Here is a 72,089-nt window from a genome sequence, read left to right as displayed (position 1 = left end):
AAGGGATAAATTAATAAATTAATCACTGCTGGCTTGTTTAGGCCAGGTTGTATAGACCGTTGTTGGAGAGTATCTCCCTCTCTTTCAACATTACACCTATTCTCTATTTAGCCACTCTCTCTTATCTGGATTACTCTCTTCTTTGCTCTATTTCTGCTTTCTTTCTCTCTACCCCACCCTCCTTTGCTGTGTGTGTTTGTTTTTGAGAGACTCACTTTCATACAGAGTAAATGCCTGTATTTTGGAACAGATACATTTCCTCAATCTAAATGCAGGAGCATTTTAATCACCTTTTACAAATCGTATCAGCCACTGGATACCTGCTCTGATCCAGAGGGGTGATACCTGTTCCTTAATATGACTTTAAATGGGAAGATTTGTGCGCTTGCCAATATGTATATTCCCAATCGGGACCAAATTAATCAGACTATTACCTATATACATAAACTTCTCAGTTTTGTTGAAGGAGTGATCTATTTGGCAGGCTATTTTGTGTCCTTAATCCTACGTTGGACACTTCATTAAGCAGGAGTTCTATTTCCTATACCCAGCTCAATAGATTGAAAACTTTCTCTCACAGCATTAGCTGGCAGAAATGTGGAGGATATCTCGCCCTACTGAAATAGATTATACCTTTTTATCTGCGGCACACAAATCATACTCACGGATGGATTTCTTTCTTTCTCTATAGCTAGTACACCTTGATGTTTCAATCCCAGTGTAACATTGGTAGTATTTTGTGATCAGACACAGTATACTTTCCAGATTCAATGAAACAGGAATGGACTTGGAAGCTGAATGGTAACTTACTCCAAGACACCATTTGCTCTACTGAAATTCTTAAAATTATATGCCATTTCGTCTCTGACTATTAGCATGATACTACTTCCCTCCTTACTCAATGGAAAGCACTTACATGCCTGCTCTGGGGAGTCTTTATCAAACATGAGTCGATACTCAAGAAATCTCGCTCTTCACAAATTCAAGCCCATTTATTACAAATAGCAATACTGGAAGCATCACATAAACAGATGCAGCTCCAAGAATCTCTTCTTGAGCTATCAGAGACTAGACCCCAACTCTTACAACTGATTGCCCAAAAAACTCTCTGTTCCAGAAGCTGTTTTATACATAGGGTGATAAACACAGCAGGCTTTTCGTGAAAGCCCTTCATGCTAAAAATGGAATAGCCTTTATACCAAAATTGAAGGGTCTAGACAGAAAACGTAACCCATCATTTTAGGGCCATTAGTAGGCTGTTTCATTCTTACTATAATACGCTACACAATTTACCTGTAAATACCCCTGGCATGACACAAGACTCTTTCATCTCCAAAATAGCTGATTTTATATCACAGACTGCCCTTCCCTCTATTCCTCCCTCTTGAGGAAAAGAGGGGGACAAAAAGAGGAAAGAAAAAGAGAGAGTTGGAAGAAAGTGGTCAGGGGGGTCGCATTGGACATTGAAATGTTGCAGATATTAGTCCGAGACTACAGCAAGAGGACTAGGGCTCTAGCAGGTGTTTGTCAAAATCAGGGGGTAGAAGGTGTTCAACCCAGGGACTCCATATTTTGAGGTGTTGAGGAATTCTGTCTAGGATTGTAGCTTCGATTTTACTATGAATCATGGCTTGGGTAATCCTATTCTTAACTTCGGTGAAGTTCAGTTTAGGAGTTTTCCAGGCCCTAGCTATTGTCTGTTTAGCTGTTGTAGTGAGTTGAAGGAGGGGACGTGACTGGGATTTATTGCACTCTATTGTAATATGATTCAGTAATGCTAAAGACAGGTCAGGATCTATGGTACATTGGAGTAAAGCGGAAGCCATGCAAAATATTGTCACCCAAAATTTCTGGACAATTGGGCAGGTCCACCATATATGGGCGTGAGTGCCTTTCTCGCCGCAGCCTCGGAAGCATACTGAGGGCTAATTTGGGAGAAATTTAGAGATCTTACCTGGAACTAGGTACCACCTCATGAGAACCTTATAGTTTGCTTCCTGAGCAATTATATTGTGAGATGAGATTTTTGTGTTAGTCCATATATTTGACCAGTCTTCTGCGTCAAGGTCTATTAAGTCTGTAGACCACTGTGCTGTGTAAGTGGGCAGGTTAGCTGGGGGAGAAGTTAAGTGACTATAGAGGCGGGATATAAGGCCCGGAGCATGGGGATCTGAGTTGCAAATTGTTTCAAATATGGAAAGGTCGTCTAGCGAGGAGTATGAGCCTATAGTTGTGAGGACAAAATGGGTGATCTGGAGATATCTAAAATATTCCTTTGACGGTAGCTCCGCTTGATTTTACAAGGTTGAGAACGTCTTTATAGAGGTTCCAGTGACAAGGTCACATATTCGTTGTAGACCTGCTCTCAGCCAAAGCTGGAATGATCCTGGGTCTGCGAGGGCTGGGTAGAATTTCAGATGGTCTAGGAAGGAAAGTAACAGGGAGTGAGCTGAACTCTGGGACTTTCTTAAAGCAACCTTTCAACAGATACAGTGAATTGAAAAAGTATTCATACCCCTTGAAATTGTCCACATTTTGTTGTGTTACAACCAAAAGCATAAATGTATTTTATTGGGATTTTATGTGATAAACCAACACAAAGTGGCACATAATTGTGAAGTGGAAGGAAAATTATAGATGGTTTTCAAATTTTTTTTACAAATAAATATGTGAAAAGTATGGCATGCATTTGTATTCAGCCCCCCTGAGTCAATACTTTGTAGAACCACCTTTCGCTGCAATTACAGCTGCAAGTCTTTTTGGGGATGTCTCTACCAGCTTTGCACATCAAGAGAGTGACATTTTTGCCCATTCTTCTTTGCAGAAGAGCTCAAGCTCTGTCAGATTAGATGGAGAGCATCTGTGAACAGCAATTTTCAAGTCTTGTCACAGATTCTCTATTGTATTTAGGTCTGGACTTTGACTGGGCCATTCTAACTCTAATATGCTTTGATCTAAACCATTCCATTGGAGCTCTGGCTGTATGTTTAGGGTTGTTGTCCTGCTGGAAGGTGAACCTATGCCCCAGTCTCAAGTCTTTTGCAGACTCTAATGCCCCGTACACACGGTCGGATTTTCCGATGGAAAATGTCCGATCGGAGCGCGTTGTCGGAAATTCCAAGCGTGTGTGGGCTCCATCAGATATTTTCCATCGGATTTTCCGACACACAAAGTTGGAGAGCAGGAGATAAAATTTTCCGACAACAAAATCCGATCGCGTCAATTCCGACCGTGTGTGGCCTGTTCCGACACACAAAGTGCCACGCATGCTCAGAAGAAATTCCAAGACGGAACAACTCGGTCTGGTAAACTTAGCGTTCGCAATGGATGCAGCACTTTCGTCACGCTGCAATGTTAAAAATGGTTTAATACAGCGCGCTCTCTTCTTCTTTATAATGTGACAAGAATTAAGTAGTTTTGCTGCTCATATTCACACACACTTCTCACAAAGTTTTATTTTTGTTTTTTTATTTGGATTCCCTGAATATATTGTTATTAGTTGTCACATCTGACAGAATTTTTTTTTATTTATTTAATTTTTTGGGGGATTTTAAGCCTTTTTTTTATTTAATGTTTGGATTTTTTCAAAGGCTGATCTTTGTTCAATGTTATTTTTATTTTTAATACAGAATATTTTTGTGTGTGTTTTATGTGTGAAGTTACCCCAACACCATTGATATCTTTTATTATTTAATCTCAAGGAGATTGTTTGTTGTTGGTGTCCCTTGTTCATTTCACATTGTATATTTGAAATGTACCTGAATCCTCACAAAAAAACTGTCCTTTTTGAAGTAAAACACATAGGAGAGTATAATTCAAAACAAAAATACTTTATTAAGTGATCAGAACCAAACAAAGAGGAAGGCAACACTGGCTCAACATGAGAAATTAGCGAAGCCTGGGACCCCCACGGCAAACATCAATTCTTGAACATCAAAATTGGTGGCCTGAGGAGTCCATATGTAAGGGAGGGCAGTCTGGTCCAGAATTCGCAGAGATCCGGATAGCAGCAGATGACATCTGTGTCCCCAGGCTGTGGTACCACAAGAGGCTGCATTTTTTGGCCGACCAGACTGGATCCAGGGTCCTCACTTTCTGGTCTTCCTTTCACGCTTCATTCCTGGCTGTGGCTGTGCAGTTGGAGATGTGGCAGGAGGAGGAGTAGGACCTGGAGGAGGACTGTGCATTTTATAGGCAATGACGGCAGCAATGTCCTCCTCCACGGTCTGTCGTGCTCCCAGGACCTCTGTAGCCCTCCAAAAGAGTCCTCCGGTAGCCTCCTCTAGGGCACTCCTCCTACTGCCACTTTCTCTTTTCAGGGGGGGTGGAGGGACCTGCAGATCAGCTAGCCGGCTCGGCCCGGCCACCTCCTGGCTGAGACTTCCCTGTGTATGAAAAAGGGACATGGTTTTAGTTGTTGCTTCATCAATCACAATCCTAAATTAGTACTCCAAACTAACATCTAGTTAACATCATTGATTGGACAAGCAGAAATATTTAGAGGAATGCTATACCTGGCTCAATCTTGGCTCCTCCACATGTGGCCTGGAAGGCCCAGGTTGGGCGTCAGAAGCCTCAGCCGTGGGGGAAGGAAGCGTGGAAGGAAGACTGGAGAGGGATGGCCTGGGTTCAGTCTGGCCTGCCAGAAAATGCAGCCTGTCATAGTACAACATCCTGGGGACATAGATGTCATCTGCTGCTCTGGATCTCTGTGAATCCTGGACCTTCTTGCGCTCCCTTATATATGTGCTCCTCAGGCCACCAATTAAGATCTTTAAATAGGTGATGTCTGCCGTGGGGATCACCTGCTTCACAATTTCACACAATTGCACCAGTGCTGCCTTCCTCTTTAGTAGGAATGGGTGGAAGGCGCGTGATCAGACGCTTACATCAGGAAATGTATGGTTTATTTATGTAAAAGAATACAGACATATAGTCATATAGATATAAAATCATACAAATACTACATAATATTATATAAAAAAAAGGAAAAACAGGTAACAAAATAAGTACTAGGAAGTTAAAATTGGGGTGTGCCCATATTGAGGCAGGTATTTAAGAAAGGCTGACGCGTTTCGAGGAAAACCTCTTCATCAGAGCCAGGAGAACTGGAGCACAGTCTGTATGGGCCGGTAGGCCGACATGTGTACATGGGGAGAGGTGGTGTTGCTAGTAGGAGGATGTGTCCTGTGATGGACAATTGATTATTCCAAGTTCCATACCCAGGTGTTCTAGATGGGGTATAAATAAGAACAATATATACCGTACACTACAGACTGGAGACGTAAGATAAGTTTACATTAAAAAATGCATTCATAAAATGATAAAAAGTATATAATATAAATATATTAGAAATAAAAATTACCATATCAGTACAAAAAATTAATGATAGGTAGTGGGATTTTGAAGCACAGAACATGAGATTGTAGTCTAAATACATACAAATGAAAAAATCTACGCATACATAAGTGTACACACACATACTCGTGTACACTTACATGCATATACATACATGTGCATAATACAAACGCATGTAAATGCATAAAAAAAAACAAAAAACCTATATGCATATGAGAGGGGGGGGGGAGGGGGGCGATGGTAAATGAAGTAAAAAGTGCACTGAGACACATTGAGAGATATTGTCTCTCCGCATGGTAAAACCGGTTGTGCTTTTGTCCAAAGGACATACGCATGCGTGTAAAAACTCTGCCAGCACGTAAAACGCTGTGCTGGAACAGATATGTGGGGGTATGCCCCTGTTCACTGAAAGCACAAATGGGGGCACAAAGATGGCCATGTGGTTTGTGCAAAAACAGAAATGTGTTCATTCAAATGGAAATCCACAAAAATATATACAAAAATGCATATATCAAATGTACATAAAAATCTAAAACGCATATGCATATATATACATAGATAAAGAAACAATATGCACAAAATAAATATATGTATATATTCACATAAATCTGTACACATATATATATACACATACACACATATGCACACATATATATATATATATATATATATATATATACACATGCACACATATACATGTCCACATGCATACACACACATGTGGAGACCACCCCTACACAGCATGTATTGTGCCTATGTAGAACCAGTGTCATGGCGGTAGGGTGGGAATGTGTAGTTTGTGCAACGCAATAGCGGAGAGTGGCGGAAGTGGATACGTTAGGGGGATAATCTGGTGTTGGTAACCAAATATTGGAGGTGGCAGACAGGTGGGCTGATGACAGAATGCACCTACCTATGGATGTAAATAGATTGTATTTTCTTTTTGCGGTGCTGTTAGGCTGTCAGATGTGCCTGTAGTGAAACATAAGTTGAGCAGGGAAAGTAAGCAAGCTCTTATGGACACTGCTGGGTTTAACAGGATAAGGAAGTTACAAAGACCATTGTGGCTAACCTGTCTCAGGAGAAGTGTGTAAACACAGCTGCAAACTGTAGAGATCCTTTTGGAGTGGAGAGCCGTGTGATCCTGGCAGCAGAAGGGGGGGAGGAGGAGGGAGGAGGTGTCCTTGAGGCAGCTGATGCCTGGATAGAAAGCGTCTTGCTGCCTAGGGATAGGAAAGGTTTTGTGATGAGGTTATGCTGGGGGTTTAAAAGACTCTGGGGGGCGGGTCCGAGGGCATGAATGAAAAGGCTATTATTGAATCCAATTAAGCCATATAAAGTAATGTGATATGAAAAGTGTGACTATGATTTGAATAGTGAACCGGAGGAATTTTGTGCAGAACATATACATATACATACACATACACACATACATATATATATATATACATACATGCACACATATACATATACATACACATACACACACAGGTTTATATGGGTTGTATAACTGCAGAAGTGAATAATATGAGGAGAAATGGTGTACATGAAACTGCGGGGACAGGAGAGGGTATGCAGGGTTTACCGTATGGTGGAATGATGGTGATGATATGAAGGGGATCACAGGTAATAAGGGGGGGGGATGGCTAGGATAGAGGGGGGGGCAAAGCATAATGGTGATATTCTGTATCTAGATGGCCCCGTGGATATCTAGATCTTCATTCATTCCATCGGGAACCAATGACCCAAGAGTGAAAATCCAGAATGATTCTTGTTTACAGAGTCTTCTGAATCTCCTCCCATTGTCAGCGTCTTTTTTGATAGCTTCAATGCCAAACACTTTGATGCCTGTTGGATTGCTGTTATGACATTCTCTGAAATGCCTAGGTACTGAATAGCTGTGGCATTTTTTATTTTTACTCTGATGGTACGTGTTACTATTGATTATCCTGCATTTGTGTTCGCTAAATCTTGTCCTGAGTGGACGTATTGTGCGCCCAACATACAGAAGACCGCATGGACAGATAAGACCATAGACTACATAGGAGGTACCGCAATTGATGAACTGTTTGATTTTGTGGTACTGGCCGTCGAACCCCATGATTTCTTTTTTGCGGTGTGCCATGAAGGCACAGGCTCCACAGTTTTTGGTTCCACACTTGTAGTTGCCTTTCTGGTCGAAGATGGATGCCCAATTGCCAGTGGGGGTCTTGGTTTGGTTCTGAGGTTTTCGTACTCTACTCGGAGCTATTAGGCTTCTAAGATCTTTGGATTTTCGAAACACAACTACTGGTTTGGGTGGTAGAACTGGATTGAGGATGGGATCCTGCTTGAGAATGTTCCAATTTTTCTCAATGGCTCTCTGTATGTCGAATGCTTTGGTGTTATATTGTGTACTGAATCTGATGGGGTTGGAGATATTGCTGTCGGTGGTCCTTTTATTGCCGCTTGTTTTGTTAGCCTCCATTGCCATAGTGACAGAGGGATGCTCGTCATACTGGGTCCAATATTTGTAAAAGGCCTGTTTGATGAGTGATTCTTCATAACCCTTCTCAAGAAATTTCTTTTTTAAGATGGATCCCTGTTTTTCATAGTCACTTTTCTTAGTGCAGGTTTTCTTCAGCCTGCAGAATTGCCCGTGGGGTATGTTACGGATCCATTTGGGATGGTGGTGACTTTTGGCGTGGAGGTAGGAATTTCCAGCACTAGGTTTGAAATGGGTTTTGGATATAATGCTGCCTTCCTCGATTTGCAGGTCTAAATCCAGAAAGACGAGTGATGTGTTGTCGACTACATGGGTAAAAGAGATACCATAAGGATTGGAGTTGCAGTATTCCAGAAATTTGTTTAGATCCATATGTGATCCGTTCCAAATGATCAGCATGTCATCAATGTATCGGGTGTAGAGGGCGAGCTGATCTTTAAAAGGATTGTTGGCCCAGATGAACAGATCTTCCCACATGCCCATGAAGAGGTTTGCGTAGCTAGGTGCAAATTTTGCTCCCATGGCAGTTCCCTTGGTTTGGCGAAAATACTCGCCCACGAAGGAGAAGTAGTTGTGAGTGAGGCAGAATTTGATGGAGTCGAGGAGGAATTTGGTCTGTAGAGGGTGTATGTTACTCTTGGAGAGAAAGTGTTTGGCTGCTTCTATGCCATATTTGTGTTCGATGGAGGTATAAAGAGAAGAGACATCCAATGAGAGCCATTTGAAATGCGGTTGCCAAGAAAATGATGAAAGGATGTCGAGCATGTGTCCGGAATCTTTTACGTATGATGGTAGTTGTATTACTAAGTCTTGTAGGAAGTGGTCGATATAACAACCTAGATTGCTGGTTAAGCTGTCGATCCCAGCAACAATAGGTCTGCCCGGTGGATTTGTCTGATTCTTGTGAATTTTGGGGATATGGCAGAAATGGGGAGTCAGTGGATGCTGTTTGTTAAGGAAAAGGAGTTCGCTTTTCATGATGACTCCATTATCCATAGCTTGATTTAATAGGACTTTGAGGGAGGTTGCAAAAGATGGTAGTGGGTCAGCAGGGAGTTTCTCATATGTGTCAGTATCTCCAAGGAGTCTCAGGGCCTCTGCCAGATAGTCAGCTTGATTTTGAATTACTAGACCACCACCTTTATCAGCTTGCCTAATAATGATGTCTTCTCTATCCTGGAATTTCTTAAGGAGCTCTTTGGGGACTTCGTGGTCTTTGTTCTTAATGTTTATGGATTTGTCACTGAGACAATTTTTTTGGCAGATCCTTTTAATTTCATCCAGCACTATCTCATAGAATATTGGAATGAATTTTCCTTTTGCCCAATGGGGATGGAAGGAAGACTTGGGTTTGAAGTCGGTATGTGTGATCTGTTTTTCCATGAGGGCTAAGAGTTCTGGTTCAGTTTCATAGTCCTCGCAGACTCCCTCCTGAAAAAGACTCTCCAAGTTTTTGAGTGCGTTGTCCGTATTTGGTGCAATATTGTCAGATGGGGGGCTTGTGGATAAGGATGGTGCTTCAGAGGGTGATTCACGAAGGGCAAAATACCTTTTCAGGGTGAGATTTCTTATATACCTATTTAGGTCTAAAAAGATCTCAAAAAGGTTTGGAGGGTTTTTTGGGGCAAAGTTGAGACCTTTGCGAAGGATGTTGAGTTCTGTGTCATCAAAGACTGAACTAGATAGATTGAAGATCTTAATTGTAGTATGTGTTGGAATTATCTTTTCCCTTTTTTTGGTGCTCTTTCCTCCTCGTCTACCTCTTCTTCTCCATCTTTTCTTTTTCTTACCGACCTCTGTTGGAATTCCAGAGGGGTTTTTTGTTGTTGTTGTGCCGTGGGGTTCCAGTTTCCCACAGCTCCCTCTTCTAAAAAAATACATGGTTGTGTGTTTTCCATCGGTATTTGCTGAATGGGTGTATTGTTCATCTGGTAGCTGGTGTGGTGGTTGGTTGTGGTGGTATCTGGCAGTAGAGTGTGGTTCATGCTTTTTGTTGAGGTAGTGACAGAGTCATAAGTATGACCTTGTGTTTGCTGGGCTTTGGCTCCTGATAGTGGAGTTCGGCCATTTTCCAGTTTATTGGCCCATTTGTTTTTATTGTTGTGGGATGAAGGATAGTAGGCTGCTGTCACCTGGTGGTATCTCTGGGTCGGGAGATGCCCCTCTTTCCTTTTCCCTTGAATATTATTGGTGGGATGTTTCTGTGGTTGGGAGTTTCTGTGCGATCTCTGTCTTGTGGTGTTGCCCTTATTTGTGTTTTTTGTGGCATGGAGGGCCCATAGGGCGTATGTCATTACGAGGGAGTGATTTTGACTTGTTTGTGAGAGGGCCAGCGCCATCGGTTGGTCTTTTCCATTCAAATTCGCGCCCATACAGATAGTCTAATCTGTCCCTCTCAAATTTGCCTGACTTCTTACTGATGAGATTGGTTTCAAAAGTGACCATGTGGTCATTTATCTTCTTATCCCAATCGTTGAAAGACGTGAGATCAGTGAAGGGGGCCAAATCATCCTGGACATTTTTCAAGTCATTGCGGATTTTAAGTAGGTTTCTCTCCCTTTGAGTGATGATTGATGAGAGTAATTTCTTATTTAGTTCTCATTTGGATTGCCCATGCATCCTTAAGATCATCGTCTAGCCATATGCAAGTCTTAGTTAGTCTTAGGCCTCTTGGCACACGGTTTGTTTTGATATAATTTTCTAATAGTAGAATGTCCCACCATTGTGTCATCTCTTTCTGCAGAATGTTTCTCAATTTGGAAAAAAGTGCTATCATGAGTTCCTCCCTTGTGGGAGTGATTTCTGGTGTAGTGGAAATTTCTGTTGGTTTGTGGCATGTTTCATGTGCTTCAATGCTATTGGAGAAACCTCTTGCCAGAGAGGTCCGTCTCAGTTCTCTTTGTTCAATAGATAAGACCATGTTGGTCTAGTAGTAGAATATTTTGTGACCTGTTGTGTGGTAGGGTCTGCTGACCTTGGTAGTGTTCAGAGAATGGTTGTTATATCGACCACTTCCTACAAGACTTAGTAATACAACTACCATCATACGTAAAAGATTCCGGACACATGCTCGACATCCTTTCATCATTTTCTTGGCAACCGCATTTCAAATGGCTCTCATTGGATGTCTCTTCTCTTTATACCTCCATCGAACACAAATATGGCATAGAAGCAGCCAAACACTTTCTCTCCAAGAGTAACATACACCCTCTACAGACCAAATTCCTCCTCGACTCCATCAAATTCTGCCTCACTCACAACTACTTCTCCTTCGTGGGCGAGTATTTTCGCCAAACCAAGGGAACTGCCATGGGAGCAAAATTTGCACCTAGCTACGCAAACCTCTTCATGGGCATGTGGGAAGATCTGTTCATCTGGGCCAACAATCCTTTTAAAGATCAGCTCGCCCTCTACACCCGATACATTGATGACATGCTGATCATTTGGAACGGATCACATATGGATCTAAACAAATTTCTGGAATACTGCAACTCCAATCCTTATGGTATCTCTTTTACCCATGTAGTCGACAACACATCACTCGTCTTTCTGGATTTAGACCTGCAAATCGAGGAAGGCAGCATTATATCCAAAACCCATTTCAAACCTAGTGCTGGAAATTCCTACCTCCACGCCAAAAGTCACCACCATCCCAAATGGATCCGTAACATACCCCACGGGCAATTCTGCAGGCTGAAGAAAACCTGCACTAAGAAAAGTGACTATGAAAAACAGGGATCCATCTTAAAAAAGAAATTTCTTGAGAAGGGTTATGAAGAATCACTCATCAAACAGGCCTTTTACAAATATTGGACCCAGTATGACGAGCATCCCTCTGTCACTATGGCAATGGAGGCTAACAAAACAAGCGGCAATAAAAGGACCACCGACAGCAATATCTCCAACCCCATCAGATTCAGTACACAATATAACACCAAAGCATTCGACATACAGAGAGCCATTGAGAAAAATTGGAACATTCTCAAGCAGGATCCCATCCTCAATCCAGTTCTACCACCCAAACCAGTAGTTGTGTTTCGAAAATCCAAAGATCTTAGAAGCCTAATAGCTCCGAGTAGAGTACGAAAACCTCAGAACCAAACCAAGACCCCCACTGGCAATTGGGCATCCATCTTCGACCAGAAAGGCAACTACAAGTGTGGAACCAAAAACTGTGGAGCCTGTGCCTTCATGGCACACCGCAAAAAAGAAATCATGGGGTCCGACGGCCAGTACCACAAAATCAAACAGTTCATCAATTGCGGTACCTCCTATGTAGTCTATGGTCTTATCTGTCCATGCGGTCTTCTGTATGTTGGGCGCACAATACGTCCACTCAGGACAAGATTTAGCGAACACAAATGCAGCATAATCAATAGTAACACGTACCATCAGAGTAAAAATAAAAAATGCCACAGCTATTCAGTACCTAGGCATTTCAGAGAATGTCATAACAGCAATCCAACAGGCATCAAAGTGTTTGGCATTGAAGCTATCAAAAAAGACGCTGACAATGGGAGGAGATTCAGAAGACTCTGTAAACAAGAATCATTCTGGATTTTCACTCTTGGGTCATTGGTTCCCGATGGAATGAATGAAGATCTAGATATCCACGGGGCCATCTAGATACAGAATATCACCATTATGCTTTGCCCCCCCCCTCTATCCTAGCCATCCCCCCCCCCTTATTACCTGTGATCCCCTTCATATCATCACCATCATTCCACCATACGGTAAACCCTGCATACCCTCTCCTGTCCCCGCAGTTTCATGTACACCATTTCTCCTCATATTATTCACTTCTGCAGTTATACAACCCATATAAACCTGTGTGTGTATGTGTATGTGTATGTATATGTATATGTGTGTATATGTGTATGTATGTATATATATATATATATATATGTATGTGTGTATGTGTATGTATATGTATATGTTCTGCACAAAATACCTCCGGTTCACTATTCAAATCATAGTCACACTTTTCATATCACATTACTTTATATGGCTTAATTGGATTCAATAATAGCCTTTTCATTCATGCCCTCGGACCCGCCCCCCAGAGTCTTTTAAACCCCCAGCACAACCTCATCACAAAACCTTTCCTATCCCTAGGCAGCAAGACGCTTTCTATCCAGGCATCAGCTGCCTCAAGGACACCTCCTCCTCCCCCCCTTCTGCTGCCAGGATCACACGGCTCTCCACTCCAAAAGGATCTCTACAGTTTGCAGCTGTGTTTACACACTTCTCCTGAGACAGGTTAGCCACAATGGTCTTTGTAACTTCCTTATCCTGTTAAACCCAGCAGTGTCCATAAGAGCTTGCTTACTTTCCCTGCTCAACTTATGTTTCACTACAGGCACATCTGACAGCCTAACAGCACCGCAAAAAGAAAATACAATCTATTTACATCCATAGGTAGGTGCATTCTGTCATCAGCCCACCTGTCTGCCACCTCCAATATTTGGTTACTAACACCAGATTATCCCCCTAACGTATCCACTCCCGCCACTCTCCGCTATTGCGTTGCACAAACTACACATTCCCACCCTACCGCCATGACACTGGTTCTACATAGGCACAATACATGCTGTGTAGGGGTGGTCTCCACATGTGTGTGTATGCATGTGGACATGTATATGTGTGCATGTGTATATATATATATATATATATATATATATATATATATGTGTGCATATGTGTGTATGTGTATATATATGTGTACAGATTTATGTGAATATATACATATATTTATTTTGTGCATATTGTTTCTTTATCTATGTATATATATGCATATGCGTTTTAGATTTTTATGTACATTTGATATATGCATTTTTGTATATATTTTTGTGGATTTCCATTTGAATGAACACATTTCTGTTTTTGCACAAACCACATGGCCATCTTTGTGCCCCCATTTGTGCTTTCAGTGAACAGGGGCATACCCCCACATATCTGTTCCAGCACAGCGTTTTACGTGCTGGCAGAGTTTTTACACGCATGCGTATGTCCTTTGGACAAAAGCACAACCGGTTTTACCATGCGGAGAGACAATATCTCTCAATGTGTCTCAGTGCACTTTTTACTTCATTTACCATCGCCCCCCTCACCCCCCCCCCCCCCTCTCATATGCATATAGGTTTTTTTTTTTTTTTTTATGCATTTACATGCGTTTGTATTATGCACGTGTATGTATATGCATGTAAGTGTACATGAGTATGTGTGTGTACACTTATGTATGCGTAGATTTTTTCATTTGTATGTATTTAGACTACAATCTCATGTTCTGTGCTTCAAAATCCCACTACCTATCATTAATTTTTTGTACTGATATGGTAATTTTTATTTCTAATATATTTATATTATATACTTTTTATCATTTTATGAATGCATTTTTTAATGTAAACTTATCTTACGTCTCCAGTCTGTAGTGTACGGTATATATTGTTCTTATTTATACCCCATCTAGAACACCTGGGTATGAAACTTGGAATAATCAATTGTCCATCACAGGACACATCCTCCTACTAGCAACACCACCTCTCCCCATGTACACATGTCGGCCTACCGGCCCATACAGACTGTGCTCCAGTTCTCCTGGCTCTGATGAAGAGGTTTTCCTCGAAACGCGTCAGCCTTTCTTAAATACCTGCCTCAATATGGGCACACCCCAATTTTAACTTCCTAGTACTTATTTTGTTACCTGTTTTTCCTTTTTTTATATAATATTATGTAGTATTTGTATGATTTTATATCTATATGACTATATGTCTGTATTCTTTTACATAAATAAACCATACATTTCCTGATGTAAGCGTCTGATCACACGCCTTCCACCCATTCCTACTAAACAGTCCTTTCCAGACCACCCCTGATCAGCTAAGGCAGCGGGACACGCTCCATCATCTCCCCCAGTCCTATCTCTGACTAGAATACTACCTTTGTTTTACAGCAAACGATCTCACAAGCGCAGGAGTATTTTTCACCATATCTTGTTCTGCCTTCCTCTTTGTTTGGTTCTTGAAATGGGGGTGGTTAATCTCCCACAGACAGGGCAGCTCCCTTAAGATATCTATGAATACTGACATGAAGTCATTGTCTTTCACTAAGATATCCATGTTCACTGCAAGACACAACACAAGACAAAGCCTAATGTCAGACAAAACTCTCCTAATCTTGTTACAATATAGGCTTCAATGTAGAAGCAGTATAAGCACAAGTTTGTCTCTTACCTTCGTTCTTACGATCGGCGCGTCCAATGCTCCTTCCTCCACTCACAGATCGTACGTAATACGCACGCGTGTTACGCTTTATACACACTGCGCATGCGTGTAACTCCGCCCGCCCCTGACGTTCTTTCTAGTCTATTCCCCGCCCCTTTTCATTCGGCGCAGTGAGTGAAGAGCACATGGCGGAATTAGAGCAGGTGTGTGCTAATTATAGCAACGAGGAGGAGGAGGAGGAAAGCCCGGATCCGGACACGTCCCGATCCAGAAGGAGACGTTTTAAGGCCACAAATATGTCCTTTGGGGAGATGTTGGAGATGGTCGACATAATGAAGAAGTCCGACTATGACGGAAAGTATGGGCCTTACCCCAACCCCAACATCAGAAAGGCAAAGATCATGGCGAAAGTGGTCAAAAGCCTTCACAAGAATTTCGGGGTACGAAGATCGAAAGATCAGCTCAGGAAGCGGTGGTCGGACCTGTAGTTAAGAGAGCCAGAGCAGTACCGAAAGATCCGGAGAGTGCTGCAAAAAAGTAAGTAGTTGTGCTGTGTTCCTATTCTTTCTGTCTTTATTGCGTTCATGCTGCTCCATATGCTTTTCTTAATTGTACAGTTTAAAAGGGCAACTTTAATGTTCATGGGCCCATTATTCGTTCGTATCAAACATTTTTCTTTCGGCCTCTAAAACACCATTGTTTAGGCCATATGCATTTTCCCACATTTTTTTTGGGCCTACTTGGATGCCAAATATTTGTTTGTGTAGATGGGTTTGTTACTAGAATGAAATGCCAACTAGATTCTGTGTAAGGAGAGGACACTGAGCAGCTGTTTTCACATCTGGACACTGGAGCACTAGTGTGGGACACCAGAACACCATTTTTATTAGGGGGCCACACAGGTGCTCCAGTGTATACTATAGGGGGGTCTCCATCTGTGAAGCTTGTACTAAACAGGTAAAGTATTGCAGCTTGACAAAAGCCAATAAAAAAAATACATCTTGGAACTCGGCTAAAATAGACAATTGTACCCCACTTCCAAGCAATGTTTCCTATTTCTAGTTCTGCCATCAAATATCTGTGTGCTAATTATACCATTTTTGTTTTACATAGGGGAGAAAAGACTCGGAGGACACCCCTCATCCGAGGAGACCAGAGACCCCCCACCTCTGGAAGAAGGTGAAATACCACCAAACCAAGCTGAGCAGGAGGAAGAAGAAGATGTGGTGGAGATTGGCACCACAACAATTGAGTGTCTGCGACCACAGGCTCAGGTAAACGAGATGGATGGTGGCAGATTTTTGAGACCTGTTTTTGTTTTGTTTCTCTCTTTTTAGGTGATCATGATGTTGTGGATCCAGAACGTTTCACATCAGAAAGTGCCCAGATCCTGATCGGGGAGATCATGGGGTGTAATGTCGAACTGCAAAACATACAGCAAAAAATCAATGATGTTATTAAAAAAAATAATAACATCATTGATGTTTTGGGGCGAATTTAAAACCCCACAAAATCACTTTTTGGATTGTGGTCCAATCTTTTAAATTTTTTTGCAATGTTTTGAAAAGCCAAATTTGGAGGATGCACACAGTGTGCCAACATGTGCTATCTGCCATCACGGGAGATCAATGGACGTGTTTTGGGGGTGCAACCCCTTCCTCAATTATAAAGTAGCGTTGAGGAAGGGCTTGCTCCCCCAAAACACATCCCTTGATCCCCCCTGATGGCAGCTAGCACATGTTGACATTCGTAAATTGGTGTGCATCTTCCAAATTTGGCTTTTCCAGGGGTGATTTCCCCCCATCTGAACGCTATATCAAATCCAGTTCCTAAATACTGATGTCTGATATAGCCTTCAGGTTTTACCTAATGTGAACTTTGTAAGTTCAAGTTTTTTGGCTTTCTTGTTGGTTTTACACAGGCCTGTTTTATCTGAAATGGACATTTCGATTTTTGATAATGCTACTGCAAAAATTGTTATACAACAAACATGTTGGTTTGTTTAAAAAACCTTTGGTAAATGCACATGTGATTGTGCAGGTATAAAAAAGTTGCTTACTCAAGAATGTGTGGATTATTGTCTCAACACTACAATACAACACTTTTGGGGTGATGTAATTGCTGTTTTCTGCAAAAATGGGTGTTATTTCCTAAGGGCAAATCCTCTTGGCACTACAAGTGCAGTTTCAGTGCAGTTGCAAGTGCACTTGTAGTGAAATGTGTTTTTGCATTTAGGAAATAACAGCCAACAGTGCTTTGTATAAGGTTACACAATCACGACATTTTCTGGACTCAACACATTTCTGTCAGGGTCAGCTAAAACAAACACAAGCAGTAAATGTCCACCAAGAATTTTTTTTTTTTTTTATTATAAAAAAAAAAAGGCTTCACAGATTTGCTGGCATATTGATAGCCCCCCTACCCGCAAAGAACTCCAGGTAGCGTAACCGGACATCACGGGCACTCAGGGAGGGCAAGCCAGGATGGCCACTTTCAAGCGCCGTCAGTGTGGTTTGATGTAGGATTCCGGCCTCAGGCCCAACTGAGCCAGCATAGTTGGCCGAATGTTTCCTTAAAAGTTATGGAGAACACAGCACGCCAGTATAATATGGTTCAGTTTATACTCCGCCATATGGATGGGTGTCAGAAATAGTCGGAACCGGCTGGCCAGGATTCCAAATGTGTTCTCCACCACTCTTCGGGCTCTGGCCAGCCGGTAATTAAAAACCCTCTGTTCCGGGGTGAGGGTCCTCATTGGGAATGGCCGCATCAGGTGGTCCCCCAGCGCAAACGCTTCATCAGCAACGAACACAAATGGGAGTCCTTCCACATTGTCCTCTGGAGCTGGCAAGTCCAAGCTGCCATTCTGGAGACGCCTGTAGAACTCCGTCTGGGCGATGACTCCACCATCGGACATTCGGCCATTCTTCCCCACGTCCACATACAAGAAGTCATAATTAGCCGACACCACCGCCAACATCACTATACTATTAAACCCCTTGTAATTATAATAGTACGACCCCGAGTTGGGTGGTGGGACGATGTGGACATGTTTCCCATCAATTGCCCCTCCGCAGTTAGGAAAGTCCCACCGCTCGGCAAAGTGGGAGGCCACAGTCTGCCATTCCTGTGGCGTGGAAGGAAACTGTTGATGAAAAAACAATAAACATTACTATTTTTACTCTGAAACATGGCAAGCAGATTATACACATACATTATGGGGCAACCTCCAGATAGCATTTACTAAAGGGAATTTAACAACGCCAAAGTATAAGGTACACCTATCATATTCCCCCCCCTCTCATGGGCCATTTCTAACATTATAGGGGGTGTGTGTAAATCTTGGACAGGTAACCCTCTTCACTTCATTGAGAGCTGAATGCCTAAATAATGGGTATTACTTTGAACAGCCCCTCCTTAGTTACACTATTGGCAGACCACTGGACAGGTAAGAAGTGTCTGAATACAAAGATATAAATACACACTGTACACATTTGAGGACATTTGAACATTCTGCTGTTACCTATCAAGATAATAATAGGATACAAAAACTTTAAACAGTACCATTGGAAAGTATACAGGCAGGCCCTTGCACTACATGCTTTGGGGAATTCATACATAAATCTGACCACAAAAGAGATGGGTATAGTGTGTATGGGTTTGGCAAAGTCAGCAGATAGATGATTGAGGATACATAGAGAATTGGGATCAGCTGACTTAGCAGTTGGGGGAGGGAGGGTTACTAAAAATTATTTGGGGACACCACAAAAAAAAGCCTCAAAAATAACATTTCCAAACATTTTAGGGGGTGTTTGGGGTAAAGCACTACTATGGAGCTGATAAAATACATTGTTAAGTGACTACATGAGGTGAATATAGGGCCAGGAGACACCATGCTGGGGAGGTTAGTGAAGGCAAATATGTATGAAGGACCTAAAATAATAATTACATAAAAATCCAGCATGCATGAGGACAAAGGGGACATTCACAGCATATTACAAGCATGGTAATTAGGGAATGAGGAAAGAAATACAATATATTAGCAAACATTCAATACAATAAAATGTGATATAAAAGGATAAAAATCTTACCTTCATATACTCCTTCTGCAGGACCTGGATGATGGCAGAACAGGTCTCTGGGATGATGATCCCCAGAGCCTGGGGGGAGATGCCTCTGCTCCGGAGTGATGGCTTGCCTCATGCAGGTATCCTGCCTGCTGATATAGGGGGTCAGCGAAGCCAACAAATGGTGAAACACGGGGTCCGTCATCCGGAGAAAGTTCCTGAAATCATCAGGATTATTCTCACGGATCTCACGGAGCAAAGGCATATGAGAGAACTGGTCACGCTGAAGCAACCAATTCTTGGTCCATGAACTCCTCCCCACCCTGTTCATGGACTGGACTTGTGTCAAGGTCACGACCCCAACACCAAGCCCCCACACAGCACGAACTCTACAAGGAGTACGCATACGAAACATGGCTAGAAAACGGTCGGCTGCTCAGAACGAAGTAACAGAACGCACTGAAGAACAGCAAGGCCTCTGAAGAGCGACCTGAAAAACAGCAACGAGCGGGCAAGATCGCACAGAAAACTCCGATACGAACTGACTGCACGCACTGAAGAGCAGATACAAACCCACAAGAACAAACTGAACGGCAGAAAACGATCTGAAAGCCACGAGTCTGAAAAAGCGCGAATCGTCTCTCACCAAACTTTTACTAACACGAGATTAGCAAAAGGAGCCCAAAGGGTGCCGCGCTTGGTTCTGAACCGGCCTTTTCTAGTCTCGTCGTATGTGGTGTACGTGACCGCGTGGTTGGCGATGGGAAATTCCGACAACTTTGTGCGTGTGTAGACAAAAAAAGTTTGAGCCAACATCCGTCGGAAAAAATCCTAGGATTTTGTTGTCGGAATGTCCGAACAAAGTCCGACCGTGTGTACGCCCTATAACAGGTTTTCTTCTAAGATTGCCCTGTATTTGGCTTCATCCATCGTCCCATTAACTCTAAACCAGCTTCCCTGTCCCTGCTAAAGAAAAGCATCCCCACAACATGATGCTGCCACCACCATGTTTCACGGTGGAGCTAGTGTGTTCAGGGTGATGTACAGTATTAGTTTTGTGCCTAAAAGTAAAACGCTATGTGTGGCGGAAAAGTTAAATTTTGGTCTCATCTGACCAGAGCACCTTCTTCCACATGTTTCCTGTGTCCCCCACATGGCTTCTCGCAAACTGAAAACGAGACTTCTTATGGCTTTCTTTCAACAATGGTTTTCTTCTTGCCACTCTTCCATAAAGATCAGATTTGTGGAGTGTCGGACTAAAAGTTGTCCTGTGGACAGATTTTCCCACCTGAGCTGTGGATCTCTGCAGTTCCTCCAGAGTTATCATGGGCCTCTTGGCTGCTTCTCTGATTAATGTTCTCCTTGCCCGGCCTATCAGTTTAGGTGGACGGCCATGTCTTGGTAGGTTTGCAGTTGTGCCATACTCTTTCCATTTTCGGATGATGGGTTGAACAGTGCTCCGTGAGATGTTCAAATCTTGGGACATTTTTTTATAACCTAACCCTGTTTTAAACTTCTCCACAACTTTATCCCTGATCTGTCTGGTGTGTTCCTTGGCCTTCATGATGCTGTTTGTTCACTAAAGTAATAAACCTCTGAGAGCTTCACAGAACAGCTGTATTTATACAGAGATTAAATTACACACAGGTGGACTCTATTTACTATTTAGGTGACTTCTAAAGGCAATTGTTTCCACTAGATTTTAGTGAGGGGTATCAGAGTAAAGGGGGCTGAATACAAATGCACGCCACACTTTTCAGATATTTATTTGTTAAAGGAGAGCCGATAAACAGCACTTCCATGTTTACATGTGACTGGCTGTGATTGGAGACAGCTGATCACATGGGTAAAGAGCCGCGTCATTGGCTTTTTACCGAGATCGGGGTCGCGCTGTGTCCTAGGAATACGGTGCGCCTGTGATCGATGTGCTGCGCACCTGAGCTGCCGTTCTGGGTCACCGTCATATGATGTCGTCCCAGAACGAGAGGGAAGTGGTCAAAGTAAACTATGATAAAATAGAGAAATAAAAAAAAATGTGCTGCATGCTGCCAAAGTGATATATAAAATACAGTGACCTTATTTAAATTGACCTCTAAGCTGCTGCAAATACAAATTGTGTTCCCACAAAAAAAAGGTGTGTATTTGCGCTGCTTAAAACAGATTGCCTAATTATATGACCATCCTTTGGTATTGAGTGAACATAGTCATAGGTGCTTAAGCATATTATAAAAAATCTCTCATATCAAAATCATATTCATATGACATCGTCCCCTTATACACTTAATGACATTAAAAAAATTCCAAAACATGAAAAACAGCAATAAAGTGAAAGTAGCACTCCCTCTGTGGTACAAGTCAAACACGTGTCAGTGTTTAGGGCCCCTTACCCTTAAAACAGTCTGCATTTTATATCCAAAAGCATAAAGAAAAAAAGGTGCAAGTGTTGAGGGCTCTTCACCCTTATAAACTATGTGCTCCACCGCCACACAGATGCTTCCAAAACATGAGAAACAGCAATGAATTGAAAGTAGCACTCCCTCATAAACTATGTGCTACAGTTCAAACAAGTGTCAGTGTGTAGGGCCCTTCACCCTTAAAAACGATGTGCTTCACTGAAAAAAGCTTCCAAATAGTCCACAGTTTATATCCAAAAAAAAAAAAGGAAGGATGTACTCCATCACCAGCTAAAATTCTCGCTCACCTTGCAAGTGGATTTGTAAATTATTGCAGATCAAACGGGCTTTTAGGACAACAATCCTTCTATAGGTATGACAATCATCTGGTCTCATCCACAAAGTATGGCTCCTAGATGTAAGTGCTGACCTCAACTGGCTGTATCTCCATACACTCCACCGTACATACAGTGGGGATGGAAAGTATTCAGACCCCCTTAAATTTTTCACTCTTTGTTATATTGACAAGTGTCAGTGTTTAGGGCGCTTCAACCATACTTGTGAGCACCTCGTCGGCACTTTTTAAATGTTTTTTATAAATGAATAAAATGTGAGTATTTTACCTCAGGAGTGGCTAGTAATATGTAACTGTCAAAACATACTACACTATATGCGGACATTTTCTTTATATACAGTGGGGACGGAAAGTATTCAGACCCACTCAAATTTTTCACTCTTTGTTATATTGCAGCCATTTGCTAAAATCATTTAAGTTCATTTTTTTTCCTCATTAATGTACACACAGCACCCCATATTGACAGAATAACACAGAATTGTTGACATTTTTGCAGATTTATTAAAAAAAAGAAAAACTGAAATATCACATGGTCCTAAGTATTCAGACCCTTTCCTGTGACTCAGGTGCTGTCCATTTCTTCTGATCATCCTTGAGATGGTTCTACATCTTCATTTGAGTCCAGCTGTGTTTGATTATACTGATTGGACTTGATTAGGAAAGGCACACACCTTTCTATATAAGACCTTACAGCTCACAGTGCATGTCAGAGCAAATGAGAATCATGAGGTCAAAAGGAACTGCCTGAAGAGCTCAGAGACAGAATTGTGGCAAGGCACAGATCTGGCCAAGGTTAAAAAAAAAATTCTGCTGCACTTAAGGTTCCTAAGAGCACAGTGGCCTCCATAATCCTTAAATGGAAGACGTTTGGGATGACCATAACCCTTCCTAGAGGTGGCCGTCCGGACAAACTGAGCTATCGGGGAAAAAGAGCCTTGGTGAGAGAGGTGAAGAAGAACCCAAAGATCCCTGTGGCTGAGCTCCAGAGATGCAGTTGGGAGATGGGAGAAAGTTGTAGAAAGTCAACCATCACTGCAGCCCTCCACCAGCCGGGGCTTTATGGCAGAGTGGCCCGACGGAAGCCTCTCCTCGTTGCAAGACACATGAAAGCCCGCATGGAGTTTGCTAAAAAAACACCCGAAGGACTCCAAGATGGTGAGAAATAAGATTCTCTGGTCTGATGAGACCAGGATAGAACTTTTTGGCCTTAATTCTAAGCAGTATGTGTGGAGAAAACCAGGCACTTCTCATCACCTGTCCAATACAGTCCCAACAGTGAAGCATGGTGGTGGCAGCATCATGCTGTGGGGGTGTTTTTCAGCTGCAGGGACAGGACGACTGGTTGCAATCAAGGGAAAGATGAATGCGGCCAAGTACAGGGATATCCTGGATGAAAACCTTCTCCAGAGTACTCAGGACCTCAGACTGGGCCGAAGGTTTACCTTCCAACAAGACAATGACCCTAAGCACACAGCTAAAATAACTAAGGAGTGGCTTCACAACAACTCCGTGACTGTTCTTGAATGGCCCAGCCAGAGCCCTGACATAAACCCAATTGAGCATCTCTGGAGAGACCTAAAAATGGCTGTCCACCAACGTTTACCATCCAACCTGACAGAACTGGAGAGGATCTGCAAGAAGGAATGGCAGAGGATCCCCAAATCCAGGTATGAAAAACTTGTTGCATCTTTCCCAAAAAGACTCATGGCTGTATTAGATCAAAAGGGTGCTTCTACTAAATACTGAGCAAAGGGTCTGAATACTTAGGACCATGTGATATTTCAGTTTTTCTTTTTTAATAAATCTGCAAAAATTTCAACAATTCTGTGTTTTTCTGTCAATATGGAGTGCTGTGTGTACATTAATGAGGAAAAAAAATGAACTTAAATGATTTTAGCAAATGGCTGCAATATAACAAAGAATGAAAAATTTAAGGGGGTCTGAATACTTTCTGTCCCCACTGTATATAAAGAAAATGTCCGCATATAGTGTAGTATATTTTGACAGTTACATATTACTCAGCCACTCCTGAGGTAAAATACTCACATTTTATTCATGTATAAAAAACATTTAAAAAGTCCCGACGAGATGCTCACAAGTAAGGTTGAAGCGCCCTAAACACTGACATGTGTTTGAACTGAAGCACATAGTTTATGAGGGAATGCTACTTTCAATTCATTGCTGTTTTTTCATGTTTTGGAATTTTTTTTAAGTCATTAAGGCCTCTTGCACACGATACTCCTGTTTGAGGATCTACTTTTTCACATTTTTTTTTTTGTTTGTATTTGCACGCATATGCCTTTGCGCAATTTTCGCGCACGTGTGTAAAAACTTATTCTTGCATTTTCGTTCTGCACAATCTGTAAATGGGCATTTGGACACATTTTTGCATGCGATCGTGCACATTTGTGCGAGGTCACGCGAATTTGCACACATCTGCGTGCATGAGGTGTAAATTACTGACCAAAAATTCAGATTTATTACTGAAGAATGCATGGCTCTTGTTTACATGCCTAATGTGCACATTGTAATGTGTATAGGCACATTACAATTAATGGGCTGTATTTTAGCTCAGTAAAAAAAAAAAAAAAAAAGCTGTACTGAGCTGTTTTAAGGGGTTGATGTCATATGTATATGATTTTGATATAAGAGATTTTATATATATATGTTTTAGCACCTATGATTATGTTCACTTAATATCAGAGATTGGTCATATAATTAGGCAATCTGTTTCAGTTTTAGCAATATGATAAAACAGGCCTTATACAGTATATTTCCGTAACCACCCATGACTTAAGATACACCCAGGCAAATTTTTTTTCAAGTGGTAACATGAGGACACTTTGTCCAAACTTGCAGATCTAAATTATACGCCGCTATTACATAAGGTCTGGAACTGCTACAATCTTACAATAAACTGCACTTTTAATGGTTTGGCCGCATGAATATCATCAAGCTGGTTATTTTACCACAACTATTGTACACCTTTCAAACAGTCCCCATATAACCGTCCCCAGGTTTTTTATTCCATATCAATATGGCCATACACAACTTCACACCATAAAAAAGCCTAGAATCAAATATACCATTTTGACACTACCCAAGATTGGTGGGTGGCCTTACTAAATGTGTCCTTGTAGCTTCATGCCTTTACATTGATCAGACTTATAGATTGGTATCAGAAGGGCTCTCCTAAACTGTGGGCTGTCCTGGAAAATAAACTTATCTCCCTAGATCTGACGTCCTTGTCTTGGATATTAGCTGCCGCTCTTAGGATTTGGGACACTTATATACATATAGGTCTGCTCTCCACTTGGCCTAGTCCTTTAATCCCTCTATTTGGAAACAATAAATTCCCCTCTACTTTAACAGATTCCTATTTTTCCTCCTGAAAGTGGACTGACAAGGCATTATTGAGCCATTTGATCCATAGGGAAAAAAATCCCTCTTTTTCACCGGTTATCCCGACTTGTCATAACCCTTCCAGGGACTGGCTTGAGTACTCACAGCTGAAACAGTATCTAGGATCACTACACTCTCTTGATACGCTTAACAGACCCTCCATGGATTTTGAGTTCCTTCTCTCTCAAATTTATAGACCCAACCATGCTTTGTCTTTTATATATCAACATTTAGGCTGGGTTCACACTATTGCGAATTGGATGCGGGTTTCCCCACATCCAATTCGCATGACAGGAGAGTGTGACCGGCTCTAAATGGACCTGATTCACACATTTCTGGGGCGTCCGCAGAGTCCTGTGCATCTTTGGCTCAGTTTTAGATCCGAATTCAGACAAAAATTAATACCTGAAGAGGTCAACAGGGACACATTGGACCCCCTGCTGTGCAGCCGCACATAGTGTGAACCCAGCCTAAGTAAGGGAATTGTTTCCCCAAGATCCTGGCTTTAAATATAAGTGGGAGGTGGAATTGAACATCTCTACTAATGTTTTAGACTGGGATAAGTTCTCTATGTTCACACACTGGACCACTGTGTCCTCAAGGGCACTGGAACATAACTATTAACCTATTTCCAGATGGCACTGTTGTCCATTAAACCTACATAAAATTGATTCAACTATCCTGTATACTTGCTGGAGGTGCTTGCAGGCTCTGACACATATTTGGAGCACATGCCTTGGATTCATCCCTTCTAGAACAAAATACTTACAATCTCTTTCAAACTGGTAGGTGAAAAAATCCCAAACACTCCTCAGATTACTTTATATTACCTTGGTAGATAATAAACCGAACAAAAAAAATTGTTTTCTTAAACATTTTATAACCTCTGTATGTTAGATCATTGCCAGATGCTGGTGTAAACCATTTCCCCATCTTTGATGGACTCGGCTGTTAAGATGGACTCTTCTCTGTCACATAGAAAGACTGCTCTCTTGGGACAATGCCAAACTTGATTCCTTCAAGTTCACTTGAAAGGTATGGGAACACTTCAGGTACTCCTTCACCTGTTCCACATACCTTAACTACTGTATATCTACTGAGAGCTGTTGAGTGCTCACGTTGGTCTCTTCCCCTTTGGCTGCTTGGGACCTGCTAAGGTGATGTTGTAATTTACAGCTTGGAGGTATGGAGGGTTGGGGGTTAGTTTATACAGACAGAACCCCCCCCCATACAAGTATTTACTCATTTTTTACATTACTTTATTCTCTCCACTTTTTGTCTTTTTCTTACCTTTTTGACTACAGAACACTTCCCTCCTGTGTTTGGGAAGAGGTGATTGGAGGTGTTATATAATTTTAACACACATTCAGTACTAGAGTGACAACACATTTCCTTAGACTCAGTACAGTTAGTCGGCATTGTCACTCTAGGACAAGCGTGTTACTGGCAAGATCATCAAGTAAAAATAAGGGAATAAAGGCCCGAAGAAAGAAATCTAATGCAGCCACCACATCTAAGGACTGTTAAGCTTCAATATCCATAACAGTTCTTGGTGGTAAAAAACTTGAAATTTAAATGATAGATAACACACATTTATTATCTATCAATTCAGTTACAGCTGTTTCTCTTGGACTGTATTCCTATCCTTAAAAAAATTCCAGTCTCCTTTAGTTTCTTTTTATGTTTTTGCACTTTTGTGACTTGCCAGTAGTTACAATATTAGAATGTGGCTCATGAACTGAGCTAAGGATTTATAAATTAGTTGAAGCCATTGTATACATAAACAGTTATAACAGAACAGAACTCATAGAAGCCTGGTAAATTCAAGTCTGATTTTCTTTAACGCAGATAACCATCCCGTCTACATTTACTATTAAGAACTCACATCTCTAATGTGTTTGAAAGAATTTTATTAATACATAACTATATATTGCACAAATTGAAAAGCAGTTTTTCAGGGCTGGATTAGTGCATCATTAACTACGCAGACTGAAACTCTAGCATACATCATAACCCATTTCATAACATCGTTCTTGGTCTTTTTTGATCCTGTTCTTTCAACTTGCTTCCTATGGCATTAACCTGAGCTGAATTGACTGCTAAGTAATTTTCCAGCATGTGACATTTATGCAGCATTTTTAATACATATAGATAATAATTTGGAAGTGTAATAGACCATTGAGTTCCAGGCGAAATTGTTCATACTGGAAGTTCTGCTGCAGTGCAGTTACCAGACAGAAAGTGCATATGCCTTTGATGTGACTGTCTGCTCCTGTATACGGCTGAACAATTCCGTGTTACATCCCTGATTTTTTTTCATTACATTCATTATTATGCTGAGAAGGCATCTTCAACTAGAAGAACCTTCTGGTTTGTGGGTCTATAGATGTTTTTTTTCATCTGGATCTTCATATAGGAAGACTTTGATGGATAATACCCAAGCATAAATGGCTTTCCTACTTTGGAGAATTATTATAAGTGAAGGCTTCACAAAACCCAGTCCTTCTCCCTAACCACGTCTCACATAATTTGTTTTTGCCAATTTGGCACTTGTATAATTGATCTCATTTTTTAAATATCGTGTGGTAATGGCAATTTATTTTATCTTTACTTTAGAAATTCACTTTAGAAACAATGAGAATGTGGGCATCTCTCTGTCATCTGTATATATTAAACATAGCCTGGTTACATGATTCATTGAAATGCTGGAAAACAGTACTCAGATTCGCATTCATTTTCAAAAGTTTATCAGAAATGTAAACACTACAGCAGCTTATGCAGCTGATTCTATTTGAATATATATGCTATGCCAGAATATAAAACAGTAGAATGTAGGGATCATTGTACTCTACTGCTGCTGCTGATTTTTAAAGGTCTTAGAAGAGTTCACAAGAATCATGGCACCACTTGAAGTGTCTTTACAATGCGTACCATCTAATTAATCAATGTGGAAATTTTCCAGTAACTTTTTTAAGGGTTTGAAAAAATTAAACTTTTCAGAACTTTTGACTAACATAGGATCATACATGTATGTATCTCTAGGCGATTTTTAATTTTATCTGTGTGGCAGGAGATCTGCATCAATAATTAGAGCTTCTATGTGCCCTGAAGACCACCACAACCTAACAATTGATCTGAAGGTAACTTCTAAGGCTATGCATGGCAACATTTTTGTGAAGTATTCTCACACTGACCTTCCTTTAAATCCTACACATTTCATACTGTAACTCACCTTCCAATTGACTCCTCCTGTGACTACTCATTAGCCAAAATCAATCCTCCTATATCAATTATTTCTTTAGCCTTTCCTTTTCCACTTTTATATGTTAGTGCCAAAATGTCCCCAAGGTTTTTCATGAATCACAAAATTATACCTACATCCTATAGTCATAGCTATAATTGCAAGTGGAATAGATAATGCAATATCATATTGCCATTGCCCCCCTTTTGTCACCCTTGGTATATATCCCATAAGCAAATTCTACGTGATTGGTAGCACATAAGTGTTGCGGTTTCTTAAGAATAGGTTTGAACCACTGAACTAGAGCACCCTGCAGAGCTAATGTTGCTCCTGGTCACTCTAGTTTGTGGCTAGCTTATTGTTCATTCTGCTTATCAGAAATACAGTGGGGTTCACCAAGTCAAGGCATAGTCTCTGAGGTTGACAGTTCCAGAGTATGATTCTTGGATCTCTAGTGACCTCTTTGGTGGATCCAACCATCTGCTTGGTCTAGTCTTTATTAGGTTAGTTTATTTTGCACCTTTCTTCCCTACCTGAGTTGAGTCACTCTCTACTTGGTCTGTACCAGAAGACTTCTCACTTTTTTCTACCTTACTTGTTATACCTTGCTCTTTTTCAGATTTTTTTGTTGAATCACTTGTCTTTGGTGACTTTTCTGTTTTTTGTGATTTATCTTCTACTTTAGATGAACCTTTTTCTTCTGTTTTAACTGACAGTTTACCTTCTTCTTTAGCTGGCTGTTTTTCTTCTACCTTTGCAGGCTTTTTTTCATCTACTTTAGCTGGCTTTACATCTTTTTCCTCTACTTTAGTAAGTTTCTTCTCTTCCTCCTTAACTGGCTTCTTTTCTTCTTCTTTTTCAGTTTTTTTCTCCTCTACTTTAGCTGGTTTCTTTTCTTCCGCCTTGGCTGTTTTTTTCTCCTCTACCTTGCCTGCTTTCTTTTCATCTTCTTTAGTTGGCTCCTTTCCCTCTGTTTTGGTTGGTTTCTTCTCTTCTGCTTTAGGTGTCTTTTTTTCATCCTCCTTAGCTGGTTGCGTTTCCTCTACCTTGGCTGGTTTCTTCTCATCTGCTTTAGCTGGCTTCTTTTCATCCTCCTTAACTGGTTGCTTTTCCTCTACTCTAGCTGGCTTCTTCTCCGCTGCCTTATCTGGCTTCTTTCCATCTTCCTTAACTGGTTGTTTTTCCTCAATTTTAGCTGGCTTCTTCTCTTTTCCATCCTCCTTAATTGGTTGTTTCTCTTCTTCTTTAGCTGGCTTTTTCCCTTCTGCTTTAGCTGGCTTCTTTTCATCCTCCTTAACTGGTTGCTTTACCTCTGCCTTAGCTGGTTTCTTTTCTTCATCAATAACTGCCTGCTTTTGCTCAACCTTGGGTTTCTTTTCTTCCTTCTTCACTGGTTCCTTTTCTTCAGCTTTAGTGGATTTCTTCTCATCTGCACTAACCAGCTTTTTTTCTTCCTGCTTAACTGTTTGTTTTTCCCCCTCTTTGTCTGGCTTTTTCTCCTCTGCCTTAGCTGGCTTCTTTTCTTCTTTTGTAGGTTGTTTTTCCTCTCCCTTAGCTGGTTGCATTTCCTCTGCCTTAACTGGTTTCTTTTCTTCTGCCTTACTTGGCTTTTTGTCTTCTTCCGTGGTGATTTGTTTTTCTTCCACCTTTGCTGGTTTCTTCTCTTCTGCTGCTGTTTTTTTTTCTCCTTCTTTGGTGGGTGGCCTTTCCTCTGCTTTAGCTGGTTTCTTCTCTTCCTCCTTGATGGGTGTTTTTTCATCTGCTTTTGCTGGTTTCTTTTCCTCTACTACAGATGGCTTTTTCTGTTCTTCCTTAGAAGGATGTTTTACCTTCTCTTCAGCTGGTTTCCCATTCTCTTCCTTGGCTGGTTTCTTTTTTTCTTCCTTTGCAGGTTCCTTTTCCTCCAACTTAGATGGTTTCTTATCCTCTGCCTTATCTGACTTTTTTTCTTCTTCTTTGGTAGGTTTCTTTTCCTCTGCTTTTGTTAGTGTCTTTTCTGGCTTCTTTTGTTCATCTACCTCCGCACTCTTAGTCGGTTTCTTTTCTAGTTCCACAGAAGGTTTCTTTTCCTCTTCCTTAGCTGGTTTCTTTTCTTTCTCTGTTAAAGGCTTCTTTTCTTCCTCCTTAGTTGTTTTTTTGTCTTCTATCTTAGTAGCATTTGTATCCTCTTCCTGAATTGATTTTTTGTCTTTTGTCTTCTCATCTTCCTTTACAGTTTTCTTTTCATCCTCCTTGGGAAGCTTCTCTTTTTCTGTGTCCTCTGCAAGGCCTCTGTCATCTTTCTTAGTAGGTTTCTTCTTTTCGTCCTTGGTGTCTGACTCGTTTTCCTCTTTTTTGCTGGCAATTTTTTCATCATTTTTAGAAGGTTCTTCTTTTTTTGCTGGCTCAGATTTCTCTTCTTTCTTTGAAGGTTGTTTATCTATGTCATTTGGTTCCTCTTTCACTTTTTTCTGCACTAATTGTCCATCCTCACTCTTTCCTGATTTCCCCTTGTCTTCCTTTTTTGTGTCTTTATCATTTGTTTCTTTATCTTTTGCTATTACTTCGGGTTCCTTTATCTTGCTTGGTTCCTTGATTCCAGGTTTCTCAATTTTTTCATTTTCTTCCCCACCTTCAGTTGATTCAATCTCTCTGTCCTCTGTCCCCTCTGTTGATTTACTATCTTCATGCTCTCCTTCTTTCTCATCTTCTACTTCATCTATTTCTGTTGTTTCATCCTCCCCCTCCTTCTCTGATAGCTCCTCAGGTGTCTTCTCACCTGTTGCAGATTCCTTTTCAGGAGATGTAATTATTTCTTCTTCTTCTGTTACCTCTTCAGTGACATGCGTTTCCTCTGTCTGCTTCTCTACAATTACAGTTTCTTTATCTGATTTCTCCACAATCTTAATTTTTTCTTCTTTTTTCACTTTAATATGCTTTGGTGTACTTGGGATTCTTGGAGTTCTGTCGTCAAATGGAAAATGATCAAAACTTGTTCCAATGCGACATTCTTCTCCTTCCAGTAGTTTTCTAGAGAAAAAAATAGCAAACATGCTTTATGATATTGTCATGCATCAGAGCTACTATAATACAGTGAGAACAGTTAAAAAAATGTATAATCTCAACAATAAAAATCATTGCATGCTTATATTTAGCAGTATATTGTCTGGAAAGTTCCACTTAGAATCTTATCACTGTATCATTTTACATTTAGTTTAAAGGTATTATACACGTTCAAATGTTTTTGGTTTTTGTTTTCACTAGGTATTAGTGTAGTTATATTCCCTGTGTCATTTGTTTGCCTTACCTTGTAATGATGGGCTCACATGGTGTGGCTGTACAAGTCCCCTATGTCCATGTATACATTCCCCTAGCTTGTCCCTGTGTGCTAAAAAGACAGGCAACATTTTGTTTCTGGTTATGCAGCATCATATCGATGTGATTTCCTCTGTGTTGCGCCACTAATTTTTGTTAAAAAAAAACATCTCTTCCAGCATGGTGAGCTCTCTATGAATGCTCTGCATGTTTGTGGCTGTGTTCAAGGTAAATTACTGCACCTGCACCAGTGCTAGACTGAGAAACCCAGGGACTGTGGAAATGAAATTTCTTCACAGAAAGTGTCAGTTCTTAGACTTCCCACAAAGGCATTAACCTATGCAGTGCCTTGCAGTGTCATCTTTGAAAACAGACATTTCTGACACCAGAATGTGAAGATTTACTCTACCTATACTGTGTGTACAGGCCAGGAAATTACACAATGAAACTACAAGATTAATGTACATCTTATGCAGATGAAAAACACAAGGTGCAGGTAGGAAGGTTTATAATACCTTTAACTCGATTAAAATTGTCCAAAGCTGATTATCTGAATATTTGTGCAGCTCTTAAGATTTGATACAAATTAGGCTTAAAGTGATACTAAACATATACTCTTTGATTTACATTTTCCCTTCTATTTCTGTATGTGGCACTGTAATTATTTTAATTAAAAAAAAAATCTAAATACTTTTTTCCTAATCAATATACAGATGTCACATGACCCAGATCTTTCTCAGTCTGTCTGCAGGGGGACCTTCTGGTCCTTTGCCACTGGTCACATATACAAAAAAAAAGAAAAAAATCAAAAAGAAAAAAAAACAACCTTTGGAATACAGAGTATAAATAAATAATTAATATAAATAAACTATTTTAAATTGTCATACAAATATAAATGTTGAAATAAAGTCTTAATTATTATTTAGCAATAACATGGTGTGGGCGGATTTCTGCCAGTCACAGGCTGTGCCACGCCCATCCAGCCTGTGTCTTAGAATAAGAGGAAGGTTAAGCCTCCATTATTCTACATGTAATAACCTGCCCCTATTGTGTTTAGCTGGTTAGTGGACATGAAGGAGGAGGGAGGAAGTGGGCTGTCATTTACCTCTGTGTATACACCTACATGTTTATTTCTTTAGTCACATGGGCTGCTCAGATGTGATAGGGAAATGCTCAGCATAGAAACTCACTGAAAACTGAGCATGTGCAGAGCTGCTAACTGCATTGGGGACTTGAACAGAAGAGGGAGACAGAGAACAGCAGGATAAACCAGTTTGTTTGCAGAATACAGAAAACAAATCTCATAGTGACTGAGTGAGTATGAACAGCATATAATAAACCATTTATTGATAGTTTTTTTTATGATGTGGGTTTGGTGACACTTTAAAACAGTGGTTCTCAACTCCTGCCCTCAGGACCCACTAATCTGAAGTCCATAATCAATAATTCAAACTCCTTAATTTTATCTTCAATGGCTGCCAAAGAGACCCTAGCAAAAGTTAAACCATACTCACAATTTCGCAGGTTAAACAGAAAATGTCATGGTACCACTAAGTCAACAAAAAAACGACCATACTTTATGACATGAACGCAAAAAAGTAATGGTAACCATAGGCCGAGCACTACCTTTTCAACAATTTAAACCAATCACTGCTATATAATCCTAAACCGGACTTTTTTTCTCAGAGAAAAGGTGCAGGAACTTTCCCTTTTTGAGTCTCCCCTTGTTTCCGCCCCCTACCCACCTCCGAGCACCATTCCTTTTAGAGAATACAGAACCAAGTAACATTTTGTGGTGTTAAGTAATTTGTAAGTAATTTGTTCATGATAACAAGAAAAGCAGTGAAACAGGTCCCCTGCAGCCAGCAACAAAAGATCCCCCTCCAGCAACAATAGACCCCAATCAACAATAGATCCCCCACAACAATAGACACCCCCAGAAACAATAGCTAGACCTCTCCTTCAACAGTAAATCCCTCCCAGCAACATTTGACCCCCCAACAACATAAGACCTCCCCTGCCCTAGCAACATAGATTCCCCACCAGCAACACTACACCCCCCCAGCGACAATAGATCCCACAGCACACAGCATCAATAGACCCTCCAGCACCCCTTGCCATTACATACATTCACTGCTGGGGGTGCCAGAACTCTGTTCCCCCGCACTCCTGCTGGAAGAAAAAAAAGCCCTGATCCTATAGCAAAAGGGAAGAATTAGAAGAGATGGAATTCCAGTTAAACATAACCCCTCATTCTTCTTCCTAGACATCCTGGACACCCTTTACTATCCCCTTTTTTCTATTCACTTTCTTCCTATCATTCTAAAAGTCTTATTTAAATACTGTCCAAATAATTACATTCCAGCATTTGCTGGGTCTACAGAAAAGATTCGAACAAAAAGCTATTCAGTGTCAAAAAGTCTGTACAGCAAAGATCTCGGAAGATTGGGAACAGGTGAGAAAAACTGGGAGGAGGGAAGGTTTACAAAAATAAGTGTAATAGTACTGAAAATGAACTCTGCTCAAATAATATAATCACATAAGTCATTTTCTTAAAGACAGAAGTACTGTAAACACATTGCTGTGTGTGTAAATTTTAGCTTAGAGGCTAAGGAGGGACTGACAACGATGAAAAAAGGAGCAAGTTCCACCTGCTGGCTCAATATTACAAATAAAAATAAAGAAAACGCAAAATAGTCATAAGCAATTTTTCTATATGTACCTATCTAAAAAAGGAAATACATTCTCAGAAATAATATTTTGTAGTCCTGAACATATTAAACACATAAAGAAAATATATAGTAAATCACTATACATTCCCTTTAAATAGAAACAAAACTTTTGAAGCTACACAAAAAAAAAGGTGTGCAGAGGGCAAAGGACTAGCTACCAGTATTGCCTGTATTCTCCCAGCAGCTTATCTTTCCCAACTACTGAATTACATGCCTTGTCATATACTGTGTCCCTGTGTGGAGGTGGTCACATTGGTAGAAGCAGGGTTTTGCTTTCTCATGTCAGGGCCTCCAGTAAGGAGAACAGTGAGCAGCACAGTAGCGTCATCACCAAATCTCACTCTGAATCTCCTGAGATTAAAGCGGTTGTAAACCACTGTACATTTTTTTATTTTTTTGTACCTGCAAGGTAACATCATAATGTGCTAGCATGCATCGCATACTGGCACAATATGTTACACTTACCTTAAAACAAAGCTCTTCCAGCACCGAAATGTCAACACTGCAGGCACTCTCATCCTCACCCATCTTGCTTCCGGGTTTGAAACTCCGTCTCTGTGACTGGCCGGCCCCGCAATGACATCACTCATGCACATGCGCGCGGGAGCCGCCATTCATGGCACAGGGCTCTGAGGAAATGGCACAGGTGGACGTTCCTTCAGAGTGCATGTGCAAGTGATGTCACTGGCTGCATGTACACTAAATATCTCCTAAACGGCGAATGTTTAGGAGATATTTACACTACCTATAGGTAAGCCTTATGATAGGCTTACCTATAGGTAAAAGCAAGAGAAAGCAAGTAGAAGCTTACTTCCACTTTAATAGTCAGAGACAGCAGTGCCTTAGATTCACAACACAGATATATAGCTATGAGTCAGTAGAAACTGCCTTGACACACTTACATACCAAAGTACACTGCTAATTTTCAGGAGGTCCATTTTTTAGTGTGGCTTAGCCACTGTTAACATTTTAAAATGTCCTTAACTACTTGCTTACTGGGCACCTAAACCCCTCTCCTGCCCAGACCAATTTTCAGCTTTTAGCGCTGTCACCCTTGAATGACAATTGCGCAATCATACAACACTGTACCCAAATGAAATTCTTATCATCTTTTTCCCACAAATAGAGCTTTCTTTTGGTGGTATTTGATCACCTCTGGGTTTTTTATTTTTTGTTAAAAAAATTAAAAAAGACCAATTTAAAAAAAAAAAAAATACAAAACCGTTTTATATTTTGGTAATAAATTTTGCAAACAGGTAATTTTTCTCCTTCATTGATGTACACTGATGAGGCTACACTGATGGGCACTGATAGGCTGCACTGATGGGCACCAATAGGCTGCATTGATGGGCACTGATAAGGTGACACTGATGGTCACTGATAAGGCGACACTGATGGGCACTGATAAGGCGGCACTGATGGGCACTAATAAGGTAGCACTGATGAGCACTAATAGGCGGGCACTGGTGGGCACTGATGAGGTGGCACTGGTGGGCACTGAGATGTGGCACTGATGGGCGGCACTGAAGGGCATTGATAGGTGGCACTGAAGGGCACTAATAGGTGGCACTGATGGGTGGCAGTGATGGGTACTGATGGGTGGCAGTGATGGGCACTGATCAGCACTGGTAGGGGACACTGATAGGCAGCACTGCTAGGTGGCACTGATGAGGCACTGATTGGCACCACTGGTGGGCATGGATAGGTGGCACTCGTGGGCATTGATAGGTAGCACTGATGTACTGGTGGGCACTGACTGGTGGGCACTGTGGGCACTGATTGATGGGCACTGTGGGCACTGATTGGTGAGCACTGTGGGCACTGATTGGTGGGCACATATGAGGTGGCTTCGCCTCTCCCTGTTCGGGACTGATGTCCCTTCAACAGAAACCAGTGATCGGCTTTTTTTTCTCCTCACGCTGTCAGCGTGAGAAGAAAAAAAAAATGATTACCGATCCTCTGTTTACATCATGTGATCGGCTGTCATTGGCTGACAGCCGATCACGTGGTAAGGGGTCGGGATCGACCCCTTACTCCGATCTGTGATCACCCAAGTCTCATTGAGCTCATTGACTCGGGCGATCACAGGGGCGTGGCCAGCTTTGAAAGGGGAGGACGTCAATAGACGTCAATAGCAGATCCGTGCTGTAGCCATCATTCGGCTATAGCGCGGATCTGAAGTGGTTAAAACATAGCAAATATGCACTTTTTTAGTTCAGTTCCACTTTAAAGTAGAAGGAAAGTCAATAAATCAAAATGACTGCAAAGCTTTGACTCCTCTGTGCAAATGTGCAGAGCCGATATCAAGGCTGAATTACTTAGTCTGGCCATACACTATACAATTTTCTTGTAAAATTGTTCTTTAGATTTACCAAAACCATATAATATGAGGGCAAACCTAAACACTTTCAATTTGTATATAATCAGGCAGGTCCTTGCACTACATACTTGAAGGCAAGGCTAAAGGAAATTGAATAAGAAAATTGTATAATGTATGGCCAGCTTTACAGAGGTGATAGCACCTGGCGGCATCCTTAACTCTTGGTGTTATTGGCGGGGATAAAGTTCCTGCCTGCCAGTTATACAATTACACAGAGCAGGCAGAGGTTTGCAGTCATGTGACCGCATAGAGAAAAGCAATTTACATATGCTATAATGTGTGCAGGGCAATAGGAAACAACATTTTAAAGTCAGTTTTATGTTAAGCCTTTCCTTCTAATTAAAGTAATTAATTACTATTAATCTAATAACCCACCTCCTTTTTGTGTATAATATGTATTTCCCTAATGGAATTTCATGAAAAACATCTGAAGTGGCTCAACTAAAAATCTATTTAGGTATAAAAGTTACATTTGAGCATCAACAAGTATTTAAAATAACAACATTAAACATATAAAATCTTCAGCAACAGATGCAAGAGTTTTTTTTACTGGAAGTACCAGTATATTAATAACATTTAGTTCTACCTAGGTTCTCCCTTTTATACCTGTAGGCTGCAATCTCTATATCTAAGGCCATCTTAACATTCAGTAAATCTTGATATTCCCGAATCTGTGCAGCCATTTCCCATTTAGTGTTTCTTAGCTCATTTTCCAGTTGTTGCAGAGTGTCCTGTTGTAAACAAAAAGATATGGTTTTCAGAATATTTCTTTAAATAACACACAAAGGGGTTTCATCATGTTACCAAAACAAAGTGCAATTTCTGATCATATGAGACAGATAGATAGATAGATAGATAGATAGATAGATAGATAGATAGATAGATAGATAGATAGATAGATAGATAGATAGAGTGCCTTGAAAAAGTATTCATACCCCTTTAGGTGGACGGCCATGTCTTGGTAGGTTTGCAGTTGTGCCATACTCTTTCCATTTTTGGATGATGGATTGAACAGTGCTCCATGAGATGTTCAAACCTTGGGATATTTTTTTATAACCTAACCCTGCTTTGTCCAAAGCTTTATCCCTGACCTGTCTGCTGTGTTCCTTGGCCTTCATGATGCTGTTTGTTCACTAAGGTTCTCTAACAAACCTCTGAGGGCTTGACAGAACAGCTGTATTTATACTGAGATTACATTTACACACAGGTAGACTCTATTTACTAATTTAGGTGACTTCTGAAAGCAATTGGTTCCACTTGATTTTAGTTACGGCTATCAGAGTAAAGGGCGCTGAATACAAATGCATGCCACACTTTTTAGATATTTATTTGTAAAAAATTTTGAAAACCATTTATCATGTTCCTTCAACTCCACATTTACATGTGCCACTTTGTGTTGGTCTATCACATAAAATCCCAATAAAATACATTTACATTTTTGGTTGTAACATGACAAAATGTGGAAAATTTCAAGGGGTATGAATACTTAGGAGTGGCTTCACAACAACTCCATGACTGTTCTTGAATGGCCCAGCCAGAGCCCTGACTTAAACCCAATTGAGCATCTCTGGAGAGACCTAAAAATGGCTGTCCACCAACGTTTACCATCCAACCTGACAGAACTGGAGAGGATCTGCAAGGAGGAATGGCAGAGGATCCCCAAATCCAGGTGTGAAAAACTTGTGGCATCTTTCCAAAAAAGACTCATGGCTGTATTAGATCAAAAGGGTGCTTCTACTAAATACTGAGCAAAGGGTCTGAATACTTAGGACCATGTCATATTTCAGTTTTTCTTTTTTAATAAATCTGCAAAAATGTCAACAATTCTGTGTTTTTCTGTCAATATGGGGTGCTGTGTGTACATTAATGAGGAAAAATAATGAACTTAAATGATTTTAGCAAATGGCTGCAATATAATAAAGAGTGAAAAATGTAAGGGGGTCTGAATACTTTCCGTCCGCACTGTATCTTCACAGTGAAGGGATTTCCCTTTGTTTTTTCCATTTGACTGTGTAGGATGATGTGCATTATTCACCTTATTATAGCAAAACTATAATATATTTTTTTGCTATCACTTTCTTAACAGCCCCAAATTTGCCACGACTTAAAGTGGTATTTACCCAAAACCAAAAATGTAATAAATTGCAGCTTACCAATCATGATGGATTGGTGGCTGTATTAGTTGTCTTTTTAAGTCTTTTTTCCATCTATTTTCTGGTGATCTGGCCAAACACATACCTCCTGTATTATACAGACACCATTCTGGATGAAGGAGGACAGGGGGCAGATTTGGACAGCCGCATTGTCAGTCTGAGGGAGGGGAGTGTTAGAAGTACTAGCAGATTTAAATAAAGTAACAAATTGAAGCCAAACTCCAGCTCATACTTTTACAGCAAAAAATTGTTTTTTACCTTTTGGGATAAAAGGTTTTACATAAATAAAAGCTGATCATTTTAAACACCCCTGTCAGTGTTAAATGGTCTGTCTCATCCCTGTAACTCCAAGAGAGTATTTCTTTTCAAAAGCCATAGACTTGCTACCTAGAGCACCAGATGAAAATGGAAGAAAGAAAGCCTTAAAAAGGAAACTAAGGCTGGCCATACACGGTTCGAATCTCAACCAGTTCAGCAGGAACCGGACAAAATTTGAACCGTTAATGGGCAGACTGAATGTGCCAAGTTGATCGATCAATCACCTTGGGTACAACCAGTCTGCTGGATTCTCTTGCGATAATTGCTAGTGGCTGCTATACCTGCTAGCAATAATCACGGCTGCCCCCGCCCCCCATTCCGCAGTGAGAAGACAATTGCTGATTCCCCTGTCAGCACTGTATGGGGGAATCGTGTATGGCCATACATATATTACGTATTAGGCATACAGCTAGCACATCAAAGAATTGGTAAGTTGCAACATAAGGTTTTATTTTGGGCTTAATACTTCTTAAGTGTCAGAAAGAACCATAGTTTAGGCAAACACTATTTCAGGTCAACTCTGGTTCTAGATATCATATCCCAGATCCCAAACCAACCTGTGTTTCGTATGTACAGTATGCATCAAAACTCAATGAAGTGCCATAACAGTATATTTGAAACATAATTTACTCAATAAACTGACATATGTTTTAGCATTTGGGGCTGCAGGTCCAAATTATATTTTGTTACATGGTACAGCCTTGTCAAATTCTATAGGTACTAACTTCTAGAAAAATAAATAATTCTTATAATGAAATAATGAAAATACAGATTGTTGGTTGTTTCATTCAAATCAATTTCTAAAGTGCATTTGTGTATAACCATGGCTGAAAAAAGCACAAACTAGAAGTTCTACCTGATAAGATGCCACTTCTGCCTGGTGACGATCCTCTAGATCCATACATTGGCGCTCCAGGGATTGTTGGGATCCTTTGAGAATTTCCAACTGAGTAATCTGACTCTGCAACTGGTGACGATAATTGGTGATCTCTTCATTAGCAGAACGTATGGCGTGAGTATTGACATGGGAAGCCTCATTTAGTTTCTCCAGGTTCACTGTAAATCATTTATTAGTAAATCACTGTAAATACTTTATTATGAAATAAACAAATACAAAATATATAGATTATATAGGATAGCAACAGCACACATTTGCTATCTACTATATATGCTAGTTTCTTATAAATAGCTTAAGAAAATGTGAAAAACATAATTTTGGCTATAACAATATGGTAATAGCTGATATGTAAACCCTACCAATGAACCTCTCCTTTTTGCTATTTTTTGGTTAGCTAAATACTGTATACTATTAAAAGCAATTTGTTATATCTGTTCAGTAAGTGCAAAAAATCTGTTGTTCCTGCCAGTAATCCAAGGTTGTCTTGTGTACTCTTCTGTTTTTATGTCAAACAAGGTTGTCAGGAAGTCAGCTAAGACTACAACGCCTTTCTCTAATGTTATAGACCAGGGGTCTCCACACTTTCTAAACAAGGGGCTAGTTTACTGTTCTTCAGACTTTAGGGAGGGGCAGACAGTGGCCCATGGGAGTAGAAAAAGTCCTAACATCAGTGGGAGAAAATAATGCCCCACCTTTAATATCAGTGGGCAGAATTGTGCCCAATTGTTGGTGTTATTGGGAGGAATTGTGCCCCATCATTGTTGTCATTGGGCCCAATCGTTGGTGTCATTAGGAGAAATTGTGCCTCATCGTTGGTGTCAGTGAAAGAAATTGTGCCTCATCGTTTGTGTCAGTGGGAGAAATTGTGCCTCATCATTAAGGTCATTGGGCTCAATTGTTGGTGTAATTGTGCTCCATCATTAGGCCCAATTGTTGGTGTCATTGGGAGGAATTGTGCCCCATCATTGGTGTCATTGGGCCCAATTGTTGGTGTAATTGCAAGGAATTGTGCCCCGTCATTGGTGTCATTGGGCCCAATTGTTGGTGTAATTTGCGAAGAATTGTGCCCCATTGTTGGTGTCAGTAGGAGGAATTGTGCCCCTCCATTGGGGTCAGTGGATGAAATGGTGTCCAAAGGGCCAGATAAAAGCAAGCAAAGGGTCACATCTGGCCCCCGGGCCACAGTTTGGAGACCACTGTTATAGACAAAGTTAAACAGGAAAGTATTCTGTAGTTTTGTCCAAGACTGACAACGCTGTTTCTAAATAGATACAGTACAGTGAGTAAGCATTGTCACTGTAGGGCAGGAAGTGTGATATTGGCAGGATCACCAGATGAAAATAAAGGGAAAAAGAAAAACAAATGTAGCCACCACAGCTAAAGCCTGATAACTTGAAAATATGAAAAATGTGTTGTAGGGTTTAGACACACTTAAATTAATTTCATGGATTGACACATATGTTACATGGGATGACACAATGATCAATTCATCAATTCATGGAGTACATATAGCCACAAAAATAACACCCTGTGTCAGTTAGAAGAACAGGTTATAAGGTTTTAAAGGCTCCCTTAAACTGGGCTTCATCTAGGTTTGGGTTCCATCTCCCCACTACCATCTTTATAGGTTTACTACTAGTTACCAGCCTACGTTTTCATGCTTTTGATGGTGATCATGTCATAATCATTATTATTCAAATATCAAAAGAAAAAAAAAATAATGTAAGGCACCAATAATACCATACAGCACCAATGATGAGGAATGTGAATTAAAAATACATCAGTTCCATAAAGGTACCAGTAATAGCAGTGGTCTCTTAAACTTGCAGGGGTAGGTGGAGTCAGGAGAGGAAAGAAACCTATTAATGCCAAATAAGAGCTGCATAGGGCTGCTATGGTTATTGTTACACCCTTGGGAAATATTGCTGAATCACATCTGCTGTCTGCGTCAGCAAAAAGGGATGTAACAAAATAGCCTCAAATTGGCTGTACCCCCTCCCATCCCTTCCGATCTATCAGTTTTTTCCATTAAACATTTATAATATACTTGAAAGGAAACTCCATATTATACCATGCCATTTTCAATCCAAGTGCCACTTTAAAATGCATTTTCTTTAGCTAAATGAAGATATAACATACATTTTTACATCATCCCTTTGGAATTGGTATCATCAGTCTTCAAAACCAGTCCTCCTATGCCACACCCAATATCCTAATACATCAAAATAACAGGTCCTTAAACAATATAATTCCACAGAAACCCTAAAGTAACACTAAACTGGTTTTAAAAATAAATCTATTGAAGTATGTAAAACTCAAAAGGCACTTTCTATTGCTCTCAGCCTCCTCCAAATCTCCAGATTCCTTTTTTTTTTCTTTGCTGCTCTGATGCGACTTCCTGTTAGAGGATGGCTACATTTGTTCTCCATGTTCTCACTGTATGTAGGAATGTAGTCACCTTCTCTTGCTGGCTCAGGAGATGGACTAGGGACAATTTTATGAAAAAAAAGCTACAAGGCCATTAAGTAGTGGATGTGTACGGATTATTTTTGGAGAATAAACATGTCATTTAGTATCTCTTTAAAGGGGTTGTAAATCCTATGCATTAAGGTGAAAAAACACCTGGCAGTTACCGGCGCCCCAGCCCCCCCCACTTTACTTACCTGAGCCCCTTCATCTCCTCGGCAGGGACGTGCTGTCCCTCCCTCCACTGGGTCTGGGCTCTTGATTAGATAGATTGATAGCAGCGCAGCCATTGGCTCCCGCTGCTGTCAATCAAATCCAATGACGCGGGCGCCGGGTGGCGGGGCCGAGTCGGGCATTTGTGTCCGTAGATGCAAATTCTGGATTGGGAGTGCGCCCGCAAGGTAACCCCCTCAGGAGAGCGCTTCTCCTAGGGGGTTATCTGATGCGGGGAAGAGCTGCGAGAGCACCCGGGGGACCCCAGAACAGGATGTTCGGGGCCACTCTGTGCAAAATAAGCTGCACAGTGGAGGTAAGTATGATATGTTTGTTATTTTAAAAAAATAAAAAACGATCTTTTACAATCACTTTAAGGGCTCTTCCCTTCTGCTTTGAAGCTTCACACAACAACATCATACAACAGAGGCCTGACCACCATCCATGTGCTACACTGATTTTGAAATGCTGTCAGCAATCAACATATTTAACTTTTTTGCTAGATTTGTGCTACTCATTAAATGCTTGTTCCTTTTCCCTAATAACATGGCTACATTCTTTTTGATTTGAGAAAGTCTGTCCTGTGAAATGTCTGAATATATGTAACCTCTCCCTCTGCTAGTGGAATGACGCAGAACTTCAATGACCTGAATGAGATTGCTAAAAAGATGCTAGATTGTGGATTAGTATGATTTCAGTACTATACCAATGTATTTCAACTGGTATATGCTGTTCTAGTCTATTGAGAGCATATTCATAGTGCTAAAATGAACAGGCAAGCCAAAGAAGAATTCCAATGCAGTGTATTAACCCAATATATTACTGTTCTGACAAGTGCCAGAGCACATGACTGAATGATGCTGTGACGCTGCACTGCAGAACTGCTTCCTATGACTGTAATCAGCTCCCCAAGGTAAATCTCAATGCTATACATGTATAGATTTTCATTTGTTTTCTATTTTTTTGTCTATCATAACTCTAGAAATAACAGTTAGTCAGTTTTATCTCATCATTGATATCATCCTACTGTTATTAGCAGAATTTCCTGTACAGGTCTGCTAGATGAACACACTTGCATCAATTACAGGATTTGCCTTTTCCAAGTGACGCAAGATTAGCACCTTCTTCCCATTGCTGCACAAGAGAAGATCAAGGGGAGGGGCAGGCACAAATATAGAACCTAACCATGACTCAGGAATTTCATCTGCAAAAAAGTAACCTCTTCATAGCCTGAAGACATAAACCCATTCTCAGTATGCGTTTGTCTTTATCACTGCTAAAGTAAGTTTTTACATCACAAGTGCAATTTATAGAGACAACAGTAAATGTGAAATAATCTGTACAATTCAGTTTTTCACTAATTTTCTAGGAACTATGTTGGAAGTTTTAAGCTGAATCAGAAGACAGAAGTAAATAAAATAACAAAAGAAGACAGCATGCAGGTTTTATATCTAGTGAAGGGTCTATCTCCAAGCTATTGAGTTATGAGAGATACAGGACATAGAGGGTTAGTGTCTGCAATTTACAAGATTGCTAATACTATGTTTTGTCTTCTGCTCCATCTCACTCACCTTGGAACCATTCACCAGTCTGCACGTTGTTTCTGCCTATGTGGCCTTCTAGTTGAGCTCTGATCTCTTTCAGGGCAGATGCCAGGTCCAGACCAGGCAGCTCTCCCAGTTGCTGAGTTGTGTATTGGCTACCTTGTATCTGGCTAAGAAGGTCTTCAACATCCTCCTGGTGACCTTTGCCCAGGTGGGTGATCTCATCTTGCAAAGCTTGTACCTTTCTTCCAATCTGCTCACTCTCTAGGCTGCACTCCTGTAGGTACTGCCTCAGTACCCTCTCTGCAGCCAAAGTTTCTTCCTTCAGTCTTTCTTCGTCTTGTGCTTTCATTCTTAGCATCTCAATATCCTCACTTATGCGATCTTTTTCCAGCTGTTCTTGACTATTTTCAGAGTTGATTTTCAGGAGCTGGTTACGCATGTCTCGGATCTCTCTTTCATATAACTGCCCAATGGCAGAGATACCAGCCTGCTGCTTTCTAAGTTCATTTGCTTCTTGTGTTAAGCTGTGATTTTGTTCTTCCAGTCTCCGCACCTTATCTATATAGCCAGCAAACCTGTCATTCAGCCCCTGCAAGGCCTCTTTTTCATCCCTTGGCCCATTTGAGGGTTCAGGACTTTCACTGTAGGAAAGGCCACTTCGTCGACTCCGAGTCTGGGACTGGAAGCTGCTGCTGCCACTGTGGGCGAGGGAGACAGAGCTTGAGCGAAGATAGGCATCTCTAGGGGGTCTGCGATAAGTGATGGGACCCATGGAGCGTTCCAGGCCGAAGCTGAGCATGATGAGGTTATGGAAACAGAGAAGTCAAAGGAAAATACAAAAAAGTAAAGAAACAATAATCTGATGAAACAAATATGCAGTGATTATAAAATGAGAGAAAACCAAGAGGATGGAGATTCAGAGATGAAGATAACTGAACATGCACTGGGTGAAAAAAGCTGCACAGATGAAAGGATCAGTCCAGGATCTAATGCACACACACAGTGAGGGAGATGCAGGGCACTGCGGCAGATAGAGGACAGCATCAGCTTTTATACTGCAGCAAACTTCTCAACTCAGCAAAGCAGAGACACCACCCCTGCATCACACTCATCTTACACGCTGACTCTAAGCGAGCACAGCATCCCACATTGACATCACAGGACCAGCTCTGGATAGATACAGCCCTGTGTATAAAGGGATTTACACATGGAGGAAGGGATTGCTGTATCTTACATAAAATCTTAAGACGCTTTCAATATTTTAATATTCATTTAATATAATTTCAATATTTTATAATCATATATGCTTGTCTTCCATATTAAGAACAGGAAAGAGAAAAATAAAACTATGCTAAAAACTGATTAGACAAGCAGCTGGGCTAATCAAACATTTAATCATTCTTTACATTATTTAAGAAGCCTAACATTTTTGTAACGAAAAGACCAAACCACTTAAAGTCGTCAGCTTGTGAGTTTGAAAGACTTGCTGGGCAATACCGTGTTGTAGCCTCCCCAGCTTTCTCAAAATATATCTGCGTCAAAAAAAGGGAACATTGTTTTCTCTTGCTGCAGTGGAACTAAAAGTCCCAGCATGCCCTGCCATCACCACGTTGATAACTACTGTATCTGCTGCGCATGTTAGGTGGATTTCTGAACCATCTATTGGTTTTCTCTTTTGCCATAATCTTTGTCCCTTGTTTAATTGGGTATGATTTATAACTTCATAGCTCTTTTCTTCTTTCTCTAACTTTCAGTTATACATCCTGGGTTATTATTGTACTTACGCATAATTTATTGATTTTAGTGTATTTACATTGTTCGTCATTCATTTTGTATAACTGTGTAAGAATTGAACATTTGTTTTAGAACCTAGCACTTTATAAAATGGTACTTTAAAAGAGAAAAAGGTTGCATTTTCTAAAAGAAATTATCATGATAAAGTGCCAAACTGCCAGTCTAATACTTCCTCCATATTATTTATCCTTACAAACTCCGTGGGGTTGATTTACTAAAGTGTAGATATTTTTCACTTAAGTTGATTGATCATTTAAGAATAAATACGTTTCCTACGATGTCCATCATTTATCAGTGTTTCTCAACTCCAGTCCTCTAGGCGCCCCAACAGGTCATGTTTTCAGGATTTCCCTTAGATGAAACAGCTGTGGTAATTACTAAGGTAGTGAAATTGATCAAATCACCTGTGCAAAATATTAGGAAGCCTGAAAACATGACCTGTTGGGGCGCCTTGAGGACTGGAGTTGAGAAACACTGGTCTAGTTCAACGAAGGGTTTATTAGAATCAATGAACATCAGATATTTTTCCAGGAGCACCTACCCCTAATGTGCTCTCACAGCCATGCAAGGCTGTTTGAGACCACATCCACCAAATAAGAATCTTGAAAGCAAAGGCATCCAATAGCAACTGTAGAACCTCCACCAGATGACACAAATATGCACTTACTAGATGGGAATGACCCTCTAATTAAAGAGAAGTCAAACAAAGCATCAATAATGTGGTCTCGCAGGGATACCACCTCAAATAGTCCACAAAAGGTTGGCTATAACTCAGATCCCTATCGACTGGAAGACATCAGGTGTGACAAAATGCCTAGGGCGGAGCCTGCTGTGACATCATCATGTAACTGGAAGTTCTCCCAGAAGCGATTTTCTCACAGGCAGCAAATATTTGTGTCGTCTGGTGGAGGTTCTATATTTACTATTGGATACCTTTGCTTTCAAGATTCTTATTTGGTTTATGTGGTCACATTCTTTTTACTTTGTCTTTGGACATCCACAAATTTTCTCACTTCGGACTTTAATATCAATTTGTTCACATACCACTGGGACATTTTATATGGTGTATTATCACTTTTGAATAATGTCAATTATATAATTATAAGTATTTTGTTATAATATCTTGGTACTATGTTAATATCTCACAGTATGCTTGCAGCTTATTCTATTTTTCATTTTTACATTAACCTGTGTACAGTTTTCATACCTTCAGGCATTCTAGGAGCATAAATAACACATATAATTTAATTGCTTCCTATCACACTTTTGAAGGTCCTGGAGCACCAGGACAGTGGAATTACCCACAAAATGATCCCATTTTGGAAAGCAAACACCCCAACGTATATTCTATGAGGCATAGGTACTCAGATGGGCTGGTGACAGATACTTGGGTACTCAGATGGGCTGGTGACAGGTACTCGGTTACTCAGGTGGGCTGGTGACAGGTACTCGGTTACTCAGGTGGGCTGGTGACAGGTACTCGGGTACTCAGATGGGCTGGTGACAGGTAGTCGGGTACTCAGATGGGCTGGTGACAGGTACTCAGATGGGCTGGTGACAGGTATTCGGGTACTCAGATGGGCTGGAGACAGGTACTCGGGTACTCAGACGGGGTGGTAACAGGTACTCGGGTACTCATATGGGCTGGTGACAGATACTCGGGCACTCGGATGGGCTGGTGACAGGTACTCGGGTACACAGATGGGCTGGTGACAGGTACTCAGGTACTCAGATGGGCTGGTGACAGGTACTCAGGTACTCAGATGGGCTGGTGACAGGTACTCGGATGGGCTGGTGACAGGTACTCGGGTACTCAGATGGGCTGGAGACAGGTACTCGGGTACGCAGATGGGCTGGTGACAGATACTTGGGTACTCAGATGGGCTGGTGACAGGTACTCGGGTACTCAGATGGGCTGGTGACAGGTACTCAGATGGGCTGGTGACAGGTACTTGGGTACTCAGACGGGCTGGTGAGAGGTACTCGGGTACTCAGATGGGCTGGTGACAGGTACTCGGGTACGTTGATGGCTGGTGACAGGTACTTTGATGGCTGGTGACAGGTCCTCTTTATTGGGGGGGCAATCAGTGTGTCAGCCTGGGATGCTGTGACCAATCAGAGCGTTTTGGAGGCTTAACCACGCCTCCATCATCAGAGGCTGACAGTTCATATGAGTTTCCCGCGGCTCTCTGTTTCCTCCAGCGATTCAGTGAGCAGCGTGGATCGGAGGGGAGAATGGGACAGCCGACTTCACAGACTGACATATACAGCTCTGACATGGAGAGTGAGTGGATTGTTTTTAAGCATTTATTTTATTAAAACCTTCCACACCAGCATCTGCCTGGCACCTCTCTCTCTTATGTTTTGACTAGCCTGTGTTCCCCCCCCCCCTCTGTATTTGCCCCCCTCCCTCCTCTGTATTTGCACCCCCCTCCTCTGTATTTGCACCCCTCCTCTGTATTTGCACACCCCTCCTCTGTAATTGTCCCCCCTTCTCTGTAATTGCCCCCCTCCTTTGTATTTGCCCCCTCCTCTGCATTTGCACCCCCTCATCTGTATTTGAACCCCCCTCCTCTGTATTTGCACCCCCTCCTCTGTAATTGCCCCCCTCCTCTAATTGCCCCCTATCTCTGTAATTACCCCCTCTTCTGTATTTGCACCCCCTCCTCTGTAATTGCCCCCCTCCTCTGTATTTGCACCCCCCTCCTCTGTATTTGCACCCCCTCCTCTAATTGCCCCCCAATCTCTGTAATTGTCCCCCCTCCTCTGTAATTGCCCCTCATGCCCACCGCTCCGACCCCCTGCTGTCCGGGCCCCCCTGTGTGCTGGGGCCCTGTGATACCTCCTGTCGGCTGCCATGGAGGTATTGCAGGGAGGAGGATTTGTGCTGGTAGGGGAAGAAGATTTGTAATAGGAGGGTATGGGGATAATGGCACCCCAATCACTAAGCAAAACTTCTTTTGGGTGACAGGCAACCCACAATTCTTTTTACGTGATTTTGCTGCGATTTGTCGGGTCACAATTGCGGCAAAATCGCACCGTGGTTGGGGTGCCATGCTGTGCGCCGCTAAAGTGTTCGGGTTTGGCTTGAAGAAAGGTGAGTTTGATCTTGCACGAATATGCAAGGTCTACTGATTCACTGTCGTCCTGACATCTCCCTCCATCTGAATGAAAACACCACATTACACCTTTAGCAAACATTACACCCTGGCTTCTACCTGCAGCCTAGGTAAAGGTAATATCACACAGGGGCGGATCCAGAGTCTAATCTCAGGAGGGGCACTGCCAGAAAATACCTTTTTTTTGCGGGCAATTTATCGGGGAAACAGCTGGTGGTGGCACTTCAATCATCACGGCACCATGGTTATTATGGTGTCAGGATGATTGAAGCGCATTATTTCTATTCTTACATTGTAATATAAAATTAAATAGTTCAACTCACCATAATGCAGAATCAGTGGGAGCCCTGGGTGTGTCACTTTCCACGTCGCCTGTCGCCAAATGCGGATTGTCACTTCCAACGTCACCTGTCACCAGATGCGGATTGTCACTTGCCGCATCACCTGCCACAAGTTGTGAATTGTCACTTGCCACGTCTCCTGCCACACGTTGTAGATTGTCACTTGCCACGTCACCTGCCACACGTTGTGGATTGTCACTTGCCACGTCACCTGCCACACGTTGTGGATTGTCACTTGCCACGTCTCCTGCAAAACGCTGTGGATTGTCACTTGCCATGTCACCTGCCACACGTTGCGGATTGTCACTTGCCACGTCGCCTGCCACCAGATGCGGATTGTCACCTGCCGTGTCACACTTTCCTGCTAAGGTGGTCTCTTGCTATGTCCCAGCGTCAGGCAGCAGAGAGATGATGTAATCTCTCTGCTGCACACAGCTGCCTTCACAGTGAGGGCGGAACTGCAGGGATGCAGGGCGGGCGCAGGGTGGTGAGAGATGTCATCTCTCTGCTCCCGTGCCCGCCGGCTCCCTGATTGGCCAGCAGACCACTCACAGTCACATGGAGCTGCCCAGCTACCCCCCCTCACCCGCCCACTCACCGACTCACTCACTGACTGAGCCGCCCGCACTGTGGAGCCGCCCGCACTGTCAGCCACGGTGGAGCCGCCCGCACTGTCAGCCGTGGCGGAGGCTGAGACTCGAGTCTGAACTCCGCTCCGACGTGACGGTGACTCACTCACTGTGACTGACGTCACTCGTTGCTAACGCCTGGGCCGCCTGGCGTCTAGCAACGAGTGCAGGGAAGAGGCTCCACCCACCTCCTCCTGGTATGTATCCAGCTTCAGTGTGAGTGACCGCTGTTGCCCGTACTACACACATAGACGCGAGTCTCTCTCTCGGCGCTGCTGATCGGCACATGTGAGAGAGAGACTCGGGCCGGCAGCGGCAGGAGACAATTTCAGACGGTGCTATTATTTCGGGGGGGGGGCAATTGCCCTGTTGCCCCCCCCCCTGGATCCGCCCCTGATATCACAGTTAATTACTAAGTGCACTAAAGTGCAAAATCTGGTGCAGCTCTGCATAGAAACCAATCAGCTTCCAGGTTTTATTGTCAAAGCTTAACTGAACAAGCTCAAGTTAGGCTCGGTTCACACTAGGGGCGGCACGACTTGCAGGTCGCCTCACCGAGGCGACCTGCACACGACTGCCACGGCGACTTGCAAAACGACTTCTGTATAGAAGTCTATGCAAGTCGCCTCAAGTCGCCCCAAAAGAAGTACAGGAACCTTTTTCTAAGTCGGAGCGATTAGAACGGTTCCATTGTACAGAACGGGAGGCGACTTGTCAGGCGACTAGGTCGCCTGACAAGTCGCCCCCGTGTGAACCGGCACTTAGAATCTGATTGACTACCATGCACAGCTGCACCAGATTCTGAGTGCACCAGTTTTAGTAAATCTCCCTCTAAGTATCCCATATTTCAAAAAAAGATGATTCCGTACTTTGAAGAGATTTAGGATCCACAGAATTTCTCACTTTTTTTTAACGCTCTTTTTCCAGTGTGTGAACTTTATCTGGTTGAGTCTTCTCATAATTGAGATAATCAGATTTATCTTTACTTATCCAATGCAGCTTTCACCCACAATACAATTTATAGGCAGTGCTTTTAGCACTCTGGTGTTCCAGCGTGCAACATAAACATTGCTTATATTTCTGCATTATCCTCTACAGCCCAACCTTATAAGAGAACAAAAAGAGACAGAGAGTATGACCTCTATTTGTTCTGCCCTTAACTGCCCAGTGATTGCATCACATATTTCCACTTATAATTTCCTTTACGTGGCCTGGATTTGTATGTCAGCCTCCTAGGCAATACATTCACTTTCAGTGAAGGGATTGCGGTTCTGTTGCTTCAGGCATGAAATTTTCATCACTAAAAATAAATGTGAATGCAAATGTGTGCAGCCATGTTTCTAATTTATAACCTGATACTGACCCTAGCATTTCATCATATCTATCCCCTACACACCTATATTTAAAGTGACACTAAAAGATAATTTTTTTCTACGAAATAAATCCATATCCATCAACTATAAATATGAAGTTTGGGTATGGTGTTTTTTGGATCTGGACCAATGTAAGTATGCGCCATACCCATGAGATCCCTGCAGAAGCTGGAAAAAAAACTGCAGTAGGCAGCACTATTACAGTGATCGCTGCTGGCTTCCGTTCCCTTGCCAATCGGCTGCCCTGCTGCCTGTGCACACTGGATGGTTTTAAAGCTGCTGATAGGGGCATCTGGAGGTTTTTTTCTGCCTTCTAAATGCTCCTGCATGTTAACCCATGTGTCCATGCACACATAGGCATTTAGAGGCAGAAAAAAAAAACAACTGACAGTGTGTCCAGAAGCAGCAGCATTTTGCAGAAAACCGCTTAATTATGCACGTAAGTGCATATAAACACATCTACACATCATCATTAACGCTAGGCATGTCAAGCACTTGGACATTAATTAATTTCAAAGGCCAGAATAAATGATTAACGCATTAACATCCAAGCTCTTGATGCACCTAAACACGTTTACAGGCATCAGTGGTTTTTTTCTGCCAAAATGCTGCTACAAGTAGGAAAGGCATCTAGCAGCGATGGGAAAATGCTCTGTGTGCATGAAGCCTTACTGTATTTTGGTAACTGTTTATTGCCAATGCATATAATAAGAGTATACAATATATTCATCACTTTTTTTTTTAAATGCCTTTATTTAGACTGTTCTCAACATTTATATGAACTCCACCTGACCAGTCCAGGTGAATAAACGATAAGTAACGGGCTCAGTCTACATGTCTTTACCAAACCACACACCGTGATACATTTTGCCCCGCACACCAGGGCTTATTCATAGGGAATAGTCATAGGGCTTTATAAAAAAGGAAGTAATTCTAATCCCCCCCCCTCCTTTTGAATATGGGAGGTACTTTTGGCACTCATGTTGTGGGAGGTTCAGCAAATAAACTAAAAAGTGTGTATTTACAGTTGTGCTCATAAGTTTACACACCCTGGCAGAATTTATGATTTCTTAGCCATTTTTCAGAGAATATGAATGATAACACAAAAACTTTTCTTTCACTCATGGTTATTGTTTGGCTGAAGCCATTTATTATCAATCAACTGTGTTTACTCTTTTTAAATCATAATCACAACACAAACTACTCAAATGACCCTGATCAAAAGTTTACATACCCCAGTTCTTAATACCGTGTATTGCCCCCTTTAACATCAATGACAGCTTGAAGTCTTTTGTGGTATTGGTGGATGAGGCTCTTTATCTTCTCAGATGGTAAAGCTGCCCATTCCTCTTGGCAAAAAGCCTCCAGTTCCTGTAAATTCTTGGGCTGTCTTACATGAACTGCACATTTGAGATCTCCCCAGAGTGGCTCAATGATATTGAGGTCAGGAGACTGAGATGGCCACTCCAGAATCTTCACTTTATTCTGCTGTAGCCAATGACAGGTTGACTTGGCCTTGTGTTTTGGATCATTGTCATGTTGGAATGTCCAAGTACGTCCCATGCGCAGCTTCCTGGCTGACAAATGCAAATGTTCCTCCAGTATTTTTTGATAACATACTGCATTCATCTTGCCATCAATTTTGACCAAATTTCCTGTGCCTTTGTAGCTCACACATCCCCAAAACATCAGCGATCCACCTCTGTGTTTCACATTAGGAATGGTGTACCTTTCATCATAGGCCTTGTTGACTCCTCTCCAAATGTAGTATTTATGGTTGTGGCCAAAAAGCTAAATTTTGGTCTCATCAGTCCAAATGACTTTGTGCCAGAAGGTTTGAGGTCTGTCTCTGTACTGTTTGGCGTATTGTAAGCGGGGTACTTTGTGGCATTTGTGTAGTAATGGTTTTCTTCTGGCAACTTAACCATGCAGCCCATCTTTCTTCAAGTGCCTCCTTATTGTGCATATTGAAACAGCCACACATGTTTTCAGAGAGTCCTGTATTTCACCTGAAGTTATTTGTGGGTTTTTCTTTGCATCCCAAACAATTTTTCTGGCAGTTGTAGCTGAAATTTTAGTTGGTCTACCTAACTGTGGTTTGGTTTCAACAGAACCCTTCATTTTCCACTTCTTGATTAGAGTTTTAACAGTGCTGATTGGCATTCTCAATTCCTTGGATATCTTTTTATATCCCTTTCCTGTTTTATACAGTTCTAACGCCTTTTACCGCAGATCCTTTGACAATTCTTTTGCTTTCCCCATGGCTCAGAATCCAGAAACGTCAGTGCAGCACTGGATGAAAGATGCAAGGGTCTATCAGGAGTCCAGAAACTCATTGACCTTTTATATACATGCTAATTACAAGCAAACAGATCACAGGTGAGGATGGTTACCTTTAATAGCCATTCAAACCCCTTTGTGTCAACTTGTGTGCATGTTATCAGGCCAAAATCACCAGGGTATGTAAACTTTTGATCAGGTTCATTTGGGTAGTTTCTGTTTGTGATTATGATTTAAAAAGAGTAAACACAGTTGATTGATAATAAATGGCTTCAGCCAAACACTAACCACGAGTGAAAAATGTTTTTGTGTTATCATTCATATTCTCTAAAAAATGACCAAGAAATCATAAATTCATAAAATGTAAACTTATGAGCACAACTGTACATAGGCTGTATGATCAGTTGTTATCTGGCTCTGATGAAGAAGGGTTACCTTCGAAACGTGTCAGCCTGCAGGGACCCTGGTGAGGTCCTCCTTGAGCTAGAGGTCTTGGCAAAGTTGAAGAGTTTGCAGCCATTTGTAGTGGCTTGATGTGCGAGCTTATTACCTACACTTATGAGTAGTTTTTTTTCATTTTAATAATTTTTTACAAATTTATGTTGGATAATGCACTAGGCCAGTGCGCCCTCTGTTTTTATTTTCTACAGTGTTCTGAGGACAACCCCAGTCCTAGAGGGCAGCAAGGATGTGCAGCAATATCAACTTGTGACTGTTATACTCTCTTCCGATTTGCACCATCATGCCAATGGAGAATGTTATTGCTCTTAGGCATAGGATTTAAAACTAAGCCCTGGTGGGCAGGGCAAAATGCATCAGAGTTTGTGGTTGGGTGGAGACATGTAGAATGAGGCCACTCTTTAATCGTTTATTCACCTGGGCTGGTCGGGAGTAGCGATTATCTTTTCCTCTTTACATTTACTAGCCCTCTGGATTGGTATCAGGACAAACCTGCACCCCATGCTCTGGGACTTAGGGATATGCTTTCACCTGCTTTGAGTGGTGCCAAAACAAAACAACAGGTCACAGGACAGAGGCTGTTATAGTTTTTCCTGTCAATTTTGATGTCCAGCTTGACAGTATTAGCACTACATTTTTCATCATATCAGTTTTCATTACCAATAAGTATTTGTTACTGTTGCCTACACTCCATTTGATATTTCGGTGCTCTCTTATCATATCCAAAAAACAAATACATATACTTTTCAGGTCTTTCATCGGGCTTGTACTCTCCCCGTGTTCCCTGAAGCTCCCTGAGAATCACAGACACTTGTTATCAAATGCTTTTTCAATGTAAGTCAGTATATGTTATATTTGATTTATAGGTAATTTGACATGTATATAACACATTTTTCATTTACATGACAATATATATATATATATATATATATATATATATATATTCTGATTTACTTGATTTACTAAAGCTGGAGAGTGCAAATTCAGGCTCACTTCTGCAGAGAAACCAATCAGCTTCCAGGTTTTATTGCCAAAGTTTAATTGAACAAGCTGAGGTTAGAAGGTGATTGGCTACCCTGCACAGCTGCACCAGATTCTGAGTGCTCTAGCATTAGTAAATCCACCCCTATGTCTCTTCAGCATTAAAGTTCCTTAACTGCCTGTATGCCCTGTACACTGAGCTGCACATGTGCAGCTCAGTGTACAATTTTGACAATGAAAATGGACGAAGATCAGTACCTAGAAGCCAGCCACAGCCGGCTGAAGATGTCAGTGGTCAGCAGGGAGCTCCAGGACACTGCAGCGCTCGAAAGTTGATTATAGTTTTGCTTTAAAGAGACAGATTCATAACATTTATTTTTTTACTGTAACAAACACTTTCAAACTTAACTTCCACATTTCCTCTAAACTAAAATGAAAACTCAAATATTGAATTGATGGCCTGGGCAGAAGCCTTTAATTTCACGGATGGTCTGGCGGTGGAGACACCCCCAGCTGAAGGCATACACCTGCCACTCTGCTACCTACAAGACATTCTCCAGGGTTGATCTGGTGTACTCTGGGGGGTCTGTCCTCTTCAGGATTCAGGACATTACTATTCTGCCTAGAGGTAACTCTGACCATGTTCCAGTCTCCCTACAGCTCAGGTTGTCGTGCCCTCTGTCAGAGGGCCTCTGGCATCTCTCTAGGTTCTGGTTATCCCACTCGAGGGTGGACATGTGATGCAAAGCTGACATGATCACGTTCTGGAACTTGGGGGATCGTTCTATCCCTATTCCTGTCACCTGGGATGCATTTAAAGCCTGTATGAGGGGCAGTTTTCAAGAGCATATTGGGAGGGTCCGAAGGAGGGCTCGCAAGGAGCTACAAGAGGCTGAAGCTAAGGCTGCGGCCTTGGAGGCTGTTTATGTTACTGATCATAATCCCCAGGTCTATTCCTCGCTTTAGGCAGCCCTGAGGGATGTGTTCCTCATCCGTATCTCCACCACCAAAATACACCTGCCCCACTAGTCAAAGGATATTTGAACAAGGGGAGAAGAGTGGTTGTCTGTTGGCCTGGTTGTCGTGGGAGCACTCCTCTCCTGTGTCTATCTCCCAAATTCAGTCCTCCACTGGGGATATCCTAATAGACCCTATGCAAATTAACGCTTGGTTTGCCTCACACTATCAGGAGCTATATAGCTCCAGGGTGCTGTATACCGAAGGGGAAATGCACGAGTACTTAGACTAGGTGGATCTACCAGGTCTTACAGACACTTCTAGAGAGAGGCTAGAGAGTCCCCTGACCCTCAAAGAGATTCAAACGGCGGTCAAGTCTCTGCAGGGCGGAAAGACGCCGTGCCCGGATGGGTACAGGGCAGAATTTTTTAAACAGTATGCGGACAACCTCCTGTCCACCTACTGTGAGGTGCTTATGAAAGCCCTCGAGGGTGGTGAACTGCCCCTATCTATGTCCGAAGCAGTGGTAGTAGTCCTCCCTAAGCCTGACAAAAATCCTAAATTGTGTTCCTCCTACCAGCCAATATCTCTCTTAAATGTTGACTTAAAAATACTTGCTAAAGTATTGGCCGGCTGATTGAATTCTGTAATCACGGCTTTAATCCACCCAGACCAATCTGGGTTCATGCCAGGCAGAGGGACAGATATAAACATACACAGACTGATGACACACATGGACAGGGCTACGGAGGACAGCCTGGAGGCAGTGATATCCCTGGATGCCGAGAAAGCATTTGACTTGGTTGAATGGGAGTTTCTCTGGGCTGTCCTTCGAAAATTTGGGTTTGGACCTGTCTTTATAAAATGGTTGCACCTGATGTATGCCTCTCCCAGGGCTCGGGGGCATACTAACACCTCACTATCCCCGGCCTTTCCATTTGGTAGGGGTACCAGACAGGGATGCCCGCTCTCACCGGGGGTTGTTTGCACTGGCAGTGGAACCTTTGGCCTTGCGGATACGAGCTGAATCTGCGGTCAGGGAAATTCATGTGGAGGTGGTCGAGGAGAAAATATCCTTATATGCAGATGACACTATCCTGTATTTGAGCGATGTCTCCTCTTCCCTCCCAGCGGCCTTACAGATAATCGATGTGTTTGGGTCTTTTTCTGGAATTAGGGTGAACTGGTATAAACCTCTCATTTATCCCTTGAATTCTTCCCAGCCTAGACCACCTATGCAGAGCCCGCTAGTCTGGGTGGACAGCTTTAAGTACCTGCGGATACGTATGGGCGGGCAGGTCACTAGGAATATGGACCTCAACCTGACACCCCTGCTGGCGTTTTCGCGGCACTGTACGGACTGGAAGTCACTCCCCCTTACTCCGGTTGGCAGAGTAAATTTAATAAAAATGATTTTTCTCCCTAAATCTTTGTATTTCCTTAGAAACTGCCCTCCCAGCGTAGTTTTTTAATAGACTTCATTTGGCTAGGCAGGGTTCCTAGACTGGCGATATCCACACTGCAGCTATCGGTGGGACAGGGTGGACTATCTCTCCCCAACTTCCAACAATACTACTGGGCGGCCGTCCTAGTGACAGTCCGCTGGTGGTTTTCGCAGCCCAAGGATAATTCGAGGCAGCGATCCTAGGGTCATACGCTACACAGCAATTTAGTGTTCCGTGGGGTTAGAGCCCACCCTGGGTTCACAACTTTGATGCGTACAACAATAACAGTCTGCTACTGGGCAAGGGCGGCATATAGTTTTCCGGAGACCCTCTCTCCACACACACCTCTGTGGGGCAATCCCAATCTCCCTCATATGTGCAGTATCCTCAGGTATGGGCCTCCAGAGGCATAGTGGGGCTGAAGCACCTGGTGACAGGGGACAGGTTGAATACGTTTTCAAAGCTTAAGACAGCGCACAACCTTCTCAACTGGATGTTCTTTAGATTTTTGCAGGTGAGACATGCCTTTCAGCATCAATTCCCCAATGGTATCACCCTCAAGTCGGATCCAGTGGAATGCTTGTTAACCACTAAAGTCCTAATAAGCCCCTTGTCCCCACTATATTTCCATCTCTCTGCATCCCTACCTTCCAAATTAAGTAAGGCTTTTACGAAATGGAGGCAGGATATCCCATCCCTCATTGAAGAGGACTGGGAGAGCCGTGTTTCCTCATATGTTTCCAACCTGATTTCTGCAAGAGACCGTTTTATACAACTAACGATTTTGCACAGGGCCTACTATACGCTACGCAGTCTGGCTGCTATCTACCCAGACAGAACTCCATCCTGCCCTCGCTATGAAGACCCAGAGGCCTCCTTTTTACACATGACATGGTTCTGCCCCCTCTTGCAACTTCTGGGAACAGGTCTGGGGGGACATTAATCAGGCTGCAGGGACAACACTCCCACTAACCCCTGAGGTCATGCTGTTGAATGTGATCGATGACCCTATGGTGAGAAAATATACCAAACTGTTCATAATATATTCCACATGCTATGCCCGCAGAGAGATTCTACTGAAGTGGAAGGCTGAAATCACCACCTGGCGGACTACCCTGAGTACTGTCTTACCCTTGTATAAAATAATGTATATCAACAGGAACTGTCCGACTAAATTTGACAAGATATGGACCTCCTGGATAGACTGCTGATATTATTTACAACTGGAGACATCTCCACCCAGCCCAGAAGCGGACATTTAGTTTAATCTCCTACACTGGGCCGGGTGGACCATGGTCCTATTGTTGTCTGCCCCCTCCCCCTTACCATTCCTTTCTTCCGCCCTCTGCATATCCTCCTTGCCCTCTCAGCATTACCCTGCCTCCTCCCCCCCTTCTTCACCCCTCCCCCCCCCCTTCTTGGGGATCCTCTAAAATGTATCCAAGATTCGCTGGTCTGGGTGAGAGTGCTCTCCTCGTAAAGGTCTGATAATCTCTTTTTCTAATGACCCTGTTGAATACAATTGACTGGTGTTCCCCATACAGATATACGTAAATAGTGTATACTATAGATACTTTTGCATCATCTTTTATTCTGCTATGTTTTGTGATACTGACATGTGAATACTGACTTTGAATAAAGTTCTTACTTTGTAAAAAAAAAAAAAAAATTAAATCTCAAGATCTGCTATAATCCTGTCTCAGTTAAAACATACAATGAAAACTCCACCAATGATTGCATAGTTGATAACATTGTGCTAAAAAAAAATTATGCTATACTATATTACTATTTATCAAAATACTACAGCACTAGAAAAGACTAAACCCCTCCACTATGTCCATTGGTTGCAAAGGTATTCCATTTATTGATCTTTGGAGGCACCATGAAAGCAATAGTTCACCTATGTCTTCATTTGCAGCACCTGTATTTTTCTGAAAGATTATCATAGACAGCTTTACTGTGCATGAAAAGACTGAATCAATACCACTCAAGCCATGTATCAAATTTCCTAAATTCATCATCAACCTCATATTATATTAGTCAATGGACTATAGAAATAAACATTATACTTAATGGACCCTATCAACATTAAACATTACATTACTCTCAAAATCTCAACATTACATATCACATATGGAAAAGAGCTTGAGCATACAGTGGTCCAATAAAAGTATCACATTTCCGTTAAGATTGTTGATGGCAGAATAATATTAAAGTACAGTTGTCCTTTAATTCTTTCCTCCTACTACTGCACTGTAACCCACATAGCAAAATAGTTACATCAGCCCCACTCCTGAGATCTTCACTGTGCAGACCTGCTGGGCATTGCATTAAAACTTTCTCACTTTTTACGCCTACTGTGCAAAGGTTGCACCCCCTTCATTCTTATAGCTGGGGCCGTACTACTCTGGATGGCTGGGACTACTATACGTATGGCCCCAGCTACCAGAAGTATGGCCATGCTACAGGAATGAATAGAGCGAATGTCATGTAAGTGTAGGACACGGCTAAGACATTTTTTCGTGCAAAGGCTGTGTGGTGACATCAGAACTAAACACTGAAGTTGTGCCAAAGTATTCTGTTATGTTTGAATTCATTTCCTCAAACAAAAACTTATTAAAAAGGTTTTAATAGTATTGGAAAAAGATTCCATAATACACTGAATTGTCAAAAGTATTGGGACACCTGCCTTTACACACACATGAACTTTAATTGCATCCCATTTGTCTTCGTCCATAGGGTTCATAATTGAGTTGGCCCACCCTTTGCAGCTATAACTCAATATTGAACCCTACAGACTAAGACTGGGATGCCATTAAAGTTCATGTGCATACAAAGGCAGGTGTCACAATACTTTTGACAATAAGTGTGTATGTGTTTATTGCCATCTGTTCCCCTTACTGAGATTTTCGCTTACTTTTTATCCTAGTCCAGGGCAATGCCATTGTCCAATCTGAAATCTGTCTGCATTTTAGAACATGCAAACACCAGTTAAAGAATTCATAGATGATGTTTTGATGAGGAGGTAAGCATCAGATATTGCACAAAGAAGCCTTTAATTCCTAAAGGCACACTCCATGCTGCTGCAATCTTTACAAATGCAGCTCCCTTAGGGTTCCTCCACACCGTACGACTGGTTCCCTGAAGCTTCTTTTCTTCGCCATCTCAGTTGAAGTCTCTTCAGTGTCATCATGTGCAATGCAGGACCAGCAGTCCTGCATTGTATGCAAGGGCACCAAGGGCCCTCCCGCATTCACATCAAAGAAAAGAGAGTAGTGCTGCTTTCTGGGTGACCAAGTAATAAGGAAAGTAATTCAACTTATTTATCATCCCCTAAACAAAAGGAGTAATTAACCCATGTTGTGTAGAGCGAGAACGTACTGCATGAGTATATTTTACACCATCCCAGAGTTCTGCTTTAACCACTTGCTGACCATGCCTTTTTAGTTTAGAGTTACAGAGGAGTTCTGGTGCTACAAATATTGCTCTCGCTCTGACGTTCGTAGCGATGCCTCACATGTGTGGTTTGAACAACATTTACATATGTGGGCATGGCCTATGTATGCATTCACCACTGAACGCAAGCACATGGTGACAGGGGCACATTAAAAAAAAATGTTTTATTATTATTTATTTTATTCTTACACTTTTCCTTAAATTTTTTTTTCACTTTTATTGCTATCACAGGAACTGTAAACATCCCTTGCTGTAGCAATACAACATGACAGGTCCTCTTTATGGAGAGATCTGGGGTCATTAAGACCCTAAATCTCTCCTCTACCATTATAAGCAAAAAAAAAAAAAAGTATATTTTGCTTTAAGAAAACCAACCTTAAGTCACCTTAAGTGAGCTTGCGGCAAATCCACCACAGGAATTACTTTTATCTGAAAGTCCGGCGCCTGAGGAAAAAAGAAAACACCGGGGTTATGGCATGGAACCGGGGATGAGTCATTGGTTGCCTTTTAGCCCCGGTTCACACTATGTGGTGCAGGGAACCGCATTTGATTTTGAACAGGAATTGCAATGCATTCCTGTTCAAAACGCATGCAAACCTGATTTGAGCCATTGTTCTGCATGGCTCATATTGCACCGAATTTGCACCAAAAACGCGTAGGACCCTTTTTTGGATGCACCTGAATCGGATTGCATGGGTGTTTACACCGCACTGCATTTTTTGCGAAACAGATTTCAGGGTGTTGTTAACTTAACATACACACCTGCATCCATTCTCATTAACGCGGTGCAATTAGCATGTGGTGCGGAATCCGCACAGAACTTGCTGCTAATTCGCAGCGCACAAGTCTGAACTGGGGCTTAGTCATACTGGGGTTGATTTACTAAATCTAGAGAGTGCAAAATCTGGTGCAGCTGTGCATGACAGTCAATCAGCTTCTAACTTCAGCTTGTTCAAATAAGCTTTGACAAGAAAAAAAAATGGAAGCTGATTGGTGTCTATACAGAGCTGCACCAGATTTTGCACTCCAGATTTAGTAAATGAACCCCATTGTGTACAGTTCTATGGACTTCACTTACAAAAGGTTATTGAAAAGATAGAACAAGTCTAGAGACAGGTAACAAAAATGGTGAAAGGTCTATAGTTAAAAAACGGAGCTGACTCATGGACCACTTAGTTTTTTTTTCCCTGTCATCATTCGTCTATGTTTCCATGACTCCGGTGGCCTCATAGCAACCAGGGGGCAATGTGAAGAAAGCTGTCATATTCATGATAGCTGCCCAGCACAAAATGCCCCACTCTGAGCACTAGCCTCTCTCTATATGACAGCTCAATGTTGGTTGGTTGTTAATTAACTGCCAGTTTGCTTATCTATAATCTATACACTAGTGGTAATTCTTTCAGTATCTCCCGCAGCCATAGTGATATCAGCGAATCCACGTAGGACAGTAACAGCTGTTTCTTTTCTTCTGACCGTGGTAGCAGGGTACAAATAAATCTGGGGGGAGGAGTACTGGTGAAGGTGAAGGACCATGTGTGGCCTGAGGAGACCGTCTTGATGGTCCAGTAGTCCGAGATTGAGGCCACCCAGACATACCGGAGGAGAAGCAGATGCGCCCCCACCCAACCCGCCTGGGCAGGCCCAATCTCAAAATGACTTGGCTGGCTCACGTCCACTGGACGCCTGGCTTTTATCAGGGTTTTGGAAGGATGCCTGCCCTCTGCTCCAATTCCTTCTGAAGTCTCGGCCAGGCCTATAAGAGCGTGCCTCCCTCAACCGCTCAGTACTGCGTCTTCTGCGCTAGGGACTCTTCTGACCGAGCAGACGCCTATCCTGGGGCAGGAAGCCCGACTTCCCACCCGTGACCCAGGCTATGGCACTGTCCAGCCTGTTGCCGAACAACGAGGGCCCCTCAAAGGGGATCCTACACCAGGCTTGTTTGGATGCCGGATCGGCGAGCCTTGATCGAGGACAGCACAGTCCGGGCCAACAGGCGGATAAGGTTGATCGAAACCTTCCCCAGGAAGGCCGCTGCCAGCTTCAATTCCTGAACTGGCGAACCCCTGGCCAGTTCTTCTGAGACTCCCCTGAGCACGGAGTCCACGTTCTCTGTCCAGGCCTCCATAGCCTTGGACATGGCCGCGAGGGCCAATGCGGGTTTACAAGACATACCAGCCAGCCCGTAGATCCTCTTGAGGTCTTGGTCTTTTATCCTCTCAAACCCGTCCTTGAAGGATACAGCGTCCTGTAAGCTAAGAGTGACATGTTTGGCCAGTTGTATCAGTGCTGCGTCTACGAGAGGAGCATTTTCCAATTTTTCACTTCCTCTGCCTTGAAGGGATATAATCTGGAGGTTTTACTTGACATAGAAGCCTTCTTATCTACCTTGCTCCACTCCTTGATATCCTTCAATTCGGAAAGGAGCGCATAGTTGGAACGTTCCTTCCCCAGGTGTTTAAAGAACTTCCTTTGGTTAGCCGGGGGAGTGGAAGGATCTTCTCACTTAAGGGCCTCTTTGACCACCTTAATCAGTGGGGAAACAAGGGCGAAGTCGAAGCCTCCGACAAATTCATCTCCTTCCAACTTTCTGTACGAAGACCCGGGAGAAGCATTATAAGGCTGGGATCATCAGCCAGGGATCCAGATTAGCTGGCTTTCAGCCTCTTTTTCCCTGACTGCCTTGGCAGAACAAGAGTCACATAAGGACTTGCCCTCTGGGACTCGAATCCCACATCCCTAGCAGGCTCTGCGATCAGAGCGGCTGTCATGGCGGTGGGTGCGGTGTCTGGAGGAGGAATGGGAACATTTCCTCTGTTGATGGGTCCTATACGGAGAGTCACGTCTGGACCTGGAAAAGGAAGGTTGTGTCAGGGCTGGGCTCAGCCCTTCCTTCTCTGAGCTGGCCGCTCAGCTGTCTGCTAATTGCCAGCTCCCATCTCTCTCCACAGTTACCCAGCTGTTGTTGATTCTGCTTGTCAGTCCTGCCTACTTAAAGCCGTCCAGCTCACTTGATCTCTGCCTTCGCCTTTGTCAACATCACAGAGACTTTCTCCTGCGTTCCTGTTGAAGACTTGCTCGGCTGACGTCCCTTCTGGCTCCTGATCCTGCTTGCTGTACTACTACGTTCATCTCTGGCTCTCCGACATTGGCTTGGCTGACTACCCGATCTGGTTACTGAACTCTGGCTTGTTTTGACCACGCTTACTCTGTTTACCTTTTTATTATCATTATTAAACAAGTGTGATTTAACTATACTTCTGTCTCGGTCTGATTCATGGTTCCTGATAGTAGGCGAAGGCCATGAATTCGGAAGGTACAGTCAATCCACTTGTTGGTAATATTTTTCCAGATTGGATGAGCAAGATCACCGCATGGATCAGTTTGCCATGGCGTTACAAACGCTGCTGGGTCGCACGGCTTACCTGGAATCTCCCACTGTGGCTGCTCCGGTACAACCTGAGTTGCAGGCTGTCCCTGCTGCTGCGCCAGTCTCTGTGCAGGCACCCGCCTCAAGCATTACCCCTATAAGAGGTATGTCTGGTTCCGCTCCCCTTCCCCAGCGATTTGGGGGCGATCCAGTTCAATTTCCCATGGACAGAAGCAAAGTAGGTTTCGTGATATCTTTGCTTTCTGAGAGAGCCTTGGCCTGGGTAAACCCTCTATGGGAGACGCAAAAACCTGTTGTCTTGTGTTACCCTGAGTTTGTAGCCTCCTTTAAAAGGGTATTTGACATTCACACACGCTTTGCTTCTGCTGCCAAGTGCCTCATGTCCATCAAACAGAGTACGAAAACTGTTGCCGACTACGCCATTGAATTCCGTACTCTGGCAGCAGAAGTTGCTTGGAACAATGAGGCCTTCATGGCTGCCTTTTCTCATGGTCTCTCAGATTCCATCAAGGATGAGATAGCAGCCCGAGATATATCCACTAAGCTGGAGAAGTTGATCACGTTTACCATCCACATTGACTCCAGACTCAGAGAAAGACTCTCTTTTAAGGAGCGCTTGCGGAAGCCTCCTGTATGTTTGCCTCTGAGCTTTGCAGTCCTACCCGTGCCTCCCTCACCTCCCATGCCTCCTGGTACCGAGTCGGTCAGTGAAGATGAACCCATGCACTTGGGCTTCACGCGTCTCTCTGCGGATAAGAGAACCTTTAGGAGGAGGGAGAGATTGTGCCTTTACTGTGGCCAGGCAGGTCATTTTTGAAGTCTTGTCTTACCCGTCCAGGGAACGCCCGAATCTTGAGGTCCTGTCATGGACAGACCTTAGGTGGCGTTGTTTCGTCCCCAGTTATCCAGAAGGATAAGCCCCTGGTTTTGGTCACCCTTTCTTGGGCTGAGTCGTCCATCGAGATACAGGCTTTAATCGACTCTGGGGCTGCAGGCCTGCTTACTGATGCTGCCTTTGTATGACAGCACTTGATTCCACTGCAACTGCGTGACATTCCACTTGCCATTGAGGCTCTTGACGGGAGACCTCTACAGCCTGCCCATGTGACTCATGAGACGGTTCCGTTGTCCATGGCCGTAGGGGCGCTTCACCATGAGATAATCCAATTCCAAGTTATTTCCTCACCTAGGTTTCTGCTGGTTATTGGTTATCCTTGGTTACAGAGGCACAGCCTCTCTTTAGATTGGCTCTGTGCAGAGGTTCTCTCCCGGTCACCACAATGCAGTGAGACATGCTTTCAGAAGGTAGCCAAGGTCTTGTGCACCTCTTCACTCTCCTTCCTGCTGGAGGAATAGCGCGATTTTAACGATCTCTTTGAAAAAGGTCAAGCCGGTAGTTTTCCTCCACACCGGCCTTATGATTGCGCAATTGACCTTCAACCTGGTGCCATACCCTCTTGTGGCTGGGTTTACCCTTTGTCGGTCTTGGAGGATAAGGCCAAGGAGGAGTATGTTGCAGATGCACTCGAGGTTTCATCCGCAAATCCTTGTCTCCTGCTGGTGCTGGTTTCTTCTTTGTGAAGAAGAAGAGCAGTGAACTGAGACCTTGTATTGATTATAGGGGTCTCTATTGTTTCACAATTAAGAATGTCTACCCGATTCCGTTGATTACAGAGTTATTTGACCACCTCAAGGGAGCAACGGTTTTCGCGAAGCTTGATTTGAGAGGGGCATACAATCTCATGCGGATTAAGGAGGGCCACGAGTGGCAAACTGTGTTTAATACCAAAACAGGCCATTATGAGTACCTCGTAATGCCTTTTGGCCTTTGTAACGCCCCGGCAGTTTTCCAGGAATTTATTAACGATGTCCTCCTAGAGTTGTTACAGTTATGTGTGGTGGTTTATCTCGATGATATCCTCATATTTACCAAGTCCCTGGAGAGCCACCACACAGATGTCTGTCGTGTGTTTCAGAAACTAAGAGAGAACAATCTCTATTGTAAACTGGAGAAGTGCAAGTTCCATCGTGAACAGGTTAAATTCCTGGGCTATGTTATTTCCACTGCTGGTTTTTCGATGGACCGAGAGAAACTTTCGTCAGTCCTACAGTGGCCCCGACCCATGGGTGTACGTCCTCTGCAGCGTTTCCTGGGCCAACTATTATCGGAAGTTTATTCGTAACTTCTCGTCTCTGGTCAAGCCCCTGACTGATATGATCAGAAAAGACGGTAACCCACAGAGTTGGTCTCCAGAGTCCATTAAGGCTTTTGAGAATCTCAAGGCTGCCTTTGTTTTTGCTCCTGTAGCTCCCCTTCAGTCCACCTGCCCTCATTTATCCATCAGAATGCATGTGCCTCCACTGTGGGGACACTCATATTTTAGTGTTAGGACCACAGATACCAGGGTGCCGTGGCGTGGCTCTGTGGCTCACGCATGCGTTTGCAAATGCGTGCGGACTAACCCCCTCTTTTTAACACACACTGTTAGACAGGTTCATTTGGCTGTCTGCGAGCTGGTGGTAAGTAGGCTTTGGTTTTTTCCTGGGCATTGCCCAGACTTTGTTGTTACCTATTTTAGCCTTCCAAGGCCGCTTACTGCGATAGCCAGCTACAGATGAGGGTGTGGCAAGCTTTTGATATCACGTGTGTGTTTGTATTGGTCCAGAAACACTCCAACACCTTTGCAGCCATTGTGCTAATTGCTGGGTGTTTGGTGTGCTCCTGTACCTTCAGTCCACCTGCCCTCATTTATCCATCAGAATGCATGTGCCTCCACTGTGGGGACACTCATATTTTAGTGTTAGGACCACAGATACCAGGGTATCGTAACGTGGCTCTGTTGCTCTCGCATGCTGTTTGCAAATGCGTGCAGACTAAACCCCTGTTTTTAACGCATACTGTTAGACAGGTTAATTTAGTTGTCTGCGAGCTGATGGTAAGAAGGCTTTGTTTTTTTCCTGGGCATTCCCCAGACTTTGTTGTTACCTGTTTTAGCCTTCCAAAGCCGCTTACTGTGATAGCCAGCTATAGATGAGGGTGGTGGCAAGCTTTTGTTATCACGTGTATATTTCTGACCATCATAACAACTGGTTAGACCTATTACCGTGGGCAGAGTTTGCTCACAACAGTGCCTTGAATTCTGCTTCCCGATTGTCCCTGTTTATGACGAATTATGATTTCCAACCTTCCATGTTACCTGACTCGTTTGTTCCGCAGAGTATTCCTGCGTTAGAGGAGCATCTCCGTGGTCTTCGTTCCACTTGGGCACAAGTCCAGGAGGCTTTGCGTCATGCTAATGATATGTACAGACTCCATGCTGACCACAGACGCCTGCCTGCTCCTTCCTACCAGGTTGGGGACAGGGTCTGACTGTCATCTCGCAACCTCCGACTTCGTGTTCCCTCACTGAAGTTCGCACCTTGGTTTATTGGGCCTTTCCGTATTCTTCGCAGGATTAACCCAGTGGCTTACGCATTAGACCTTCCTTCTAATATGTATATTTCAAATGTATTTCATGTCTTCTTATTAAAACCTTTGGTCTGCAACCTTTTTACCACCTCGGTGCCACATCCTCACCCTGTACAGGTTGAGAACCATGAGGAGTATGAAGTACAATCCAATGTTGACTCCCGTAGGTTCCGTGGGCGCATATAGCACCTGGTACAGTGGAAAGGGTACGGTCTGGAGGAACGCTCTTGGGTCTCATCCTCGGACATACATGCCCCTGTCCTCCTCCGTGATTTCCATAGATGTTTTCCCCTCAAGCCTGGTGGTCCTCCGAGGGGGGAGGGGTCGTTGAGGAGGGGGTACTGTCAGGACTGGGCTCAGCCCTTCCTTCTCTGAGCTGGCCGCTCAGCTGTTGGCTAATTGCCAGCTGCCAGCTCTCTCCACAGTTACCCAGCTGTTGTTGATTCTGCTTGTCAGTCCTGCCTACTTAAAGCCGTTCAGCTCACTTGATCTTTGCCTTCACCTTTGTCAACATCACAGACACTTTCTCCTGCGTTCCTGTTGAAGACTTGCTCGGCTGACGTCCTTTCTGGCTTCTGATCCTCCTTGCTGTACTACTACGTTGATCTCTGGCTCTCTGACATTGGCTTGGCTGACTACCCGATCCAGTTACTGAACTCTGGCTTGTTTTGACCACGCTTACTCTGTTTACCTTTTTATTTTTATTATTATTATTATTATTATTAAACAAGTGTGATTTAACTATACTTCTGTCTCGGTCTGATTCATGGTTCCTAATATGTTGACGTTGCGGCCTGGCAAGGTCCCTGTCATCTTGGACGGTAAACTGGCGATCCGACCTGGATGGGCTAAAAAATAAGGGTAGAAAGCATGACGTTAGGGGATATGTCCATTCAACGGTGGACCTGCCCCCCCTCACACCCCACATACCTAGAGTGTTAGGGCTGGCCACACGGAGGCGGTGACCTGTCCATGGCACCCTGTCAGAGGAATAGGTGATGATCCTGCAGCCTTGTAGGAACACAAAAATGTCCTAGGAGAAAAAAAGGGGAGTACAAATTGCAGTGCAGCTTCCCCTTTAAGAGCCATCTCCGCCCCCCCTACACCAAAGCCCCAGGCCGGAGCTTACCTTGACCTGAGAGCCTGGTGCCTGGAGGAGCTGCCGCAAACTGCCCACAGTAATCCCCAATGTGACAGGGGCTCACAGGGATTTAAATATCCCCGCCGTAATGACGTCACAGCCATGCCCAGTCTGCGCCTGCACAGTGGCGACCCGCCGTAGAGCGCCTGCGTGGCCTCTGGATCCCCGGCTACACTGCACATGCGCAAAACCAAGCCTCGGTTTTGTCCGAGGATTGCGCATGCACAGAAGTGCGCTGAAGCCGTGACCCGGAACGCAGGAGCGTTCCAGGCAAAAAACAAAAAAGAGGACAGGGCGCATGAAAGGAAAACAGAAAGGGGAACAAATACACAAACTGCTGCCACGGAGGAGTCTTCAAACGTTGCCAGCCGATCCTCCGTGCCTGGGCATACAAAGGCCATCCCCACCACTGGACACAGAGGCCTGGAGCCACGCACCCGCCAATGGCTGGGCCCTGGGCTATCTTGACACCACTAAGAATGTATGCCCGGCATCAACCTCAATCGATTGAACATCCGTAAACGTAAGTGCATTGCTTGTAGGTCCAAATGAGGAGGACAAAAAAAGAATGCAGTTTCTAGTGGTGAGCTCAAATTTATGTGAGTGGGGTCCTATAGCATTGGAGAACAGGCGGAATTAACCCACACGTAGACTGTCATGGAGTCTGTCAGGAAAGCTGATATTTCAGTGCCTGTGGACTTCTTTTAAAGTATTTTTACTGACTGTTCAGAATATGTAATTTTTTAGTGCAAGTTGTCTCAAATTACACCTTTCCAAATGACATTTTGCAAATGCAGCAGGGTCAAACACCTTCCTTACACTGAAAAGCGTTGTAAACCCTCACGGTTTTTCACCTTAATACATCCTATGCATTAAGGTGAAAAACCTTTTGTGATGCAACAGCCCCCCAGAGCCCCCTTATATTTACCTGAACCCAATCGTTTCAGTGACGGGGACGAGCACAGCAGCTCCAGCCGCTGTCTTGGGTCCTCATTGGATAGAGTGATAGAAGCAGGAGCCCATGTCAATCAAATCCAGTGACACGGGAGCCAGGGGGCGCGGCCGTGTTCAGCTGTCTGTGTCAATGGCCACAGCGGCTGGACTTGGGAGCGCACCCACACGGGTGCCCCCAGGGAAAGTTGCTCTCTGTGGGGGCACTCCCCGAAGAGGAGGAACCAGGAGAGCCGCTGGGGGACCCCAGAAGAGGAGGATCGGGCCACTCTGTGCAAAATCACTGCACAAAGGAGGTAAGTATAACATGTTTGTTATTTAAAAAAACAAAAAACAAAAAAAAAAGAACCTTTACAACCACTTGAAGAGCAACATCTTGCATGCTTTTTCAAGCAACATTTATAAATTAAAATTAGAAAACTACAGTTAGCCTGTTTTTTTAGCAAACCTGGATTTCCAGGATGGCAGACTTTTAGAAAATAAACAGGTCAGCTAAAAGATTGAGGACACATCTTTGCATTGAGGTAATGCACTGTAAGACAAGCTTTACCACGATGCACGATACGCTGTGCACTGCATTGCAGTGCCATTCATTTTGAATAGAACACAATGCACCATGGTTTTAGTACAGCACAATACAAACATTTCTTTTGACAATATTGTCTTTCTAAAATCTAAGACAAAATCTATAAACAAAAAGACATAAAAGTGAGAAACGCTTTTCTTTCTAATTTCACCAGTGTTGGTTTACAAATACGTTTTAATATATATAAAAAGTATATAATTTCTAGTACAACACATGGTAAAAGTATTTTCAATTGAAACAAATTTTTTTACATTTTGTGTATTTTCTATGTGGTGATGAAAAAAATAAACAAAATGAAGAGTTTGAAAAAAAAAAAGAAAAGAAAGAGGTAGAAAGAAATGTAGTATTTAATAATAAAACCTGTAGAAAAATTAATAGCTAAGGGGAAAAGAGTAGAAAGGAGTTAATGTTATTTATTATAGGTACTTATATAGCGCTGTCAATTTATGCAACTCTTTACATGTACATATATTGTGCATTCACATCTGTCCCTGCCCTCATGGAGCTTACAATCTAAGGTCCCTTAACTAACACTTATACATAAACATACTAGGGCCAATTTAGACAGGAACCAATCAACCTACCAGCATGTCTTTGGAATGTGGGAGGAAACCCACGCAGGCACAGAGAGAACTCCAGGCCGGTAGTGCTGTGGTTAGGGTAGCACTTCCACCTAGCACCACTAGGGATGTCAGTTCATGACAACCCTAGTGTTGCTAGGTGGAAGTCACAACCACTTAGCCACTGTGTTAGAAACAGGGTGGATTTAAATCAATGATTTGATTTTATTCAATTTTTTTGATTTCTATCAAATTTATTTTAATAAAATGCTTTTGGAGTAAAAATCTATCTAAATATAGTTTTCTATTTAAGATACATTAATCATTTAATTTATTCAGCATGAAATTGAGCTTAGTTATGTAGCATGAGGCTGTATATTCTGCAATATTTAAATTTTTGGCAAACTCATTCAATGAATCCAAGCTCTGCAAGCTGAGATAACATGCACTGCATTGATGCATTCACACAATTTCACAGTAACCATCAGATAAAACAATATTCAGGAATATGCCTTTATCCCGTTGATTTGCAAATCTATGTACGATTCAAACTGTATAATTGAATCGGTTCTGATATCGCTGTTTTACTAACCTGACAGCTTATTATTCTAATAGGAAACCTTCATTTTGTTTGC

The 72,089-nt window shown here is 42.6% G+C and overlaps 1 protein-coding gene across 1 annotated transcript; it reads right to left on the bottom strand.

Annotated features, from left to right (window-relative positions):
• Nucleotides 1-27,661: 27,661 nt before the first annotated feature.
• NEFH (neurofilament heavy chain) lies at nucleotides 27,662-45,567 on the bottom strand. Its single transcript, XM_073630656.1, has 4 exons — nucleotides 44,550-45,567; nucleotides 40,258-40,457; nucleotides 37,537-37,661; nucleotides 27,662-31,533 (listed from the first exon to the last, which is right to left on the bottom strand). Exons 1-4 carry the CDS (start codon nucleotides 45,322-45,324, stop codon nucleotides 29,034-29,036), a joined length of 3,600 nt encoding a protein of 1,199 aa, XP_073486757.1. The 5' UTR covers nucleotides 45,325-45,567; the 3' UTR covers nucleotides 27,662-29,033.
• Nucleotides 45,568-72,089: the final 26,522 nt, after the last annotated feature.

Source organism: Aquarana catesbeiana, linkage group LG01 (genome assembly GCF_042186555.1).
Source record: "Aquarana catesbeiana isolate 2022-GZ linkage group LG01, ASM4218655v1, whole genome shotgun sequence".
NCBI lineage: Eukaryota > Metazoa > Chordata > Amphibia > Anura > Ranidae > Aquarana > Aquarana catesbeiana.
Note: the sequence above shows the minus strand (reverse complement) of the source record. Positions and strands in the feature narration are given on the sequence as shown.

Bases quoted from the DNA above. Each gene is read 5' to 3' on its own strand.
- NEFH (XM_073630656.1), bottom strand. From the start codon at position 45,324: ATGCTCAGCTTCGGCCTGGAACGCTCCATGGGTCCCATCACTTATCGC. The intron at 40,458-44,549 runs GTGAGTGAGATG...AATGATTTACAG, and splicing joins GACTGGTGAATGGTTCCAAG to TGAACCTGGAGAAACTAAAT. The intron at 31,534-37,536 runs GTATAAAAGGGA...TTTTTTCTCTAG, and splicing joins ATAGAGATTGCAGCCTACAG to AAAACTACTGGAAGGAGAAG.